Consider the following 72,089-nt stretch of genomic DNA (forward strand, 5'->3'; position numbering starts at 1 on the left):
CTGACACCAGGCAGGGACTTGTCAGTCTGGCGGCGTTGGTATCTAAATGAATAAATGTCAGCTAAATGAATAAATGTATCTCGTTCCCAAAGCGTCTCTGGACGCAGCTCGAAGTTCCTGGAAGGGAACGTCTCAGGTTACGTATGTAACCATGGTTCCCTGAAGGGAACAAGACGCTGCGTCTCATAGCCACACTTCCGGCATCCCTGCCCGCGCTTGCTTCATGACTTGAAGCTGAAGCCGGCTCCGCCGCACGTGCTTTTATACTTCCTGGTCGTGACGTCACCCCCGTCCGTGACGCCTCGCCCTCCTTCGGACTGATTGCACATAATATTCAGAGCATGGTCACGCTGAAGGCGTTCCCAAAGCGTCTCCGGACGCAGCGTCTCATTCCCTTCAGGGAACCATGGTTACATATGTAACCTGAGACGTTTTTTTATATTTCCAGACATTACGCCTGAGGACCTTAAATATTTTTTCTCTTTATTCTCTCTAGAGATTTTTTTGGAAGCACTTTTTATAATTTCAAGGTTAGTGGGCAGAAACGTTTTTGTTCTCAGAGACCTGGTAGTGATTAGATTGATAGCCAAAGGGCTCTTGACAAAAATGACAGCCAATTCATGCGACCGAGTGGTTATTTTGAACTCAAAATAATATTTAAAATCACTACGTATTTAAAATACGCAAGAAATAGACAAAACCATATCAAGCAAAACCAATTAGTTCGGAACCTAATGATAATTATACAGAAAGTATATCACAAGAATATTATTTGACTGGTTATTTGGAGCGGCACGCTCAGATCAGTGATACGGCTTGACATAATTCCAGCATCTGTGACAATGATAGCCTGATTATGTGTCATTTACATTACATCATTAGCATTAATAACGCAACATGGTCATATGTTACTGTACTGCATCACAGATTGGCACAGCTCTTACTGACACACTTTAGCACTCTAAAGTTATTCTGGTTGAGGAAAATGTGGAATTTTACCTTATATTTCCTTTCTTGTGTAGATAACAGAGTCAACTATATTGATGTGCGGGACTATATCTTCAAGTTCTGCAACGGCCCTGTAATTACAGTCTATTAAGCAATGAGGAAATCTGGAATGCATAGCAAATTAATAGGTTTTTAAAACCACTTCCATGTACGCCGTCCTCTGAGCCTAGTGCACCCACTGTGAAATATATAGAATATGTGTTGCACTTTCTTTACATTGGTTTATTCTATAGCTCGGTGAGTCATATGTGAATGCACAGCATTATGGAGCAGCTTCCTCCATATTAAGATCACATAAGATCTGTTAATGCACTGGGGGGATGAATACTAGCATTCCTTTAGATTTCATGCTAATTTAACCTTTCCATAGCCTTTGGGTGATTGAAGGTGTCAAGTCTCCATTGTTCTCATAACAAGCACACGTTTTAAAGCACCCTTCACCACCATCACAATGCCAGCTGTTAAAGCTTTGTTAGATTTGCCATGTCTTAATATGAAAGCCTGGACTGCTGCCCTTTCAATTCATTTAAGTCTTTTTTAATCCTCAGGTTCTAAGAAATTCACCCTCGTCACATAATGTGAAATTTATCTTCTGCCTAGACCATATGACTTTGCTTCAGGACTCTGGATACTGGATATCAAGTGGGAACCCAAAAGATCACCAGAATCTTTTATTGTACAGAGGTAAACAGACATGCACTTAAAATCAATCACTCAAATGGGTTAATATAGCCATAAACTGCAAAAATGTGCAACATTTATTATTTTTTAAATACTTTTTAAAACAGATCTTTTTATGGGTTTATGGTCTTGGCAACCAAATGGTGACACTAGTTTTAATGAAAAGTTTTTTTAATTAAATTGTTTATATTGTGGGGGCTGGCCTGCGGTCCCCATGAGGGGAAAAAAATCATTAATAGTAAAAAAGTAAATGATGTTTATCTGAAAGTGTAACAGTGCAAACAGGTTTTCTGTAAGGGGTAGGTTTAGGGTTAGGGATAGAAAATATAATTGGGTCAGTATAAAAGTAATAGATGTCTATGGAAAGTCCCCACAATTCACAGAAACAAAGTGTGTGTGTGTGCGTGTGTGTGTGTGTGTGTGTGTGTGTGTGTGTGTGTGTGTGTGTGTGTGTGTGTGTGTGTGTGTGTGTGTGTAAAAATGCTGTAGTTGGTTAACTGTAATTTTACAATACAATTTAACAATACAAAAAATACATGTATTCTGTTAAATATAATACCTTTTTCACTGTATAAGATATTATATTTAACAGAGTACATGCATTTTTTTCTGTAAATTGTAAATTACTGTGACAAGTAAAACCAAGTATACTAAGTGTACTATGTAAAAAGTGCAAGCCATGTTATGATTTACTGTGAAAACAGTAAAAGGATGTTCCCAGAAGTATGACATGATTATTTTTATTCAAATACTGATGTGTCATATAATCATTGTTGTACGTTATGTGCATTCGGGTGTTTTATGTTACATTTCATGTTGTTAAATTCATTTTAGCATCTTGTATGTCACCATTTTGTGATTTTCTGTCTATATTTTTGTTTTTAGACACAATTATCGTCTTGTGGCTTGCTATTTCACCTTCTTATTCTATTATAGTTGTTATCAGTATGTTTTTTTTTAAGGTACAAAGGAGATTTTAGTACCTCAAGTGGGTTAGAATATTAAATAAAATACACATAAATATACAGGCATCAGAATGAATCCTGTCAGGCCTTTGTCACCATATTTTACATTTTACAGTGAATCTTTGGCTACCACACCTGCCCATTTCTTTACCATAAATTGGTTAGATGTGCTTTATTTTGTGCATTTAGCATAGCTTTTTTATTTAAAGCCCATATTGATCGACCACTTTTCTAAATATTAAGATGATATTTATGACTGGGTCGATGCTACATGGCTGAAAACAGAGAGAGGGGGCTGTGGTGTTCCTTTTTGCCAAAAAGGTAAGAAAACTTCAGCACCCATAATGCAACAGGCTCAATCTGACTGTCCATGAGCAGAAATACAAAAATGCTGAAGCACTGTTACGGAGTAACTGAAGCGAAAAGCGTGTGGATCCATTTGCAAAGCTTTATTATTAAACATGGTCAACACAGGCAAGGGTTGGACAAATGGCAAACAGGTATATAGAGGGCAAGATAGAAGAGTACTCAAGTAAACAAGTGTGGGTCGATCGATGGCAAACTTAATCCAAAGAAAGAGGCAAGTGAATAATCCACAGACAGACGACAATCCAGGCGCCGTACAAACAGAGTCCAAATGACAAAATGAGAGAGAAATCTAGGACAGGCTGAAGATCAGGAAACAGACAATCAGGCACAACTAGAAGTGACTAGACTGGACTAGAGCAAGGAACTAAGAACTAGACAAAACTCTGACAATAAACTGGCTCCGTTAAGTGCTATCACTAGGAGAGCGACAAACGCAGACAATACTCTGCGATTTGAAAAGGATCTAAGTGGGTGTTATATACATTTGTGTGTCTAATTGACTACAGGTGAGCATTAAATGTCACCAAAGTTATCCTTTAATGTCTTTCTGTTATGGATTTGACATGTATGAAGCGATATATGTAAGCATATGACGATGTTGTGTGGAGCACTGGCAAGTGTGTTGCACTGATGACTGTTGTGTTTGCTGGTGAGGGATGCGAGTTCAGCACGCATGACACATTTTGGACAGGAGTGGGTGTTCAGCCCACATGGCAAAATGAGTGGAGAGCCTCTGAAACAGGCTTTTGTAATGCTGAGTACCAAGCTCTTTGAGAACAACATCATGTTCACATTGTTTTCAAAGGCTCCGATTGTTGTTTGTTAATGTCATAGGTGTAGTTGCAGGCTGCAATACTTCAAGCTATTGCTTGGTGTTGGGCTCAGTATTTGTCAAAGGTAGGTGCTATTGTAGAAGATTTTTATTAGTCAAAATATGAATTAATCAAGTATAATTAATGCGAATTTAACCACTTGTGTATTAAGTTATATTTCCAAGTAGAGGAAAGCGCGCAAAGTCCTTAGGATAAGGCAAAAATCCTGCAGGGTGCTGTTTTTTCTGTGTTGAGGAAGTGTATCAGAAAAAGAGTGAGCAGTACAGACGCAGGTCGTTCTAGAGGAGCGTAGTGTAGTCTTGTCTGTGTCTGTGTTTGTGTCTGCGTGAATGATTGAGGTTGTATGAAAAATAAATAAATTCCGTATTGGGTGGGTAAAAGTGCCATGCCTGAGAGGGATGATTGACTGCATGAACCCTATAAAGGGGCACAGAATGAAAGAATGAACCGTATACATAAAGGGACTAGGAGTGAATGTGATTAGGAAACATTTGTATCAATAAAGATCTTTTATATGTTTATACATTTTAGAGCTCTGTGTGATAAAAAAGGAGAACATTTCTGAAATCAAAGCAGCAGATCTAGACATTAAGTTAAAAAAGTATAAAAACAATAATAAAAAAAAAAAAAATCAACCTATAAGGGTGGACAAAAGAATTGAAGTAAAAATAAATATAAATATTATTTTTAGTAGTTTTGGATATTGAGTGATTATAAAATAGAGTTGAAACTATTAACTCATACAGAAAGTGTACATGCATCAGAGAGAATAAAAAACTAGGTTTAAAGATGCAGGTCACAAAATAAAGATGAGAATATTGGATAAAATAGTTAAATTAAGTGGGAAAATAGTAAGTTAATTAGCTATAAAGAAATATATATAGAATCTTAAATATTGGATTGTAAGATTATAGAAAAGTATGGCAGCCACTCCGGTGGAATTATTAAGATTAAAATATCCATTGTGTAAAGAATTGATAACTAAGGTCTCAAACAAATGGCAGAAGAGAACTAAGAATATGATGACAAAATAGCCAAAGGAAGGGACATTTGATGAAGCATTGTGTGAGGAAATGGAAACTCTGATAAAAAACTATAAAACTAAAAGTATCAGTAAAAAAAAACAGAGAAAGGAGAGAAGCAAAAAGGGAAAAAGAGAATGAAGTGTTAGCAATGTTTAAAAAGCAAGGGAATGATGCATTAAAAAGTATAAAACAGGCAAGGAGAATGCTTAAGGAGGCAGACAAAGAAACAAAGAAAAAGGAAAAATTGTTTTCTAAACCACCCCCATATTTGCCCCCAGAGTATCAGTTACAAAAGGAACAGTAGACGTGTTGGGAGAAATGCAGATGGAAGGACACGTAGAGTTGGAAGAAAAAAAAGGAACCAGTTGTGAAACCAAAGAGATGACTGAGAAAAGAAAGTGAAGGATATTTGCCGATAGATTGTAATAGACAGGCACGCATAGCATTAGAAATGATGAAAACAAACCAGGAAGCCAAAACGGAATATGAAGAAGTGTTAGAAGAGATGAGGAGAAAAGATAGGGAAATTGAAGCACAAGTAGTAGTTATTTTTTCATTTCATTTATTTATTCTCTTTTCATGGTAATGCAACACGAAATGCCACAACAATCCAACAACACAACAAAAATACATTCCATGACAAAAAGAACAGGCGTAGGATGAAGAAAAAAAAAATCTTATAAACTCCTACCCCATTCTTATATTACGAAAGTTACAAATTAGATGGCCTCACCGACATGAAAAATAAAATAAAAATAAAATAACAACACCAAAAAAAATAACAAAATAGCCCAGACCAGATGTAATCTACTTTCAATTTGAACAATGTTCCCTTTTTTTTTGTATTTATTTATTTATTTATTTTTTTTTTTTTTTATTATTAATTCTGCTTACACAATTAACATTAAACAAACAAAAACAACAATGATACAATAATAACAACTCTGGCAACGAAAACAACGACGAGACCATCATTGACCATCATCTTTGTACAAATGAAGTATCTTCTGTTTATATTTATATTTAAATCGAAGAATATTTGAACAACATTTTAGATCATTTTCTAATAAATTCCATCTTTTCACACCAGAAACTGAGACACACATTTGTTTGAGGGTATTTCCAGCAAAAGGTTGTTTAAAATCATTATTTCTTCTGCTTGTCTCACTATTCACAGTAAAAAGGGTTTGCAATCCATCCGGTAACAGGCAATGTTTTGCTTTATGAACAACTAATAAAGTTTGTAAAGAAACCAAGTCCTTCAATTTGAGTAGACCTGACCTCAGAAACAGTCCTGTAGTATGTTCTCTTGGAGCAACTCCATTAATTATTCTTATGGCCCTTTTTTGCAAAATAAATAAGGGCATTAAATTAGTGAAATATGAATTACCCCATACCTCCAAACAATACATCAAATATGGCAAAATAAAGGACCAATATAGGATTCTCATTGCCTTATAATTTAACATAAACTTTACTTTACTCAAAACGGCAATGTTTTTACAAATTTTATTTCTTACATAAGCTATGTGTGACTTCCATTTAAATTTTTCATCAATGAGTACTCCTAAAAACCTAAATTCTGACACTCTCTCAATAGTTATTCCATTTAAAGTCAAACGAACATTATCAGTTATGGAAGATGACATAGAGAAGAAAATTAAAGAATAAGAAAAAAATAAATAAAATAAAATACAAGAGGCAAATAAATTAGAGAGAGGGAGAAATAAGTTGTTTGACAGTAGTGAGGATGTGCATGAAAGTGAAAAATCATTTGATACAAAATGGGAACAGGGCAGAGAAAAAGGGACCCTAAGACCACTGGCTGCACAACTCCCAATTTTAATCAAGGGTGCACAGGGACAGTATGTCCCCTGGGCCTCACAGGACCTCGAGGGGCTGATCACTCGCCTCCCAGATATTCGTGAGGGGGCTGGAAAGGTGTTTGAAGAAGAAAATATGGGCAAACTTTTAGCTGTGGGGGACATTAAAGCACTTCTAGCAAAGATTTTGAGAGCAGCAAAGATGGGAGAAATTCTTCAAGCATCCAATTTAAACAGAGCTGTGGACTCTCACTACATGGATGGAACTATTTTTGATGCATTCCGTCCAGCAGTGTGGCAAGCAGCTGGGGGAAGCAGAAAATCCAACCACATAGAGTTCTGTGACCATGTGACCCATGCAGTGAAGCAGCATAGAAAAAATAAACAGAGGCTCAAGACCCAAGAGAAAGAGTTACAGAGAAAATTAACTCAGTTACAACTTGAAGAACTGACCACCCGTGGTCTATTACAGGGCCCAGTAAACCCTTGGGGAGGTCCAAATCGAGGCAATTAGGGGTGCCCAGAGAATCCTACAGGGGTAAGCCAGCTTCTAATTTAACAACTAAAGCTGATCAAGAGCCTATTCTGCAAATTAAGATAGAGGGAAAAGACACACCAGTTATGTTGGAAACAGGAGCTGTTTATACGTGTGTAAATACAAATTATACCTCACACTTTTCCCCTTGTCTGGAAAATTTGCAAAGACAATAGGATTCTCGGGACAAATACAGCTAATTCCAATGACAGCTCCAGTGTGTTTACAAACTAAAAATAAAAGCATAACAATGCCCATTCTCATGTCAAACCAGACTCCTGTTAATTTGTTAGGGAGAGATGCATTATGTAAATTGGGGCTACAAATTTGGTGTTCTCCAGAAGGAGTCTATATAGACACAATTGGAGTAGAAACTCAGATGATGGTTGTAGAGCCAAAAGCAAATGTTTATTGGATAGGACAAATAGAACTAGATGTGAGACAAACAGTCAATAAATGGGGAAAGTTTATTGAAGCTCAGTTAACAGAAGCACAGATACCAAAATCAGAATTACATTGCACAATGATGTTTGATCCCGAAAGAGATGAAAAAGTAGAACAAAAATGGCAGGAAGAAACAAAAGGACAACAAATTGAAATAGTCTCACAGTACATAATAATAGGTAAACAGGGAGCAGCTTTAAATATGCCAGATTGTGAATTTGTGAAAAAATGGTTCAATGTAACTGATTCTGTCCCACATATTGCAGTATATGTAGGAAATAATTGGGAAGCAAAATATTTAGGACCAATGATGAAATAAGCAGAACAAAGCACATGGGAACCAACGGAACAGCTGTTAATATTTCACTCAGCTGACAAAAATCACATCAAAATTTTGTGCAACTAGTTTGATGGGAATTCCTCAGGAAGTGGTTATTAGTCAAAAGAAACTGATGCAGATGTCTGCAACATCTGAATTGATAGACACTCCTGACACTGAATTATTTAAAGTAGAACGACAGGTACCAACTGAACTATGGTCTCAACATGACTCAGGTATAGGATTAATAAAATCAGCAAACCCAGTGAGAGTACAATTTAAGCCAGATGCACGTCTACCCAGAAAATCGCAATACCCTTTGCGTCTTGATGCTGAAGCAGGTATAAAAAACACTATTGAAGGGTTAGTGAAGGCAGAAGTATTAATAGAAACAACTAGTAATTGTAACACTCCAATTATGCCTGTGATTAAAGCAGACAACAACAGGTGGCGTCTTATGCATGACGTACGAACAATCAATGAAATAGTACAAGATATGCCAGCAGAGGTACCAAACCCACACACGCTACTGACGAATGTCCCTCCTGAAGCAAAATACTTTACAGTAATTGATCTCTGTTCAGCCTACTTCAGTGTTCCACAAGCAGAAGAGAGTAGATATCCCATAAGGGTTTAAACATTCAACACATTTATTCAATCGAATTCTAAATGGCAAATTTAGAAGGTCTTATGATAGACAGACAGACGTTGGTGCTTGACTCACCAATCAGATAAAAATGAAGCTGGATTTGGCATAGTGAGGGTTAATTTTATTAACCAACTAGGGGAAAATGCACAACTGAATTATCGACAACAATGCTGAACTCTTTGGGGGAAACAAGGGTTAGTTTGAATATAATAATAATAGTAAATAAATTTAACTCCAATGGTCCAAAATCATGAAATCACAAATGCTGTCATCGCTGAGAGTGACAAGATAGAAAATTGGCAATGGATCCTAAATTATGCGGAGATATCCAATCCTTTTCTCAAAGTAGCTCATGTCATGACCAATAATAAAAATATATGACTAAAATTTTACTTACACAAACAAGGGACATTTTAAAAAATTACAATTGATTCTATCAATTGCACAATGCCTAAAACAATTATACTAAACCAATTAATCTATTAGATTTTGTTAGAGGACAAACAAAAAGAAGTTTATACTGCGGTATTAAATTAATCTTTATGGTGACTGAAGTTGTCCAGTTGCATATAACATTTAGACACTGTGTAGGATGCTGCCAGGTCTATACTCAGTATAGTCTAACAAGAAAAGTCATGTTATCATATTCGAAACCTGTGGCAATCTAAAACCATTCATTTCACAATCAGCTGAACTCTTAAGAAAAAATATGTTTTTGACCAAAAGGAAAGTATGAAAGAGTGTGAAAAAGTATGAATGATGGTGTTGTGGAGTGAGGCAAATCAATTATTTTGCCAAAACAGCTGTATGCAAATTCTAATATGTGGGCCCACAGGGCAAAAATGCCCAGTAAAATAATGACCATGGATGAATATGGCTAAGTTTCCTGGTCAATACCTAGGTTATTGTTGTGGCAGAAAGAAAAACAGTGCCACACTTGCGCAGCGCATAACATGGAAGGCAAAGCAAGCAAGCTTGCTCTGTCCACCCCACAACCAACTTTCTTTCCACTTTCACTTTTCAGCATATCATGATGGAGCCGATTCTGTCTCAAAAGGGTAAAATATTGTCTTTCTGAATATTAAATCACTAACAAAAAGTGTGAAGGTTTCTATTTACAGGTTACAGCAGTTCTATCAAGACCAAGGAATGGTTTGCTCCACCATTAAGAACCAGTGAATGTGCAGTAATGATCTTGAGGGAGAATCTTGCATTGATCAGCAAAATGGTTGGAAAGTGATACCTGGGTCCACATCTCTCATCCAATGAAATAAAAAGGCTTGAAATGAATTTAACACAATGAAATAGAGTGATACAAAATCTTAAAATATAAAAGTGCCACATTGTCCCACTATCCATTTTGCACCTATGAATTGGTAGAAGAACTGCAAAATGAGTTTCAAATTCGCGATTTAATAAAGATTTAATGTGATTTTAAGTTGTTATGTAGCGTTCTAATTCTAGAGGTTTATTTTTATTTTTTTAATTCTAGAGGTTTATTTATGCAAATGCTGCGCTACTGTGACGTGTTTTAATGGGCGTTCGCGCTGAATACTGGGGCACATTCAGGCTCACACCGGTGCCCAACGTTTTGCTCCTGTTTCCGGGTTGAACGACATGTTTCCTGGAAACGGTGTGCAACGGTGAGATACGTTTTCTCTTGTTTGGTCGGTGTGTCAAAAATGTCAGCCCAATCAGCAGCAACATGTATATAAACCATGCGGTATTAAAGAGACAACTGGCACAATGTGTCCAAGTGAAGTCATTTACAAATGTGTCCACTGCATACGCAACAATTGAAGATACCTGAAGACATGTTTGTCATAAGAGTTTTATAGTAACATAGCATATCAACATGATGATGATGAATTTGTAAGTAAATGTAATTAACATCTAAATAAATTCACAAGAGCATATTGTTTGCACATGTTTATTTACATTAAAGGCAAAATAACTGAAATAATAAGAGCACAAGTATAGATCTGGAACTTCTTTAAGTCTGTCTAAATATCATGTAGTAATTGCAATGTCTTCTGGTCCATATCCTTTCCTCAGGAAGGTGTGCAGACACTGATTAATGTAACATAAAAATACTATACATATTTATATATTTTGCTATTGTATTGTGGAGTGACACTTTCATAAACTTTTCTATGCTCCTCTGATTATATAATGGTAAATATTACAATATCATAGCACAACAACGGTGATCAGCAATAATGATAAGCCTAATACTCACAATAAAAATAATAAGGTCATATAGATCATAACACAGTCTTGGAGGTAAGAAGTGGATTATGAGTGATCTTCTCAGCTGCCATAGCTGCAACAATTGCGTCGTCAGAACAGGGTGTTCAACGCATCACCGTTTCCGTTTAATAAACATTTTGCAGTTTTCAACAGTTTTTTTGGGTGCTATTTTGATAGGACGGAAAGCTTCAGGACCTCAGACCAGCTCTTTGCCTGTCACAGAGGCTGGCAGAAGGGGAATGCCGTCTCTAAGCAGAGGATGGCCCACTGGATAGTGGATGCCATCACCCTGGCTTATCAGGCACAGGGTGTGCCCTGCCCATTCAGGTTGAGAGCTCACTCTACTAGAAGTGTTACAACCTCCTAGGCGCTGGCTCGTGGAACCTCGCTGGCAGATATTTGTAGAGCTGTGGGCTGGGCGACCCCCAACACATTTGCTAGATTCAGTAGCCTTCGTGTGGAGCCGGTTTCCTCCTGTGTTCTCACCTCAAACGGGTAGAAGCACTGAGAGGCTCCGGCTTCGGTTCGTCTTGCTAGAACTGCTCCAGAGAGTCCTTAAGGCCCTGATATACTTCAAACGAAATCGAAGAACGAACTGATATGACGTATTTCAAACACAATCAGGCCAAAACGAAGTTCCTTTTGAGTTCATTTTGGCAGTTTGAAACAGCTCACCAAAGCAAACTTTCTAGGGGAGTTTGTTTTGGCTCCTAAACACCTTTGAACAACCGCACAATAAATGAAATGCTAAAAGAACATGTAATAATAAACCTTTGTTTTTATCAAATTATGACAACACATAAAATATAAAAACGTGTAATAATTTATCGAGTTTAATGAAAGACCTACAGTAGATACACCTTCATTGCATTGTTGTTGTGTTTAGGGCAGACGTGCGAGCGAGACACGTTTACATTAATCTACACCCTGCCTCCAGCAGCACGGGGGTGTTGGAATGTTTGAAAACAGTATACAGACGCTCAGCCTTTTCAAACTTATTTTTGCCCCCAAACGAAGAATGAAAATGAACTTAGTTTGAAGTATATCAGGGCCTTTACTGTAGACCCTGTCGAGCTCCTCCATCCCCTCGGCAGGAGCATCTGTTGCCAGGCCCTCACTCAGTGAATCCTTGAGAACTGGTAGAGTGCTGGGTTCCATATGTAGAGACCTAAATGGATCCCATATGTGTAAATTCCATGGTATAACCCCTGAGCCATGTTCCCTGGCAAGCCTTCTGCCATTTTTCAAGAGGGATACAATCACCTCTAATCATCCATATGCACCTAAATGGTTGTTCATATGTGTAAGTGCTTCTGAATGTCCTTCGGGAAAGATGGGGCTTCCGCAGCGTTCCTGTTCCAAGTGGAACGGGTACATTTTCCCAGTGTTATCCAGTCTTACTGAGTGGGTAGTGCCATAGCACAGTAACTGGTCTTCTTGTGGTAAGCCCCGGCCTTTACCAAAAAGAAGGGGCGCAGGAAGCTTCCACAGGACACTGGAAGGGGCAGTATCTGTGGCACTTTGGTAGGGATTCCAATTTGTCGGTCACCGATGTGACTTGGAGTGACCGACTGAAAGGGAACATCTCGGTTACGTATATAACCTTCGTTCCTTGAAGGAGGGAACGGAGACATCCCTGCTGAGCGGCTGGGTTGCTGGCTCGGCTCCTCAGCGAAACCTAATATATGCTGCACCTGCTGCCTACTTATACTCATGCTGTGATCAGCGGAAGCTGGATGCAATCATTGCATGCCAATGTGCACTGTCTCGTTTAGTTACACTCGAAGTGGATTGGTCTCTCTACGCGAGATCCCAATTCTTCGGTTACCGACATGACATCTCCTTTTCCTCCTTCAGGGAACGAGGGTTACATACGTAACCTAGACGTTCTTTGTAGTACCAGAAAAGGTGCTCTATGGCACCAAGAAAAACAGCGGTTCTTTAAAGATCCTTTCACAAAATGGTTATTCTTAGGCATCGCCGGAAAACCCCTTTTTTGGTTCTTCCTGGCACATTTTTTTTAAGAGTGTAGATGAGGTCATGGGGTTTATTAAGTATTTCATCGCCGACAACACCAGCAAAATTACAGAGGAGAAAAAAGATAAGGTCACCAATAAGCCATTGATTAAGCCTCAAATAACCTTTGCAATAAGGTCATCTTTACAGTGTAATAGGTTTAATTATTCAGGCACGGGCTTGAAGTTATGCTTTACTACCCATCATCCCACAGAAGGGCTTTTTGTGCCACCAATAACTCTGGGTGAACTTTTTCATTTTTTACCCTGAATAGCAAAGCAGTGCTGGAATTGAGATTGTTTAGCAACCATCTATAAACTAAACAATGCTTACTTCATTAAATATTCATCTGATTTGTACAATCTCTGAAAATGTCCTTCTGCGTTTGGTTTTATTAGTTTTAGTTGCATTAGTTTTGTTTTGTTTTTTGTTCTAATTTGTCAAGTCTTTAATGAGGTAGTTTGTATCTTCAAAATGGACAGTGCATTCACAAACAAATTCAGCATGTTTTGTCTCAAGCAAACAAAGAAACTGACACCTCAGAGGTTTTGCTCCATCACAGAGTAAATGTCCATCACAGCTTTAACCCGAGTTGAAAAAAGCTCTCTGATGGCAGCATATTCTCAAAATACTATGACAGAGCTGAGTAGAGGTGAGAAGAGTGTCCTCAGGTGTCTGACAGCAGAGCTGAAGAGAGAGTGGATTGGGGTGACATGTAGGACAGGATGATGGCACTTATCCAGGCAGGCATGACTCACGAGAGCAGAGCAGCAAAATCACGGGCCCAACATCACACCCTATTAATAAGGGACTAATTTAAAGTCTAGGAAAGGATGCTAATAATAATTATTATTTTTATTTTAATTACTTTAAAACATTTTACATAACCTAATATTTATTAGTGTATTTTATAGTAATAGTATTATATTACTATAAGTATACAGATTCTTTACTTATTATTATTAGTAGTAGTAGTAGTAATAGTAGTAGTTGTATAAGTAACATAAACACACATTCATTATTATATTATATAATTTTATATGCACCATGTTACATATTACTGTACTGTAATTACACAAATACAATTCAATACGAATAGTAATAATAATTATTATTATTATTAACAAAATAGCAATAACAATAATGGAACAGTTTATACATACTGTCACGAATCTGGACCATGCACTTCAGTTTACTCACCACCAGAGGTCACCCGCTCACCACATGGACTTTTACACTACACAGCACACTAGACTCAATTTCCCACAATCCATTGCACTGACGACTTGCACAGCTGTTCACTATTTCGCCCACACCTGATCACCATTTCACAATCACCATCACTCTATTTAAGCCTGGGACTTGCTCTTGCTCACCGCCGAGTATTGTTAGCGTTTATCACTAACGCAGCGATAGCAACTTTACAGAGCCATTGTTTTAGTCTTGCCTTGTTTTCCTGCCGTGTCTGACCCTGCCCGTGTTTACTGGATTTACCCCTTTGCCTTGCCGTTTGGACTGTGTTTGCTCCCCGTTTGGATTATTGCTGTCGACTCTGGATTATCTCTCTGCCTTGCCCCTTTGGATACTGTTCGCTGATCGTTGACCCACGGATTGCTCTGTCTTGCCCTTGCCATACCTGTTTGCCTCTGTCTGACCCTGCCTGTTTCTGACCATGTTCTATAATAAAGCCTTGCATATGGATCCGCACGTCTCACGTCTCGTCAGCCCCGTTACAGAATACTCGGCCACAAGAGGATCCAGCAGCTTTCCAGAGGATCAGGAGGAAGGTATGGACACAGCTTATAGTTTGCTGCGGTTCAAGCAGGGTACCCGATCGCTGGAAGAGTGCATTGAGGAGTTTTTAAGCGTAGCCAATGACTCAGATCTGCCGGACTGTTTTTTAATTCATCTTTTTGGGGATGGCCTTAATAAACCTCTCAGAGGTAAACTCTTTAGAGAGGGTCTGCGTTCGTCACTTGCTGAGTTCATGGACTATGCCTTGATGTTGGTGGGTTCTTCATTCACTGTGGGTGTCGCGGAGGGAGACACCGCACCCAATTGGTCCATGAGAACTGCGCAAAAATCAAGTCAAGCTCCAGATGATCGTCACGAGTCAAGCCAAGCCACAGTTGATCGTCACGAGTCAAGCCAAGCCACAGTTGATCGTCACGAGTCAAGCCAAGCCACAGTTGATCGTCACGAGTCAAGCCAAGCCACAGTTGATCGTCACGAGTCAAGCCAAGCCACAGTTGATCGTCATGTCGTCGCTGTCAAGCCAGAGTCTGCTCACGTCATGCCTGCCAAGCCAGAGTCTGCTCACGTCATGCCTGCCAAGCCAGAGTCTGTTCACGCCTCAGCTCCTCAGCCAGAGTCTGTTCACGCCTCAGCTCCTCATCCAGAGTCTGTTCACGCCTCAGCTCCTCATCCAGAGTCTGTTCACGCCTCAGCTCCTCATCCAGAGTCTCTTCACGCCTCAGCTCCTCATCCAGAGTCTCTTCACGCCTCAGCTCCTCATCCAGAGTCTCTTCACGCCTCAGCTCCTCATCCAGAGTCTCTTCACGCCTCAGCTCCTCAGCCAGAGTCTCTTCACGCCTCAGCTCCTCAGCCAGAGTCTCTTCACGCCTCAGCTCCTCAGCCAGAGTCTCTTCACGCCTCAGCTCCTCAGCCAGAGTCTCTTCACGCCTCCGTCGAACTGCCCGAGGCTGTTACCACAGATTCAAGGTCAGTCCTTCGAGTTCTGATATCCAGTGTGATGGACCCACCACTGATGTCGGTGCGAGTAGCTGGCATTCCCAGGGCCTCAACCTTGGCTGTTACAGAGACCGTTCCCCTGACCTCAGTGCTTCCCGTTATGGCGGTTGCCATTTTGAGTGTGTGGGCTGCACACTGTGCTCCTGAGGCCTCTTCAGTCCACGACTCTGCCCCAGAATCTCCAGAGGAGGCGGCATCCACTGCAGAACCACCAGAGGTGGCAGCTTCCGCTGCAGAACCTCCCGAGGTGGTGGCGCCCATTCCTGAACTCACTGTCTACCCTGTTACGGCCACGGAGGCCGTTCCCGAACTCCCTGTTTACCATGTCACGGCCAGGAGTGCCGATCCCGAGAATCCAGTTCTCAAACTACGGCCAGGAGTGCCGATCCCGAATCCCGAGAATCCAGTTCTCAAACTACGGCCAGGAGTGCCGATCCCGAATCCCGAGAATCCAGTTCTCAAACTACGGCCAGGAGTGCCGATCCCGAATCCCGAGAATCCAGTTCTCAAGTCACGGCCAGGAGTGCCGTTCCCGAGCCTCAAGTGTCCGTGCTGCAAGAGCGCCCTCAAGTGTCCGCGCTGCAAGAGCGCCCTCAAGTGTCCGCGCTGCAAGAGCGCCCTCAAGTGCCCGCTCCTCCGGAGCGCCCTCAAGTGCCCCAAGGAGGCCGCCTGTGAACTTACGCCCTGTCCTGTCACGGCCAAGGAGGCCACCTGTGAACTCACGCCCTGTCCTGTCACGGCCAAGGAGGCCGTCTGTGAACTCCCGTCCTGCCCTGCAACGAAGACTCTCCCAGTGTTGTCTGTCCTTGTTCTCCCCAGATCCCAGTCTCTGTCATGGGTTCCTGCCCTGTCTGCCTCCCTGTGGTGGTCTTCTGCTCCGGTCTGGTGGTCCCGTCTGCTCCGCCCTGGTGGGCTCTGGTCCCGTCTGCTCCGCCCTGGTGGGCTCTGGTCCCGTCTGCTCCGCCCTGGTGGGCTCCGGTCCCGTCTACTTCGCCCTGGTGGGCTCCCGTGCCGTCTGCTCCGCCCTGGTGGGCCTCTGCTCTGTCGGTCCTGACCTGGCCTCTGGCTCCGCCCTGGTTTCCTGCTCTGCCGGTTCTGCCTCTGTTCCCGGTCTTCCCGCTTCCTCAAGGACCTGGCCCTCCGTTCCCTCCCCCTGTTCCGCCTCCGCTCCACCGCCCTCCTGGACTATATAGGAGCGTCTGGAAGCCGCTCCTTGGGGGGGGGGGCTATGTCACGAATCTGGACCATGCACTTCAGTTTACTCACCACCAGAGGTCACCCGCTCACCACATGGACTTTTACAATACACAGCACACTAGACTCAATTTCCCACAATCCATTGCACTGACGACTTGCACAGCTGTTCACTATTTCGCCCACACCTGATCACCATTACACAATCACCATCACTCTATTTAAGCCTGGGACTTGCTCTTGCTCACCGCCGAGTATTGTTAGCGTTTATCACTAACGCAGCGATAGCAACTTTACAGAGCCATTGTTTTAGTCTTGCCTTGTTTTCCTGCCGTGTCTGACCCTGCCCGTGTTTACTGGATTTACCCCTTTGCCTTGCCGTTTGGACTGTGTTTGCTCCCCGTTTGGATTATTGCTGTCGACTCTGGATTATCTCTCTGCCTTGCCCCTTTGGATACTGTTCGCTGATCGTTGACCCACGCTTGCTCCACGGATTGCTCTGTCTTGCCCTTGCCATACCTGTTTGCCTCTGTCTGACCCTGCCTGTTTCTGACCATGTTCCATAATAAAGCCTTGCATATGGATCCGCACGTCTCACGTCTCGTCAGCCCCGTTACACATACAGTACTTCAGTACTTACAGTTAGTAGAATACTGTCATTTATAATCAGTATTACTATAGTACTAAATGGTGTGTATATATATATAAAATGCATAGATTTATATATACTACAACTAATAGTTACAATAATATGAATAATAATGACTGCAATAATACCAGTATTAATTAATATTATATTTATGATTAAATACTTAAATGAAATTAAATATAAATTGTTCTTTATAATTTTGGTAACACTTTATTTTAAGGTGTCATAATACAAAGTAATTACCTAATTAAGTACTTAGTAGTAGCCGTTGTACTTACATTAAATAATATGTACTTACCATGTAACTAAGTTATAGAACAGCCTGTACTTACAGTTTGTAATAATGTACATGTAATAGGCAGCTACTGTTACACATATGTAACAGACCGAGTCTGTTACACAGCTACTTGTACACTTAAGTACAATCTTGATACACTTTAATTTTAAGTAGTTTATGCCTGTGTAATACTCTGTAATTAGAAATGTATTACATGTATTTAAGCTGTGCTCTGGTGGGTTAAATCAAACTAAGGTGCAGCTGGATAAGGTGTACAGTATAGATACACATGAAGTACACTTAAGTACAATCTTGATACACTTTATTTTAAGTAGCTTATGCCTGTGTAATATTCTGTAATTTTAATGTAATTAGAAAGGTATTACATGTATTCAAGCTGTGCTCTGGTGGGTTAAATCAAACTAAGGTGCAGCTGAATAAGGTGTATAGTTTAAGTGTACATGATGTACACTTAAGTACAATCTTGACTACAGTTTATTTTAAGTAGCTTATGTCTGTGTACTTACATTTATAATTATGTTGTATAAATTCTGCAACACATATGTAACAATCTTTTGGTTGCATAAGTAGCTGTGTAACAGACTCAGTCTGCTACAGTATGTGTAACAGTAGCTGCCTATTACATCTACATAATTACAAACTGTAAGTACAGGCTGTTCCATAACTTACATGGTCAGTACATTTTGTTTCATATAAGTACAACAGCTACTACTAAGTACTTAATTAGGTGATTACTCTGTATTATGGACACCTTAAAATAAAGTGTTGCCATAATCTTCTTTCACAGTGTCTACAACATGTGCTACTACTGCTAATATTGTATTTATTATCATATATTAGCATTGTTCTTGTCTGTATTTGATATTATTATTATTATTATTATTATTGACATTCTCAAAAACACTTCTTAAAACCCTGTAGTGTTATAGTATTTGAAAAAGCGAGGCTAGATGAGGACAGCCCCTCAGAGGAACTGCATTATTCAAAAGAAAAGTAAACTTATGACTGATGATCACTGGGACTAAAAACACGCCCAGGCCTTGAGCACTAGGTGCAGATGAAGTTAACTAGCTGTTATTTGATAGAGGCCGCTGGGATTTGTTCCTGCATGTAAGGTGGTCGAGTGCGTTATGCTCTCAGGGTTGTAGCTGTTGAGTCTCATGTCCTTGACTATTATTAATTGTGTAAATGTGTTTACAGAATGTTCTTGTCTTTGTGAATGAAATATGACCATAGTGTTCAAGGCCAACTTTTATGAAACTTGGGAATGAGTGTCATTTGTGAGAATAAGGAGCAATTTGCTCCTTATTCTCACAAATGACACTCATTGCCAAGTTTCATAAAAATGTGCTCCTTATTCTCACAAATGACACTCATTTGTGAGAATAAGGAGCAATTTGCTCCTTATTCTCACAAATGACACTCATTGCCAAGTTTCATAAAAGTTCCGTGGAGCAAGTAGGACATGAGACTCAACAGCTACAACCCTGAGAGCATAACGCACTCGACCACCTTACATGCAGGAACAAATCCCAGCGGCCTCTATCAATTAACAGCTAGTTAACTTCATCTGCACCTAGTGCTCAAGGCCTGGGCGTGTTTTTAGTCCCAGTGATCATCAGTCATAAGTTTACTTTTCTTTTGAATTTCACATCCCATAAAACATGCATGCATTTCATCATGCTGGATGTATTTGGGGTTGTTTTAATGAGACAGTGACACCAGCACTACATTTCAAAGCACTGATACTGTCACCGTTTGTCAGCGCCCTCAAACATTCCCCATCTGTCTCAATGCTGGCAGACCTTACCATTTATTTTTCCACCACTTTTTTTCCCTCTCATTCTCTACTCCACTGAATGCACTATTTCATCTGAGATAGGATGTCTATTTGTTTTGCTCCCATTTTCTCCTCCGAGAAAATTTACTTTCTCAAGTCGTATATCTCCCTGATCCTGCTTGCAAACAATATTTCTCAGGTTTTATTGCCCCAGTCTTTTCAGCAGAATCAAACCTGACAAGCTTGTTACACTTGCAGCTTCAACAGCATCTACCATAGAGATAAATTATAATCTCTAAAAGAAGTTTCTCACTGTATGTGTGTTTTTTTTGTTTGTTTTTTTTTTCTTCTTCTTCTTCTTCGTTTTGACAACCAGTTGAAGTATTGCAGGTGCTAGGTTTGTTTATCTGAAGATGAATTATTAAAACATGCATTTTCAGGAGGAAGAATAAAAAATCACTAATCTAGGGACAACAGGCGTAAGCGAGCGCTGGAGTAATTCCTCATGGCTGTTCTTCTGTCACACTTCACCGACAGCAGCCTAATGGTTAATCATCTAGGGCTCTGAAACAAAAAGTTATTTTAGTTTTAAGCGGGGGCGACCCAGATACCGCCTTAAAATCACAACTCTGCTTTATCACCGCTGGGTCTTTGAGCGAGGTGCTTAACCCCATTTAACACCTCAGCAATTGTCGCTGCAATTAGTGTCCCTGAAAACAACACTGATGGTAAGAAAATAAGATAAATTCAAAGTTAACACACTTTACCTCAAACTAAAGGAATTCTATTAGATTTGTTTCACTTCAGTAAGCATAACAAGCCCTTTTCACTCAGGCTGTTTTATAGCTGCTGTTTCACATGATTAGTTGCTGGCTCTCGTGTGAATTTGTGCAGATCCGTAGCTTAAATTCACAGGGTCAAGTCAAAATTCAGCCCATCATAGGACAACTGGTCATTGCCCACAGACAGTGGTTATGGATTCATATACTACTTCTTCTGCTCACCAAGGCTACATTTATTTGATTAAAAATACAGTAAAAACTGTAATATTGTGAAATATTGTTACAATTTAAAAGAAGTATTTTCTATTCGAATATGTTTTAAAATGTGATTTATTTTTCTGATTGTAAATCTGAATTTTAAGCATCATTACTCCAGTCGTCAGTGTTACATCCTTCAGGAATCATTGTAATATGCTGATTTGCTGCTCAAGAAATTTTCTTACTGCTATCAGTGTCAATACCAATATTTTTGTGGAAACCGTTAAACATCTTTTTCAGGATTCTTGGAATAGAAAGTTCAAAAGAACAGAATTTATTTGAAATAGGTGAAGTCTTTAATAAAATAAAATGTATTTACTGTAACTTTAGTAATTCAATGCTGAACAAAAGTATTGATTATTTTAAAAACAAAAATCTTCCTGACCACTAAGTGTAGTGTAGTGTTAGGCCCACAAATCTTCGTCTATATATGACATATATAAGGACTTTTGTTAGTTTTGTCCTTAGTTTAAATGGGGAAGTCATTTTAAATTCAGAATAGTCTTTCAGTTCAGCATTTTATCATATTCACATTAACACAAACTTAAAAAAAGAAAGAAATCTTCAAAAAAGTACTGGGGTGACTTTGGTCTCGTATAAAACCAAGAATTTTCTTTGGTTTTATAGCCTGCTTCAGTTATGAATGTGTTATGGAGACTGGCAAATTATGTTTTTCATCTCTTCAAGGTTGATCAGGAAATCTGTTTGTCAGGCATGAGGAAAGCTTTAGCTGTGTTTTGGTCAACACATTCCCTGATGACATTTAGACTGCATATCAGATTTTAAAATTTTACACATATTATGATAAGAATGCATGACTTCAAACGCTCTCGCTCTGAAAACTAGATAATATCTCTAGGTCAAACTGATTTACAATTGTTTGAAGCAGCATGTTTTCTTGTTTTTGCATTGTATGACATTTTCAGTGGGACAGCTTCAGTTACTGCGTAAATAACCAGTTGTACAGTTTAAAAATCAAATGCCTGAAAACGAACATATCATCATATCTCACTTATAGCCTATTGTGAAGTCACGTTCACATTCAGTTCATGTTTTATGTTCGGATCTTTAATAAATCATCCTTAACCCAACTTCTTCAGCCCAGCGGTTGGGTCATATTTCTGCTCTCACTTGACGAATGTTCAAGGTCAGACCCTCTGGTCTGTTTGGCATGATGGACGCACACACCCTTCTGCATGTCAATTAACAATGCGACATTTCGCTCCACCATGGGATGTCATTATGGATGCTTGCAGGATGTGGCATGAATTCTGAGGCCTGGACTTTAACCGTTTCACTGTAAGAACTCACGGATGGCATGAACGCTTCAGCTATAAACGGCGACGTTCCCATGTCATCATAGGAGGGGCACTAAATTAGATGCAGATATTCAGCATTCAGCATCCAACCATTGAGAAGGATTTCATTACACACCAAATAAAGCTCCCCAAACCTCCCCCATATCTGACACCGTCAGACAGCATATGCTTTCCCATCAATAAACATTTCAAAATTAAGATGAGTTTTTGCACGTGTGTGTGTGTGTGCACTTGTGTAGCTACTTACTGCTCAGTTAGATACATTTTGCCATAAGAAACAAGGGTCATTGTCAGTATTATCAGGAGGACATTGCCTAGAAATTCACTTCATGGATCATTTCATCTTAGATTATTGTATAAAGTAGAATAAATGTGTGAATGCCAGCATGGTGGCACGCATTATAAGGAGAATATGATAATCTGTGACTCTCTTTATTCAGTGAAGACATTAATTTGACAGATTCATTTAAATAATATGCCACTGATGCTTTGTTTTGAGCAAGACATGACCAACAAGTGAAATTTAGAGTTTGTAATTCTCTCGGTATTTGCTGAAAATTTGTCCTCCACACTCTCCTCTTGATTCCCCCCAGTTTCTTCAAAAGCATGTAAGTACAACATGTAAGGTTTCTTCAAAAGGCATTTTTCCTTGAGAAATCATTTCGCTCTGGTTTAAAGGATCAAAACAGAATGTCTAATTTTGTAACTTCCAAAAAAAGTAGCTCATGAGACAAAACACAAATACTATACTGCCCTCTGCTGCTGCTGGCATGATAAATGCACAAGAGCTACATTAATAGCGCAGTCATTCTTATGGTAAAGACTTTTGCGTGTTATAATATCTGTAAGCACTGATTATTCAGATTATTGTTAAACATTTTTGTTTGCCTCAATAGTAAGTAAATTTATAACTGATATCAATGTTGAATAGTAGGCTAATTATATTTGTATTATCCAAGCATGTTCGTCAATTCAATGATGTAATTTCAAACAGTTGTTTTCATATTGTGAAATATAACTATTTAAAATAACATTTTTCTATTTGAATGTATTTTAAAATGTACTCTATTCCTGTGAATTTTCATCATCATCAGGCTACTCCAGTCTTCAGTCTTGAAAACAGTTGTGCTGCATAATATTTTTGTTTGAAACCATGATGCTTTTTGTCGTAAATGGAATGTTCAAAAGAACAGCATTTATTTGAAACATAAATCTTTTTTCTTTTTTTATCAGTTCATACATTCTGAATAAAAATATTCAATTATTTCTTTCTTTCTTCTTTCTTTCTTTCTTCAAAAAAAAGAAAAAAGAAAAGAAACAAAAGATTCAACCATTTTGACCATCAGAAGACCATCTCAAATGGTTTTCTATTTTTTCCAGTGGTACAAGGTAAATCTAAATGGTCGACTGTGTGCTGCATACAGTCTACATAACTGTCTCTGACTGAACACAAACTGCCACCCGGAAAAGAAAGCCTTAGAGCAGGTGTTGAAAATGACGGGGTCAGTCTTCCCACCACCATACTTCAACACCAAATGGTGCCTAAGTAAGCCAGTATCATTTTGAAGAACAGCACTCACTCATTCTTCAGTCAATTTCCACTTTATTATCTGTTAATCATGTTTTATGTACAACTTTGAAAACTAATTTTTATAGAGGAATCATGATTGGGGATTGGCTAGAATCACACATGAACATTGGCGAACTGACCGCCAGGCCACAGCTGCAACACAAACTCAGACTGTTTTGTGGCTGCATTCATAGATTGTAATCTAAATGAATAATCAGTGGACGGTGCCCCAAAGTCTCTCAGGCAGCTGGGGCTCCATCCTGTCCATCATCTCACTGCATGTGAAGCAGAACGTAAAGACACACGTCACTACAATGAGTCACATCTCATGCAAGCACTTTCAGAGATACGGCTGGCATCCAGCCTGCCTCCCCCCTTTCCCAAACCACACACTATTCTAGGCCATGATTAAGCCTCACACCTCCATCAGCGGGGAAGTGTGGGCAATGTGGGACATGATCATCCTGAACCAACTATATATGTGGGAGTAGAAATGAGAAATATGAGGAGCCGGGCTGGACAAAAGCGAAGCGAACACGGAGAGAGTGCGCGAGAGAGAGCGACACTGCGCGAGAGAGACAGAGTGTGTCCGAAAGAGAGCGAGTGTGTCCGAGAGAGAGCGACACTGCGTGAGAGAGACAGAGTGTGTCCGAGAGAGAGCGACACCGCGCGAGAGAGACCGAGTGTGTCTAAGAGAGAGCGAGTGTGTCTGAGAGAGAACGACACTGCGCGAGAGAGACCGAGTGTGTCCGAGAGAGAACGACACTGCGCGAGAGAGACCGAGTGGGTCCGAGAGAGAACGAGTGTGTCCGAAAAAGAGCGACACTGCGCGAGAGCGTCTGAGTGTGTCTGAGAGAGAGCAACACCGCGCGAGAGAGACCGAGTGTGTCCGAGAGAGAGCGACACCGCGCAAGAGAGACCGAGTGTGTTCGAGAGAGAGCAAGTGTGTCCGAGAGAGAGCGACACCACGCGAGAGAGACCGAGTGTGTCCGAGAGAGAGCAACACCGCGCGAGAGAGACCGAGTGTGTCCAAGAGAGAGTGAGTGTGTCTGAGAGAGAGCGGCACTGCACGAGAGAGACCGAGTGTGTCCGAGAGAGAACGAGTGTGTCCGAGAAAGAGCGACACTGCGCCCGAGAAAGAGCGACACTGCGCGAGAGCGTCTGAGTGTGTCCGAAAGAGAGCAACACCGCGCGAGAGAGACTGAGTGTGTTCGAGAGAGAGCGACACCGCGCGAGAGAGACCGAGTGCGTCCGAGAGAGAGCGACACTGCGCGAGAGAGACCAAGTGTGTCCGAGAGAGAACGACACTGCGCGAGAGAGACCGAGTGTGTCCGAGAGAGAACGAGTGTGTCCGAAAAAGAGCGACACTGCGCGAGAGCGTCTGAGTGTGTCCGAGAGAGAGCAACACCGCGCGAGAGAGACCGAGTGTGTCCGAGAGAGAGCGGCACCGCGCAAGAGAGACCGAGTGTGTTCGAGAGAGAGCAAGTGTGTCCGAAAGAGAGCGAGTGTGTCCGAGAGAGAGCGACACCACGCGAGAGAGACCGAGTGTGTCCGAGAGAGAGCAACACCGTGCGAGAGAGACCGAGTGTGTCCGAGAGAAAACGAGTGTGTCCGAGAAAGAGCGAGACTGCGCCCGAGAAAGAGCGACACTGCGCGAGAGCGTCTGAGTGTGTCCGAAAGAGAGCGAGTGTGTTCGAGAGAGAGCGACACCGCGCGAGAGAGACCGAGTGCGTCCGAGAGAGAGCGATACCACGCGAGAGAGACCGAGTGTGTCCGAGAGAGAGCGACACTGCGCAAGAGAGACCGAGTGTGTTCGAGAGAGAGTGACACCGCGCGAGAGAGACCGAGTGCGTCCGAGAGAGAGTGACACCACGCGAGAGAGACCGAGTGTGTCCGAGAGAGAGCGACACCGCGCAAGAGAGACCGAGTGTGCCCGAGAGAGAGTGACACCGAGCGTGCCTGAGAGAGAGCGACACTGCGCAAGAGAGACCGAGTGTGTTCGAGAGAGAGTGACACCGCGCGAGAGAGACCGAGTGCGTCCGAGAGGGAGTGACACCACGCGAGAGAGACCGAGTGCGTCTGAGAGGGAGTGACACCACGCGAGAGAGACCGAGTGTGTCCGAGAGAGAGCGACACCGCGCAAGAGAGACCGAGTGTGCCCGAGAGAGAGCGACACCGCGCAAGAGAGACCGAGTGTGCCCGAGAGAGAGCGACACCGCGCAAGAGAGACCGAGTGTGTTCGAGAGAGAGCGACACCGCGTGAGAGAGACCGAGTGTGTTCGAGAGAGAGCGACACCGCGTGAGAGAGACCGAGTGTGCCCGAGAGAGAGCGACACCGCACAAGAGAGACCGAGTGTGTTCGAGAGAGAGCGACACCGCGTGAGAGAGACTGAGTGTGTTCGAGAGAGAGCGACACCGCGTGAGAGAGACCGAGTGCGTCCGAGAGAGAGCGACACCGCACAAGAGAGACTGAGTGTGTTCGAGAGAGACCGAGTGCGTCCGAGAGAGAGTGACACCACGCGAGAGAGACCGAGTGTGTCCGAGAGAGAGTGACACCGCGCGAGAGAGACCGAGTGTGTCTAAGAGAAATCGACGCCACGCAAGAGAGACCGAGTGTGTTCGAGAGAGAGTGACACCGCGCGAGAGAGACCGAGTGCGTCCGAGAGAGAGTGACACCACGCGAGAGAGACCGAGTGTGTCCGAGAGAGAGCGACACCGCGCAAGAGAGACCGAGTGTGCCCGAGAGAGAGCGACACCGAGCGTGCCCGAGAGAGAGCGACACTGCGCAAGAGAGACCGAGTGTGTTCGAGAGAGAGTGACACCGCGTGAGAGAGACCGAGTGCGTCCGAGAGGGAGTGACACCACGCGAGAGAGACCGAGTGTGCCCGAGAGAGAGCGACACCGCGCAAGAGAGACCGAGTGTGCCCGAGAGAGAGCGACACCTCGCGAGAGAGACCGAGTGTGTTCGAGAGAGAGCGACACCGCGTGAGAGAGACTGAGTGTGTTCGAGAGAGAGCGACACCGCGTGAGAGAGACCGAGTGCGTCCGAGAGAGAGCGACACCGCACAAGAGAGACCGAGTGTGTTCGAGAGAGACCGAGTGCGTCCGAGAGAGAGTAATCTTTGTTTCTAGTACGAATTGCATTTTTGTGATCCCATAATCTATCTTGTAGTCTACGTTTAGTCTGACCAACATAGAAACAGTTACAGGGGCAATGAAGCCTATAATTCCCTTCCAGGAACTTCGAGCTGCGTCGAAACGCATATGGGAACGCCTTCAGCGTGACCAGGCTCTGAATATGATGTGTAATCAGTCAAACAAGGGCGAGGCGTCACGGGCAGGGTGACGTCACGATCAGGAAGCATATAAGCACGTGCGGCGGAGCCGGCTTCAGCTTTTTGTCATTCAGCGAAGCGCTCTGTGTGTGTCAGTCTTATTTACTGTTGTTTGTCCTAGTTTTAAGTGGAAAGCATTCAGTATCATGCCAAAGCCAAGGGCAAGCTCAGGGGTGAAGCTTTCAGACCACGTTTTGAGTCGTGGTCTGCCTGGGTGCGGAGCACGCAGAATCAGTCTCCACACCCGGAGGGCTCTCTTCGAGAAGGGAGCCTTCGCGAGCTCGCCACGCGGTGCCGGTCCCGCTGCTGCCGAGGCAGAGCGGCGGCTGCACTCGTGGGGCTCGCAGGCTGATCTGGCGCCCCGTCTCTTGGTGTGGAAGCTGTCTCTTCCCCCGAGACGATGGCTCAATGCTTCGTCTCTCTTCCTCTGAGGAGGTTGATGTGACGAGCGTTCACGAGGTTTCGCCGCCTCTGTCACCCCAATATGAATATAACTATGAGCTTTGTAAGCTGCAGTGTTTGCACAAGCATAAAATGAATAAAGCCGGTCCCGCTTCTGCCTTTAAATCAGAGAGAAAAAAAGGCAGAGCGGCGGCTGTGCTTGCGGAGCTTGCAGAGAGGAAAAAAAAAAGAGAAAAAGGCTGATCTGGCTGGCGAGAGTCAGACGGGCATGTCCCTATCTCCTCCCGCGCCTGATCTGGTGCCCCGTCTCTCGGTTCGGAAGCGGTCTCTTCCCCCCGAGACGAGGGCTCAACGCTTCATCTCTCTTCCTCCGAGGAGGTTGATGTGACGAGCGTTGACGAGGTTTCGCCACCTCTCTCGCCCCAGAGAGCTACTTCTACACAGGAGCCTTCCGTTTTCCCCCGATCTCCTTTCCGAGGTGTCGAGATCACGGGTGAAATCACGGGTGAAATCTTTTCGTCCCGGCCATTCGTTCCCGCGGGAACGAATGGCCGAGACGAAAAGATTTCACCCGTGATCTCGACACCTCGGTGAGGAGATCGGGGAAAACGGAAGGCTCCTGTGTAGAAGTAGCAGCCTCCTCCGCATACCAGCTCCTCGCGCAAAAGGTCCTGACGGGCGAGCCCCAGGACCGCGGAGGGCGACCCCTACTGGGGTGGAGTGGCTTGCACCGCGGCACTCGGTGACCACTTCACCTCGGTACCCTCCAGGGACTTGTCTGCTGACCCTGCCGCTGTTCCAGGGCACAGCCGGTCCCGGCGAGTATATTTCTCAGGTTTGTCCGCCCGGCAGCGCGGAGCCGAGAAACTCGCCTCAGCCGCCAGATTACGCGTCTCATTCCGGTGCGCCGCATCGAGACAGCGGTCTGGCCGCTTCTCTGAACCCAGAGGTCAGTCTCGAGAGACTGATTCCCTTAGAAGATCATTGGGCAGCAAGCTGCCGAATGTGTCTCTTTGGGTCCTGCCTTGCAGGGTCTGGTTCGTTCAGAGGTCCTGACGGGTGAGCCCCAGGACTACGGAGGACAACCCCTACTGGGGTGGAGCGGCTTACACCGCGGCACACGGTGACCGTCTCCCCTCGGTGCCCTCCGGGGATTTGTCTGTCAACCCTGCAGTTCCAGGTCACAGCAGGTCCCAGCGAGTATTACTCTCAGGTTCTTCCGCCTGTGATTTCAGCGGACCTGAGAAACTCGCCTCGGCCGCCAGATTACTCCTGCCGGTGCGCTGCAGCGAGGCAGCGGTCTGGCCGCTTCTCTAACACCAGAGGTCAGGCTCGAGAGACTGATTCCCTTAGTAGATCGTTTGGCAGCCTGGCAGCAACTGCCGAATGTGTCTCTTTGGGTCCTGCGGACGGTAGAGGCTGGCTATTCCATCCAGTTCGATGGGCCACCTCCGCTGTTCAACGGGGTCTGTGTGACTACGGTCCGCCCCGAGCAGGCTCTGGTCTTGGAACAGGAAGTCGATACTTTGCTGAGGAAGGAAGCCATCGAGTTGGTTCCTCCTCACGAAGTCCACGCCGGCTGCTACAGCCTGTACTTCATTGTTCCAAAGAAGGATGGGGGGCTGAGGCCCATACTGGATTTGAGTCTTCTGAACCGCTCAGCCAGAAAGCTGAAGTTCAAGATGCTCACTGTCAAAAGATGTCTATTTCCATGTACCCATCCTTCCCTCTCACAGGGAGTTCCTGAGGTTCGCTTTCGGGGGCAAAGCGTATCAGTATCGGGTTCTTCCCCTCGGCCTAGCACTCTCACCCCGCACTTTCACCAAGTGTGTGGATGCGGCACTGGTCCCGTTGCGACTGCAGGGCATCCGCATACTCAATTATATCGACAATTGTTCGATCCTCGCTCAATTAGAGCGGGCGGCGATTCGGCATTCTCGATTTGGGGGGTTAAGACTAAACGCCAAGGAAAGTGTGCTTTCTCCAGCTCAGAGAACCACTTATCCAGGTGTAGTGTGGGATTCGACCACGATGCAGGCTCGTTTGACCCCTGCTCGGATCGAGTCGATCCTCACGGCAGTCGAGAGAGTGTGAGAAGGCCAGCCATTCACTGTCAAGCAGTTTCAGAGACTGCTTGGGCTCATGGCAGCTGCGTCCAGCGTGATTCCTTCTGGCCTGCTGTACATGAGGCCCCTACAGTGGTGGCTCAAGACCAAGGGGGTCTCCCTGAGGGGAGACTCGCTCCGCGCTGTCAAAGTGTCACGCCGCTGTCCGTGCCTTAGACATGTGGAGGAATCCTTGGTTCTTGTCCCGGGGCCCGGTGCTGGGAGCTCCTTGTCGCCGCGTCTCGCTAGCGACGGACGCTTCCCTCACCGGTTGGGGTGCGGTCATGAGTGGCCACCCTGCCCGCGGTCTGTGGAGTGGTCGCCACCTGACGTGGCATATCAACCAGCTAGAGATCCTAGCTGTGTTCCGTGCGCTCAAGCACTTCCTCCCAGACCTAAGAGATCACCACGTGCTGGTGCGCACCGACAGCACGGCAGTGGTCTCTTACATCACCACCAAGGAGGTCTGCGGTCGCGCCCCTTGTATAAGCTGGCACACCAGATCCTTGTGTGGTCCCAGGGCAAGCTCCTATCACTGAGAGCTGTGCACATTCCTGGGCATCTTTATGTGGGAGCAGGCGTCCTGTCGAGACAGGGGCCGAGGCCCGGGGTATGGATGCTTCACCCCGAGGGGTGAAGCAGATGTGGAAGGTTTTGGCCAGGCACAGGTGGACTTCTTCGCCACTCGAGAGTCAGCGCAATGTCCCCTCTGGTTCCTCCAGCTCCTCCGGGACTGGACGCTATGGTACAGACGTGGCCGAGGCTCCGTCTGTACACCTTCCCCCCGACCGTTCTGCTCCCGGGAGTTCTGGCGAGAGTGCGCCGGGACGAGGTCAGTCTACCGTTGGTAGCGCCGTTCTGGCCGGGCCGAGTATGGTTCTCGGACCTGATATCTCTCCTCGACGGCACTCCGTGGGAAGTGCCCGTCAGGAGGGACCTCCTCTCACAGGCCGGGGGCACCGAGGTGCACCCTCACCCGGAGTTATAGAAGCTGTGGGTGTGGCCCCTGAGGGGGCACAACTCATAGCTTCCGGTCTGTCAACCGAGGTTGTCGAGACCATCCTCCAATCCAGAGCTCCCTCAACAGGGAAACTGTACGCCTTGAAGTGGAGGCTCTTCACTTCTTGGTGCGGGGACCGCCATGCTCGACCCAGTCAACTGCCCCGTTGGTGCAGTACTGAAGTTCCTGCAGGCCCGTTTCTCCGCAGGGGTAACCCATTCCACTGTTAAGGTCTACGTGGCAGCTATTTCGTCATACCACGCCCTTATTGGTGGCCAGTCAGTGGGTAGACACCCTCTAGTTACACGTTTCCTCCGCGGTGTGCTGAGGCTGAGGCCTCCGGTACGATCTCGCGTCCCTACGTGGGATCTGGCTGTGGTTCTGGAGGCTCTGTGCAATGCACCTTTCGAGCCCATTCAGGAGATAACTGAGAGACTCCTCACTATCAAGACCATCTTCCTATTGGCTATCACCTCTCTGAGGAGGGTGAGTGACCTTCAGGCCCTGACAACGGCCTCTATTCACTTTGCGCCCGGTTCGGTGAAAATATTCCTCTACCCCCGCGTGGGGTATGTTCCGAAGGTCCCGTCGGTCGTTCCACAGTCGGTTGTACTGCAGGCCTTCTGTCCTCCTCCCTTCGGGGAGCCAGACCAGGAGAAGCACAACCGTATCCCTGTGGAGAAAGTCGGACCAGCTGCCCGTGTGCTATGGTCCGCCTAGGAGGGGTCTTCCTGCTACGAAGCCCTCTCTTAGTAGGTGGATTGTGGGTGCCATGGCTTTGGCATACGAGGCCTCTGAGCTCCCCCCGCCGGTGGGAGTCAGAGCGCACTCAACCCGAGGTGTGGCGGCCTCCAAGGCCTCCATGCAGGACATCTGCAACGCAGCTGGGTGGTCCACGCCCCTGACTTTCGTTAAGTTCTATGACCTCGACATCCGAGCCACTCCCGGTTCCTCTGTCCTTTCGTCCTGACACCAGGCAGGGACTTGTCAGTCTGGCGGCGTTGGTATCTCGTTCCCATATGCGTTTCGACGCAGCTCGAAGTTCCTGGAAGGGAACGTCTCAGGTTACGTATGTAACCATGGTTCCCTGAAGGGAACGAGACGCTGCATCGCGTTGCCACACTTCCGGCATCCCTGCCAGCGCTTGCTTCATGACTTGAAGCTGAAGCCGGCTCCGCCGCACGTGCTTATATGCTTCCTGGTCGTGACGTCACCCCGCCCGTGACGCCTCGCCCTTGTTTGACTGATTACACATCATATTCAGAGCCTGGTCACACTGAAGGCGTTCCCATATGCGTTTCGACGCAGCGTCTCGTTCCCTTCAGGGAACCATGGTTACATACGTAACCTGAGACGATTACATGCATACTTTTACAATTAATAAAAGATCTGATTAAATATGTTTTCTTTGTGCAAACATCCATAAATGATTTGGTCTGAATTACATTCTCACAATGATTACAATGTCCACACTTAAACATGCCTCGTATTCCTCTGTCCAACCATGTTGTCTGTTTCTCAGCAGGCAAGTAACCTCTCACAACTCTGTCTTTAATTGTAGGAGCCTTTCGATAGCTCACAATTGGAGGCTCCTGAAAAATCTCTCGTAGACTTCGATCACTTTGAATAATCCCCCAATTACCATTTATTATACGCTTGATGTCATATGAGACAGTACTAAAATATATAATAAAATACAGTCGTGTGGAGCTGTTCTTGTTAACTTTCTTTTTGAGTAGATGATCCTGTTGTAGTGATGTCACTTTATCCAAAGCCCGATCGACCACTCTATTTTTGGTAACCTCTCTGTTGAAAACGATGTTTCGTATCCATAGCTAAACGATTAAAGTCAGAGTCTTGATCACATATCCGTCTAAATCTTTGGAATTGACCCAGTGGAATGCTTTCTATCAGATGTTTCGGATGAAAGCTCTCTGCATGCAAGATCGTGTTGCAGTCTGTGTTCTTTCTGAATAGAGAAGTATGCAGACGTCCATCTTGATCTTTGAAAATAGTAATGTCTAAAATTTTTATTTTGTCCTGATTATATTCAAGACTCAACTTAATGCATGCATTTATAGAGTTCAAAAATGTATGAAAACTCAGTAATTCAGTTTCACGTCCTTCAACGATCATACAAATGTCATCAATATACCTGGTCATACTTGTATACTTGGATGAGGTAGAGAGACTCACATCATGGTGCCAGGACAACTGTCTCTCTCTTAATGTGGGGAAAACTAAAGAGCTGATCATGGACTTTAGGAAGAGACAGCAGCAGCCCTACACTCCTCTTATGATCAGTGGGACCCCTGTGGAGAGGGTGAGTAGCTTCAATTACCTCGGTTTAAACATCTCTGAGAACCTGACTTGGACTACACACATCCAAACACAGGTTAAGAAAGCCAGGCAAAGACTGTACCATCTGCGACAGCTGAGGAAATTCAGGGTCTCACCAGCAATCCTGAAAACTTTCTATTCAGGGACCATAGAAAGTGTATTGACTCAGTGCATCTCAGTGTGGTATGGAAACAGTTCCAATCAGGACTGCAAAGCACTACAGAGAGTTGTGCGCTTAGCTGAGCGCATCTCAGGGTCTGCTCTCCCCTCTCTGCAGGACATCTACCTCAAACGCTGCAAAAGTAGAGCTGTTAAAATCATCAAGGACTCTAATCACCCTGGTAACCGTCTATTCACTTTGCTTCCATCTGGTAAGCGCTTCCGTATCCTGATAGCAAAAACTGAGAGACTTAGAAGGAGCTTCTTCCCCCAGGCCATCAGGCTCCTAAACTCTAACTCTGTGTCATAACATCACTTGACTCCATGTAAATATCACTATATCAATAAGTTATTCATATATTTTTTTTAAATACATATTGCTGCTATGTAAATACCCTGTACAACTTTTTGCACATTCTTTTGCACATTCCTTCTTATAGTATTTAAGTCAACAAACATACTGACCTGCACATTTATATTTATATATATTATTTTATTTTAGTCTTTTATTTTTTCTACTGTTCTTTTTCTTAATATTTATGTACATTCGGTGTTTTGTATTCTATATAATTGCACTGTCCTTGGAGCGGACCTGACTTACATTTCACTGCTGGTTATACTCTGTATAATTGTGTATGTAACAAATAAAAAATCTTGAATCTTGGTCCACCGTTTTATTTTAGTGAAAAAAGGATTAGTCTTAGCATTAAATACAAACGCCTCTTCCCAGAGTCCCAAAAAAAGATTGGCATAATTTGGTGCAAAACATGCTCCCAGCAGTGCTTTTAACCTATTGGAAGAAGTTGTCTTCAAACACAAACGCATTATGTTTCAAAATCCATTCTGGTAAACTTGTTTTATGAAACCCCCCAGCTCTTCTTTCAATGACCCTCTGATAAGGTAAAAACAAAATGAGCTCAGCCAACTGCAGCAAGTGTTATTATAGCTCTATGACCTGAATAGAAACACAGTGGGGTCCAAAAGCTACATTGAAAATCTAGAATTCAAAATAATTTAAAATAATATGGATCTTTCAGAGCAGTGATTGTCTATTTTACTCCAACAGCAAATTCATCAACATGATGATGCAAGATGGCCACAAAATCCTTGCTAGAGGAATCATGACACAGGTTTTTATAATTTTGAAGTCTTTGCCATTCATAAAGTCTTTTCTGCTCATCAAGGTTGTATTTATTTGACCAAAAATGCAGTAACGGTCATATAGTGAAATATTATGACCATTTAAGATAACTTTTGTTTAAATACATTTTAAAATACTAATTTATTTCTTATGACAGTAAAACTGAATTTTCAGCACCATTACTCCAGTCATCAATGTCACACGAAAACAGTTGTACGGCTTCATATTTTTGTGGAAACTGTGATACATTACTATTCAAAAGTAAAAAGGGTAAGTCAGACTTTTTAAAAACAAAAATAACAAAAACAAAATTTTGTATAATTTTATAATAAATCTGTACATTTTCTATTCATCAAAAAAAAACTGAAAATATGCACGATTCATTTTAAGCCAGCAAAACATCAATATTAATATGAACCATTAGTGATTGAGCACAATAATAATAATTACTTGAGCAAATCGGTAATTAGAATGATTTCTGAAGGATCATGTGACACGAGTAATAATTCTGAAAATTTCAGTTTTGCAACACAGGAATAAATGACATTTTACAATAAAAAAGTTATAATAATTAAAAAATGCAGCCTTGTGAGCATAAGAGCCATCTTTCAAAAATATTACGAAATTGTTCATATGAGTCTCGACATAATTTCTGCTTGGATGTTTTGTGTCTGTTTAGACGCTGGGACCATAAAGAGAAAACAGGTGGAGAAATACCACAAATCTCAGCTAAGAGAGAAGAGATCGAGTGCAATTCATGCACCAACCTCCATCAAGCCCTAGAGAACTGCAAACCCATCATCGGCCTGGCCAGTGTTCAGAAAAGAGGGAAATCATATCAGGTCAGTGAACAATCTTTAATAATTATTTCACAACTTTGAGATGATCTAGTCAGATGTTTGTAGAAATGAAATTCAGAATCAGTTTTCAATTACTGGGTTTGCAAATGGCCAACACTGAGAAATATCTCAAGAGAAATTACAAAGTCAATATGACAGTAGTTATTTAAGAAAATGCAATTTAATGATGTCAACTAAGAGGTTCTGAGGAATTAAATGTCCACATATTTTGGACAATAATTATGTTTAACATTTTATAAAATGGTATCCTTTTACCCAGAGTGATGTTTATAGGGATAATTCATTCAAAAAGTAAAAATCATCACCATTTATTCACCTTGACTTATTCACATATGACATTCTTCCGTAAAACACAAAATTATTTTTCAAAATCAGATCGTTCCCATACAACGAACAGTATGGTCAAGCAAGAGGAATTACATCAAAGCTCTATAAAGTAGATTTCATGTTTAGGCTTACTCTGAATTATTAGTCTTGCAGGTGCCTGTTCCTCTCACAGATAATCGTTGCACACACATGTACGAGAAACTCTCGCAGGAGCTGCTGGCTGCCTTCGCTAATGAGGGAAATGTAGTAAAACGATGATGGCTGAAGCCAATAGGGCATATGCACACTACCATTGGTGGTAGAGAGAGGACGTTTGGACTCCCTAGTTCACCCAGAGACGTGATTTGTTTTGGACTGACAGCATCAGGAGTTTGGGATGGACAGGAATCACAAAAAAGGACATGAGAAAGACAACTATACTGTCACAGTCTAATCTGCAAGAGCCTGAGGAATCAGTGAGACCAAAAAACTGCTGCACAGGAGCTTTATTTTATATTTTTATATACAAAATTTTGGAATATCAGCTAACATCATGTTAGCATTTCAGTCCACAGGACCTTCTTGAAATTGAAATGATTCAATATATATATATATATATATATATATATATATATATATATATATATATGCAAACTTGTGACACTTTGTAGTCAACACAACAAATTGTTAGTAAACTTAATAAAAACCTGAGAACTAAAATTAATTAAATATATTGATATTAAAATCATCTAGTAACCTCTAGTGTTATGATTACAGCCCTTTGTGTTAAACTTTGACAAATATAAAAACTAAATCAAATGAATCATGAATCTAATGCTGCTACTGTTGAACTACATTCAATTTTAAACTCAGTAACTAAAATGTCTAAAGATCTGTAACCAATGATAACTAAAGATAACATGATTATAGCTAAATAAATAACCTTAAAAAGCCCTTCAGACATAACTTATGGATTTGTAGTAGGAGTGTTGCTTAACTGCGCTATCGCACATTAATAGTTTGTCTTAGGTAATGCTGGGACATTAACATATTTTTTTGTAACTTTACAACATGGACTACTCTTTGCGGATTTGTTGGTGTTTTCTAAATCATGACATAAGAGTCAATATGAAACAAAATTCACAACCTATCTTCGGTAATTTGGCATTAAAAAACAGGATGTTGAACAAGAAAAAACATCCATTGGAAACTAATTGGAATGTAAAAAATTTTTTTGCAACTTTGCCATTGGGGAAACACTACCAGCAGCCATTGGTTAAACCCCAAGCGGCCTTGGTGACTGCCATTCCAGAGTTTGATACAGTTACTTTGATCTAAAAAATTGTTTTTTGTTTTTGTTTTGTTTTTAAATAATGTGAATGGATAAAGCTATAAAACTAGGAATGTGTATAAAGAAAGCAAAATCACCAACTTACAAAGTCAATTCCAGTCGACTTCAAAAAGTCAAAACCCAAACCCAGTTCTTCATCTAAATTTGACCAGTCTTCTACTTAATGTCAAACCTATAAAAATAAAACCTCCACACTTGGTTCCTAGGGATTGCAATTTCATTGCGCCTTCTTGTTTCCCTCTTATGATTGGTGGAGGCCTCAGTCTGCCACTTCACTGTAGTAGTAGTTCTGAGCAGTTTCACTGAGAGTCCAGCCTCCTGCACGAAACTCAAGGATCTCAAGCAGGAGCAGGCGGCCCATGGAGCTCAGTTCCTCCTGCAGGAGAAATCCATCCCTCAGGAGATTGAACAGCTCATCCATGAGCTGCAGGTTCATCTTCTCCAGCTGATCTCCAATACGATGCAACTGTAACACCAGACAGTCCACCTGAGACAGCGAGAGACGGAAAATGTCAAAAAGTTGTGGTTAAAGATTTTGACCCTCCAAACCATTTTCTGATGAAACCGAAAATTAACTTTTGCCATTTTTTGATGCATTACTAATCAGTTAGTCTATCCATTTCAGTCAAACAATAATAATATTCAGGATTCACCTCCTCCTCGTTCTTCAGGGCATCTGATTGGGCCAGTCTGAACAAACAGTCATAGACGGGGTGCACCAGGGCCATCATAGGCATGTTGTTCACCTGCAGCCAACAGAATAAAGTTAAAACAGAGTGAGCACTTTTTTTTTTAATTATAGTTAGCATGAGTACCTTCCCAGTTGTGATTCTAAAATGAATAGTTAAAATTCACTCACCCTCAGGCCATCCGAGATGTAGATGAGACTGTTTCTTCATCAGAACAATTTTGAAGAAATTTACCTCACTTGCTCAGCAACGGATCCTCTGCAGTGAATGGGTGCCATCAGAATGAGAGACCAAACAGCTGATAAATGCAACAATAATCCACAAGTAATCCACACCTCTTCAGTCCATCAATTAACACTTGTGAAAAGTTGCGTGTTTGTAAGAAAAAGGCAAAAAAAAAAAAAAAAAAAGCATCATAAGGGCATTTTAACTTTACATCATCTCTTCTGGACAAAATAGGAGTTCATAATCCATTATAACGCTTTAAAAAGTCCATCTCCTGTTGTCCTCTCACATCAAAATTCACTATCAAATTTGTTTAGAGACATTTTGGACTGCTTTTGCTTGTAAACTTGATATGTGCCTATTTCTCTCCTGATTCAGACCAGACCACTTTATCTCTGGAGAAAGGAATATTAGGGTGCTTGTTCGTCTACGTCTATGTGTCAGGTCGGGCCTTAGACTCCACCTCACTCATCATCTCAGTCGACCCCCACCCCACCACCATGCCCTGCCGGTGGAGGATGCCGCCGGTGCGTTGGTGGTTTCTCGCGCCGGGGCAGGATGCTCGGGTGAGCGCTGGCCCACTCTCGGCGGTCGCTTGGCGGGGCCTGGCCCTACTGGCCTTGCTGGGCCCCGGTTGGGGGGCCCTTGGATCTCCGGGCCCAGGGCTCGGTCTGCCCTGGTGTGGTCGGCTGCCGGCGGAGCCTGCGGGCTTGCCGCCACGGCACCCTGGGGTGTCTATACTGTGGCTGTCGGATGTCCCACCTTCGGGCTCTCCTCTGCCCTTTTCTGGGTGGGGGCCGCAGTTGTCCCTGCGGTGGTTCCCCTGGGGGTCCCGTGCCCTGGGGGGCCTCCGGATGTTTGGGGCCTGGGTCTCTTCCATGCCTGCTTCATGCCTTGCGGGATGGGGCTGTTGTTCCCCACACACACACTATTAAACATTTACATGGAGGAACCTTATGAACACAAGCGCGCTCACACACACAGGTGTACACTCAAGCATTCACATTGGTGTAAAAACGGGTGCTCACAGACACACATTGTTCTGATCTGCTGTTGCTTCAAAACTTATTTTGTAATATTAGTTATGCGTGTTGCTCAATAACATTTAACATTTAGAATTTATTGTGATTCATACAGATGTTGGTTGTTGCTGCAGTTTCTCTGATGTTGTGTCTTCTGTTGTGTCTTCTGTTGTTTTCTCTTTTTGTCAGCAGGTATCGAAGCAAATTGTCTCTCTCTATCCCCCATTCTCTTTTTTTTTTTTCTCTCTCTCCCCCTTCTCTGTTGACTTTATCCACAATTTTTTTTTTTGTTTGTTTTGTTTTCTAATTCCTTTTTTTTTTTTTATTATTATTATTATTTTTATTATTATTATTTTTATTTTTATTATTATCATTATAATTATTATTATTATTATAATTTTTTTTTTTTTCTCTTTCTCTCTCTTGTTTTCTCTGTCCCCTGGTCTTGTCGGTCATAGTATGGTTAAATAAAAGGGTATATAAAATTTAATTAATTAATTAATTAAAAAAAATATATATATATATAAATATATAAAAAAAAAAAAAAAAAAAAAAAAGGCTGTGAATGATGATAGCATAGCTACACATACGTACTGTCATGTGTTATCTGTGTTACTGACAGGCCGAAAAAAAAAAAAAGGAATATTAGGGATTATGGACAGAAACAGCGGTTTGAAATGAAAAGCGTCTTAATGATGGATTTGATTCTTACACACACGCACCGTTTCATTTCACAACACATTAACTGATGGACTGGAGTGGTTTGGATTACTTGTGGATGTTTTTATCAGCTGTTTGGATTCATTGCACTGTAGATTGATTCACTGCAGAGGATCCATTGGTGAGCAAGAGAAGTAATGCTAAATTGCTCCAAATCTGTTCTCATACAGAAACAAACTCTTCTACATCTTGGACAGCCTAAGGGTGAGTAAATTTTCAGAAAATTTTCATTTTTGGGTGATCTACACTTTAAACATTAAAACAGAAGGCAACTATTCACCTTGAGGTAGTCAAAGATGTTGCAGATGAAGGACACAAGGCAAACCCAGTCCTGAGTGGATCTCTGACGCGTCTCTTCTCTGGCTTTGAATTCCTGCTGCAGTCGGTTCAAAAGGTTACGCCGAAACACGTTCCCGTTGGTCTGTTTGGCCTCGGCCTGAATCAAGCGAGTCAATTGATTATAGCTCAGTCCTAATAAACTACAAGACAAATGTGAGCATTTTCATACATTGAAGAGAATGCAACATGCAAACTTTTAAGTGTTCTATATAAAAACTTGCATGTGGCACATTTGTTTACCTGGACAATTGTGTAACAGATGCGTCCAGCCTCCCTACTGAAGATCTGGTCCTTCAAAGATTGGTCCACTATTACATTGGACACTTTCTCCAGGTCAACTGAGCCTGGGTCTGATGAGGAAAAAATAGATAAATATATAAATAAAAACACATTTGTGAGGCTAATTGTAAAATGTGTCATGAAAAATTGCTGCAGCTTAAAGATAATGACCTTTCAAGGCAGTTTTGAGGAGTTTCTGTGTCTCTAAATCAAACGACTGGATCTTGTATTCTTCTTTAGATGAGGTCTCCATTCTGTTTAGGATGGCAAGACAGGGAATCAATCAATCAATTAATCAATAACCAACCTTCAGGCACATGAGATCAGTTTTTCTGTGAAAACAATTGCAAATATATTGTACAATGTACATTGTCTGGATCAGCAATAAGGACGGACAAATTGCAAAAAAATAAAAGAAACTGAGCTAAAATGAACAATCCTGTTACAGACAAACACTGGCAATAGTCAGATCTCGTCTGCAAAATTTCAGAACGTTGACCGTAATATTATGATCTTAGTGTAATAATAACACTCAAAATTTAATATGAAAAAACCCAAGATCACATTTTAAAGCCAGTGAACAACATACTCTTTAAAGAAAGATTTTTATGCGTAATTTATTACAAAATGTAGGATCTGGGCAAAATGTGACAGACTATGAAAGAAATGTCTAAAATGTGATGGGCTACAAAGTAAATTCCTCATTTTATCTATTATTTAACATTTGATCATGTGAATATGTAATTCTAGTTATGGGTTTAAAGTAACATGTAGTTGCCAGATACACATATGCTGTCACAGGGTATTGCTGAATAACTCATATGTAGTAACGTTATTTCTCTAAAAAAAAAGTGAACCAAAACAAATTCACAATCGGAAAAGTAAAAATATCCCAGAAAAACAATTCCAGAGCCTTAATATTGACTCTGTGTATAATATTTGTCTAATTTGCTTTAAATACTAGAACGTCAATGGCAATGCAACCAATAACACACTATTAGCATATTGTCAATGTGCCCTAGTGAAACAGATGAGGCGTGAATTATGTGTGTCATCAGTCTGACTTTCAAAGGGAATCAGAGCAGAGCCTGTGTTAAACGGGATAAACGGATTACACCAACCAGCCAAACAACTTCATGATAAACCACTCAAAACTACTGATTATTACGGACCAGAAACACCGTTTTCTAAAAGCGATGGCAGCTGTAACTTTACAGTCGACTGTATGCCCACTTTCCCACGTGCCGTCCAAGCCAACAGTGAAAATACAGTTAGCGAAGAAATAATCTATTATTTTGGTTCAAAGCTTATAAAACCGCTCAATAAGACAAATAAAACTTAATTCAAAGACAACGGCAAACTCACAAATTCACACTTTCACACACAATTTATGACAACTATGATTGAAACTCTTTAAAATACAGGTAAACAACAATACAGAAGCACACCTAACTTATCCCAGTCCCAGCAAGCGGATTTCAGAGTCAACAACACTTGTATGAAACACATATAATATGTTTTTATACTACTAGAAAAGCGAAAGATGTATTGCATGTTCAACTTACTTTAAAACCGTAGAAGTAAATGTTTATCACATATCTAATCTTCGCTCTTTTTTCGGCTGTCTCCCGTAAGCGAATCTGCCACAGGGTTGCCAGGTTTACACAACAAAACCCGCCCGAATGCATAACATAAAAACATAAACGCGTTTCGAGGGGGTCCCACCGGTAAAAATCGCGTTCCGGGTGGTAAAAATCACGCTTTTTGGTGAGACTCCCCTGGTAAAATTAGCATTACAAGGTTAAATATTACGTTATTGGTCGCTCAACCCGCGGCAACAGTGTTAAAAGTAGCCCAATTCCGCGGGAAAACCGTGAACTTGGCAACACTGATCTGCCAACACAGCCGTCTTGCCTTATGAATATGAATTACGTAATGTGACGCTATCTCGGTTGAAGTAACTAATTGGCTGAAGGCGGCTGGCTCTAGTTTAAATATTCATTCCGTTTCCTGGACGACTTTGTGTAAAAGCGTGTTTCTCCCAAGAAAAATGTTCAAAACAGTCAGGCCTGCCACTTGGGGGCGCGCAGCAATAACCAGCTCATAAGAAGAACACATATGCATACAAATTACATTTAATAAAACAATATATTTGAAACCTGATCTCGATTTAGCTGTTTAGAGTAGCACGTTATTATAGACCACCATGTTGGCATAAGTGCATAAACGTCAAAACACACTTTATAATGTCATTAAATTAAAAAACTGCAACTCAAGACAATCAATCAATAAATAAAAGCATACAGAGTCGGGTCCCATTCTTGAGGCAGATTGCAATTTCTTACAACATATTTATTGTAATTTACAGATCATAATTGAATACCACATGAGATGTGCTTGAACTTGGTACAAAAACATTAAAAATAAATTCAAAAATATTATAAGAAATATACATTTAAAAATACTCCTGAATAATAAAATAAACCTATATAATATCCTGTATAACAAAGGTCTTCTTACAATTAAGATGATATCTTACACAAATGTATCAGAAGAATAAGGCAGAATATCATTAATCTTGTCAGAAGTGAATGTGCATAAACAAACATCTCACAGAGAATGAATGTTTTACAGAAAATGTCGGTGGAAACAGCAACAGAAGAGCAATATTCAACTATGGATCCAATTTGCAGCTCAATCTAGCCAGAAACATACACCTAACCCTTGAAATAGAATGGGCACAATGCAGTTAAGGTGAAACTCAACATTCCTCACCCGTTTTGGTAACTACAGCAAAATAGATCATTTTAATTTAATAAATATTGTTGATAGTGCTTCAAGCACTTTTAAAGTAAATCAGCAACAACATAAGAACAAAGCAGAGAAACCCAAGTATATAAAATTACATAAATAATAAATTAAATTTAAAAAAATGTAAAAAGTGATAAGTTGACTTATCCTATTAACCTATTAAAAAATAGGAAACCCATTGCCTTAAAATTATTAAGTAAAAAAAAAAAAAAAAACAAGTTGTGTGAATTGTTAAATCAACACCACAAACAACATACACAATATCAATGGCACAACATTGCAGATATAAAAAATAATCCAGCCCAAACCATGATGATGTGCACCATCTCTGCTGTTAATAGTTATGCAGACTAAAAAATGGCATGTTCGATAGTCTTACCCTCAGAAATGTTTCATACCATTAAAAAAAGTTCAGTCAAATCTTTTAGAAAGTGCAGTTCAGTTTACTGTTAGTTGATCTCCTCTTCTTGATGCTCCTCACTCGGATATATTCATAACATGTAAAACATGCTCCATATATATAAAGTATACTTTATTAGTTTCCATTTCAACAGATTCTCCAGTCATCTGGTTCATTTCTATACTGGTATGCTTTGTACCTATCTATCGACATCTGCAATTAGAAGAAAAATGTATTTTAAATGTGACATTTTTCTATTGTTGTCCAATTTAAATGTCAGTGTATTTAAAATGATTGTATTAATTAACCAAATTCATAATCATAATAACACCTGAGAAGTCTCCTGAGACTGTGTTGACAGGTTTCCCTGAGATTTGAGAGAGGAAAAGATTTGAAGATTACAGTCGATCAGCCTCAGTTAATGCACAGATGAAAAAATAAAAGACAGCATGATGGATGATTCCCATATAGTGATAGAATCCATTTCAGGTCATACTTACAGGATGCAAACATGGATAAAATCAGTAGTGCAACAGTGAAGAGCCTTTCAGACGGAAAGACATCGACTCTAAAGTCTCCCACCAGAGTTTATACCACAAACGCTGGAAGAAGATTCATTGTAAACAAACAGTACGTTTATACATGACCTTAGGAATCTCATTAAAATGTTGTGTTCACTCACCTGCTTTCATAATCAGTTCTATCATCAGTGCAACCGAGTTTACCAAAACAAGACCAACTGATCCACAGGAACACAATTTTCCTAACAACAACTGGCCCTACAGAGCTCAGAGTTAAACATTTTTGTTAGTTCATTAAGGAATTGTGAATGAGTGAACGAGTTAATGATTTTAGACACAGTGATAGTTTTCTGATTGGCTGCAGTATCTCCGGCAGAATCACAACACTTCCAGACATTAAGCTTTGTGGATGAGAATGAAATAGGAGGATTGAAAAACAACACATGGACAAGAAAGAAGCTGATCTGTACTTTACTCTGATAATAGACTGGGACTTCAGAAAATGCAAGCACCCACAAGGCTTGGACAAATCCTGCTACACAGACCAGTTCTGCATCATCTGTAAATAAAAAAGTCTTTATTAAAAAGCAGCAAAGTCTTATTTATTGTATAATTATTAAATAATTATATAATTGTTGCCTCTCTCGTTTTATCTTATATAAATATATATATATATATATATATATATATATACATACTGTATATATATACTGTATATATGCAATTAAGTTGCAATTAATCACAAGTTAAATATATGTACATATGCATACAGCTGAAGTCAAAAGTTTACATACACCTTGCAGAATCTGCAAAATGTTGATTATTTTACCAAGTAAGAGGGATCATACAAAATGCATGTTGTTTATTTAGTACTGCCCTGAATAAGATATTTCACATAAAAGATGTTTACTTGGAGCCCACAAGAGAAAATAATAGTTGAATTTATAAAAAATGACCCCGTTCAAAAGTTTACATAATGCTTAATTCTTAATACTGTGTTGTTTCCTGAATGATCCACAGCTGTTTTTTTGTTTGTTTGTTTGTTTAGTGATAGTTGTTCATGAGTCCCTTGTTTGTCCTGAACAGTTAAACTGCCTGCTATTCTTTGCTTGGTTTTCCAGCAATTTTTGGTTTTGTGTATTTGAATCCTTTCCAACAATGACTGTATAATTTTGAGATCCATCTTTCCACACTGAGGACGACTGAGGGACTCATATGCAACTATTGCAGAAGGTTCAAATGCTCACTGATGCTCCAGAAGGAAAAGGCATGCATTAAGAGCCGGGGTGTGAAAAATTTTGAACAGAATGAAGAATGCCGAAATATCACATTTTTTTATTTAGTACTGCCCTTTAGAAGCTACAGAAGATACTTACATGTTTTCCAGAAGACAAATTAAGTTAAATTTACCTTGATCTTCAAATTCAAAAAGTTTTCACGCCCCGGGTCTTATGCATCTTAATCTGCACAAAAATTCTGATTTATAATCGAGCCGTCGTCTGATGAAGTGAAATACACATAAGATAAAGACATTAGTGCTGTGATTTCGGCTATACTTACATGTAAAATTAGAGAAGCAGCAACATAATATCCGTTTTAACTGAAAGCGCCGCTCGCTGAACAGAGCAGTCGCAGAAAGAGGCGCGTGCGCAGCTGGAGAGAGAGATACCTCGCACTCATGCGGCAGTACCAGTGAGTCTCAGAAACTATAAGGTTCGGGCAAACCCTAAAGATTTGTCGCTAGTCGCTTTTTGAAAAACAACACAAAGAGTCGCTAAGTTTGCAACACCGTGCATCTCCATTTCTCTAACTAAGTTACTAGGCCACAGAAAATGCGCACTGTGTTTATCGCAATAGGGTCTGGCTGCAGACTTGCACTTGCACGCTCAGACTTGCACTCTCAGACACTTGCACTTCCGCGGGTGACGTCACTTGAAGTCTTTTTTATTTTTTTATTTTGTTCTATTTATTGATATTTTTTGTTTGAATCTCTCAACATTTTACAACAGTAGCCAGGTGGTGAAGACAAGAAAAAAGAAACTAAATTGCAATGTCACTTGCAATCGCCGCTATCTGCGATGTCACTTGCGTTGCCAATGGAGACGAGACGCTGTGGTGCTTAAACGGTTCAAACTAATTCAGTACAATAACGAACAGGGTCCTGCAAGTCATCTGTAGGAGAAAAAGAAAAGACCCGCAAATCCGTGGCTACAGAACAGCAGAATGGGAACGCAATGCGCAAAGTTTCTTCATTAAGCGTTTTCCTCCCATAGAAAACCATAAACACTTAATATGGCTTAATATATACCACAGCGTCTCGTCTCCATTGGCGACGCAAGTGACGTCGCAGATAGCGGCGATTGCAAGTGACATTGCAATTTAGTTTCTTTTTTCTTGTCTTCACCACCTGGCTACTGTTGTAAAATGTTGAGAGATTCAAACAAAAAATGATCAATAAATAGAAAAAAATAAAAAAATAAAAAAGACTGCAAGTGACGTCACCCGCGGACGTGCAAGTGTCTGAGCGTGCAAGTGCAAGTCTGCAGCCAGACCCTTCTCGTTTATCGTGCAGAGACTGTGAGTGTAAACAATGAGTGTTGCGTGATCGCGAGGAAGTTGGAGAAAATATTTGTGCAACTTGCAAGATGTAATTTTTAAGATTTTAGCAAGATTAAAATCTCCTTAAAACTGTGTTCATTTATAAATTACTTTACAGTTAGGTAGACCAGTCATTCTTGAGAAGTAGGACATAAAGGGTGCAAAATTGAAAAAATAAAACCTTGTACTCAGACAAATTACACTACATTTATGTATCGTATATGTAGGCTACTGAGCTATGCTTTGATACAACCTCCCAACCTCTATTTTTTTAACAAAATGTGGTTTTTACCTTGGACTGTGTAATATAATTTCAACTTTATCTCATTCAAGATGACTTTAACAGCATTCAAGATAACATTTCAAAACACGTTCTCATGTTAGCAGACAGATTTCACATGTGACCAACAATTCCTCAACAAATATAAAATATCATAATGAAATATTATCAAAATATTCCTCTGACAGAGTTGACACATCTGACGGTGGTGACGAAAACTTGAATTTGGAGTCTTTTTAACTATCAAATACATTGAATCAATCAATTACTGTATTAAAACAAATACAACAAATGTTATTGTGTATAAATATTTTATTCAAGAGTCACATTTAAGTATTTTGATATATTATTGGAACACAAAATCTGACATTTGACGGTGTTGACAAATTTGGCATTTTTTTCACCAAAGAAATGGAGTTCATGTAGTAGCCATTTTTTTTCTGTTGATGCTATGCTAATGAAAATTTCAGATGGTACTTAGAGGCTTTTGCATCTGAACTCTTCATATCATGGTTGTGACCTGGATATATTAACATTAGGATTTTTAAAAAAAATATTTTTGTCCATGTTATGACATATGAGTGATTGAACCCTTCTCTGTGGACACACTGTTTTAGACGTAGTGAGAAGACAATAAGTGTCATAGATTTCACATAATAATGATACAATTCAATTGAAGGGGATAATTGTGTTAAATACATTCTATTATTAATCCCCATAACATTTACAATTGAAAATATTTTTATTTTTTAAACCTATAGCACTTACAATTGCTGGACATGTTTTGGCCCATGTCTTAAGAATGACTGAGCCTGCTATAAATTACTTTTAAGTTATTAGCACAAAGGAAATATGTTATAATTATTGATATTGTGTGTAGCCCTATATCTGTGATGTTATTATACTGATAAAGTCATTACAAACATTAACTCATAGATTAACTTGATTTATTTTTGTCAGCTGTCAAAAGTGGTCTTATAGAGTCATCTAGTGGTGAGCAGAAGAGTTGACAGTGGAACTCAAAGTTTTTTTCTTCTTTTTAAGGAAAGAAGCCCAGAGGGAGTACTGGAAATACCTTGTCCTCAAGAAAATCAGACCGATAGAGACCTCACCTGCATCTTTATTATAGAAAGTCTATTGTGTGTTGTAAGCCACAATAAATGGCCGATAGTGATATAGTACGCAAAAAATAAATACATTTCCCTTTGAATTTCACATATTTATTAAATAAGTGAAATTCAGTATGTAACTGAGAATAACTATTTTATTAGAGGTAAACAAAGAGCTCTCTCATATGGTTTCTTTATAAAAGTTTGATGATTTTGTGTTTTTGTTTTGTAGGGCTTATTTTAAGGTGTTGTGCTTAGTTACAGTACTGAGCATCATACTCTTATCAGCAGAAGTAAAATAATAGACAAGGTGTGAGCTTTACTGTCATAATAATGTCACTTAAAAATAAAATGTCACTTTTCTGAGGTGGGATTGATTTCAACCAACATTAGCAGCAGTTTGGAATGGTGTCATGACAAAAGCAGTGCAGTCTCCAATGGGAACATGATATAATGCCATAAAACACCTGATAAGCTCAAAATGGATCTAATGAGGTTTTTATGCTTGTGTAAACATGGCCAAAAACTTGCTTGTTGTCACAATGGAGTAGCATTGATAGTCTACAGAGAAGAATTGTGTGTGTGTGTGTGTGTGTGTGTGTGTGTGTGTGTGTGTGTGTGTGTGTGTGACCTTGTTATTATATCCTGCTGGCGACTGAATACACACCAACTCATGGGGACTCCTGTCACATTTTTTTTTTTTTTGTTGAGAATGTAAAAATGCAGGAAGTTTTCTGTGAGGGGTAGGGCAATAGACTATATGTTTTTTTACAGTATAAAAGCCATTTCACCTATGGAGAATCCCTACAAGGATAGCAAACCGCAGACAGTTCCATGAATGATGCAGAAATAAGGTTTTTGTGCTAATATTTTGAGAACATTATTAAAGACCAGAGAACAATGAACAAGCATTCTAGTAATGTTACTAGAAGAATAGCATACTGGAGGTTTATTAATACTAGAAGATATTAATAAACATTAACATCTTGATGTAACATTTATCATTGATATTTTCTGTAAAGCTGCTTTGAAACAGTGTGTATTGTGACAAGTACAATACAAATAAACTTGACTGAGAGGCTGCGTTAGTGATCATACATTCAGAAAAGTTCAGTTAAAGTGAATGACGTAGATCTGTTATCTCCAAATGACACATGGTCTCACAGTAGGCTATAGCATTATATATGCACCTTATACATTCATCAAAACACCAACATACCAGAGCCATCAGGATGATGTAGGTATGGATTCTCTGTATGTTTGACTTTTTTTTTAAAAGTCTCATGCTGGGTAGGAAGGAAGCGGCCTCCATTCCCTGTTCCGCCTCTTCCTGTATCTTTGTGTTTCCCTTCTTCAGCCCAGATAATCCTGCACTTTATTTTATCATTTTTATGATTCCCTTTCTCCATTGATCTGTGGAAACACCACAGAAGTGTCTGGCTGTATTCTATAATAATCAAGACATACTAATCTATATTCATTTATAGACCTATCAGAGAAGATAAAAGGAACATTTTGATAATGCAGCTCTGATAAAAAGGGAGAATTCACAAAAAAAAAAAAAAAAAAAAAAAACTCATTACATTTGATCAAACTAGCATGGCTTTATTTGTTTTTAAGAAAATAAGTTATGAGAGAATTTTCATTTTAGGGTGAACTATTCCTTAAAGACTCCTAAGTCAAGGGCCTACTGATTAGAAACCACAGTAATACCAAAACATTTTCATGATATGAAACTTCCTTTTCCTTCTTAACTGCCTGCCTTAACTTTCTGCTTTTAGACTGACGTGAACTACCACTGTCCCCAATGGAAAGCTATTTCTGCAACATAAGAAAACAAAGCATGATTTGGAAATGAATAATTATGACATAAAATGCCATGAGATAAAAGGTTTAAATGATGATGTAAGTCATACAAGTCATAATTATGACATAAATAGTCAAACATTAGGCTACATTAGAATTATGACTTTATCTCATTATTTACATCTCATGAATATGATTTAATTTTGACTTCATTTGATAATTTTTTTATTTTTATGTCATAATTTCAATGTTTTTTATTCTCTGAATTTGGACTTATTTCTTAATTATGACATTTATGTCATAATATTTTTATCTCATAATTCTGACTTTTTATCTAATAAATATGTTTTTATATATATATATATATATATATATATATATATCATATTTATGATTTACCAACGTATGTTTCTTATGTGGTGGAAATGTACATCCATACTTGCCAATGTAAATTAAATAAAATAAAAAATAGGAAAGCTGTGTAATTCTCATACAAACCAGAACACAGATATTTGCTAAATGTCTAAATATATCCTCAAACACATCCACTTTAGTCAATCAACAATTCTGACAGTCATCATTACACTGTAAAATGTTCTCTACTTCACAGATGTATCTTGCTTCTGGGGTTTGAGCTCAGCGTGTTACCACTTGTGTAATTTGTGCACTTTCATGTAAGCCACTGTAATAAGAAAGCTGCAAGGACCACTGATGTAACAGAGTCTGCAGAGACATCATGGGTTAGTGAGGAACATGCTCTTATAAAGCTTGCCAGTCACATAACCCCCACATGAGCTTGTTTGTTGCCAAAGAACCAGTTTTGAGCTGAAAAAAAAAAAAACAGTTATGAGAAGAACATTTGCATTTTAAAAATATTTTATACATAAGGCAACATTACTAGTTGTGTTTCAATAAAACAAGCAAACAATATAGCACAACAATTACACATAAATAATAATAATAATAATAATAATTATCAATAATATGCAACTGGACTTGGATTTACAATTACAATTATGGAGATCCAGGTTCTACCTTTAAATACTGAAAGCCATCCAGAAATTGGTACAAATGTGTAAAAAACAACAACAACAACAAAAAACACTGCAAACCTAATCCTAACTGGCATCAGAGCTTTGAACTAATAAAACACAAAGCATTTCTCTTTTACTGCATAGTAAACCTCAATTTGCTATTAGAACTCTGCGGGTCTATATTGTGAAAGTGGAATGGAGGCATACACACCCTTGTCATTTCTTACACCTGTAAAATATGGCTTTAAAATACTCAAACAATAGAATTTTTCGGCGGTTTTGCACACTGGGTTGTTCACCCTGCCAGTAAAGATTTACAATTTAGACTTTTGACCCTTTCAAAAATGGACAAATATCTGAAAAACTTACAATACCGAAACCTGCAAGAACACTAAAGACTCCAGTAATGCATAGGAAAAATACTTTGAGACACTCAATGAAAAAAAAAAAAAAAAATCCAGTTAGTACACAATTTGATATTTATATCTTTTAATTTTTATGAGTTACAAGAAGAATTTGCATTTTTTTTTAAATGCAAGTTAGTCTAAGGCAGATGTACAGTAGTGTGTTTTCAAAGGCATAGTAAAAAGACCATAACATTTTACACTGCTACTTTTCGTTGCGCGACAGTTTTATGATCTGTCACCTGCTTCAGCTGGGAATGACACATTAATATACTTCAGTGTATCAATAAATTCACCGTTAGGGGTTCGTGCAACGTGCAGATCCATGCATGACTATAAAGACTGTAAGGAAAAACAGAAACTCGTATGTGCTTGTGACGTATGAAGTCCTCTGCTCTGGTCCTGTTACGCGCAGAAGACCAACCAAACACATTAAACCGAGCGCGCTTGGACAGAGCTGCACCTCTCCACCTGAACCGACCTGAATGATTAAGACGTTTTACGGCGGAAAACACTACAAGTACATTTATACAGTTATTATGTGTTCAAATAGTGGCGTAAATGGTTGGCCAGATGTGGATGCTATAGTCATTTAAACTTGTGGTTTTCTCAAAGGAAAACAATGCTGATTGCGTGCGCATTGCAACACAACGCCTTATAGTGAACTCTTCTAAACTGGAATCGGGGATGAAGGTGATGTGTTGGCTCTTGATGTTGGATCTTAGACAAAGAGACATTGAGTCATCTAATACTTATTGATCATAGAAACAGAGAAGATTCGGATTAATTGGTGGAAGAGCTCCTGAAACCCAGAGGACCGTGCGTTGCGTTTGAGGTAGGGTTATAGCTACGCACTATAACTGAGTGAAACATAGCTTCATTCTGTGGCCGATTAAGCCTAATACTTTGGATGGCATTTAGTGGAAATGGTCGTGTTATCGCGTTATCAACTTTAATTCCAACCTTTCCAATTGCATTTTCGCTTGAAAACTCTCCCTATTTCAACGAAAGCATGTAAGCGTTTTTGATTGGTATGATCATCTTACTGCAAATACGTGACAGTAAAATTTACACTTTGTTAAATATATAGGCTACTAGTTTAAATATATAAACATTTAGTTAGTTTTCCCATAAAGACGCAGTGACATCCTAAAGCTGAATTTCCATATGCACTGAAAATAAATAAATAAAACAAATTATAATAAATTAAGGTGAGTGGTTGCAAATAATTTATTTTAGTATTTAATTATATATATATATATATATATATATATATATATATATATATATATATATATATATATATATATATATAATGTTGAAAGTCAGTCAACTAAATTTGTTTGTTTAAATGTAGCTAAAATAAATTGACTGCAACCACTTACCTTTAAAAAATTTTGTAAATTCAATGAGTATTATTTTTAAAACCTGTAGATATTTTTATAATTAACCATTATACTTATACTATGATGTTCTAAGGAATCTCCATGGGTAGCCTAATTTTAGGGGCGAAGTGTCTCGAGCTATAAGCACCTGTGGAGCGATTGATTGATTAACTACAATAAAGTGACAATGCTTGAATGCTATGGTTACTCCCTCAGTGAACTGTCAAGTGAAAATTCGCACCCTCAGTAATTCGTAACTTTTATTTTTATTCAAATAAAAATATAGGCCATATATACATATAGGCCTATACATATATTAGGAATTGGCGAATAAGACCATCCTGCACAAAGAGGTCTGCATGTGCACCATAGATTCACAATTCATAAGCTGAACAAGGGCTCGTGATGAAATAAACCGCCTGTATATATAACAGCTGCCACAAAGATGCAACGGAAATATAAGACGGAAAATAAGTGGATGTGTCGGCACATCAACACGGCCTTTTGTTAAAGTCACACACTCGAGAGCTTGTGGCATATAAGGCCAGTTAAATATTCACCTGCGCGGTGCAAACGCGGACAGTTCATATGAATGAGTGTTTATTGGACTGTCTGTACTCATAACAGTGACATCGTTACCCTGTGTTTCGATTTATGGTTCAACGCATTTCTGAGGCTCTGTTCACTTTGTACGCCTCATATCCAGCGCGAGTGCCACTTAAAGTCAAGGTCATGCAACACATAAACAACAGCTGAATTCTTCACGCAATGTCAATGCAATATTAATATGCAAGTTTTTGAAATAAATTTTTTTTTACAACCTGATGCCATAGAAGAAGCTTTAAATTCCTTCAAAAATGCGCTCAACAATATGCAGATCTGAAGAACCTCTCAATCTTTTACCGCAAAGAACCACTGAGGAACCTTTATTGTTAGGACTGAAAAAGCTGGTTGAATATCCATCCTTATGTTTATTAACTATACTGAATTAGGAAGGTAGCCTATTTCCAAGTCAAGTGTATTTATGTCATATGTAATACTCTCAGAATAGTTCAGTTCATGTTTTAATCGTGTTTTAAATGTTTTCTGTGCACTAAGAAAAGCTGTAAAAAAATAGAGCTCAATTCATTGTGTTTGAAGGAATTTTCCATACTGATTTTCCCATATTTTGAATTAAGCATTGCACTGTGTTAAAGGAATGTCCAATAAACTTATCACATAATGTAATTTTTCTATGGATTTTTATCCTACAGTGTGTGCACAAGAGTCAATCATGCAAGTTTAATTTCACATTTTAAATATCATAAATATCATGCTGCTGAGATAAACCTCTATTTTGCGTTCTCATTTTGTTCTTTTTAGCCCTTTGGTGACTCAAAAATCAGCGGTTCCTTGCCAAATCGGTCTCTAAATATGGCAACCCAGGGGCCCATGTGCAATACCTCAATCTCAGACTATGCAAACCAGTCCAATAAGTTTGCCAATATTTCCCTTCAACTGAATGGAAGCTTGATGGCTGAGGAAGACAGCACAAAGATCCTGGCCGTAATCTACCTCATGGTGTTTGTCGTGGGTTTGACGGGCAACTCTCTGGCCATTTTCGTGGTCCTGCGCTACACCAAAATGAAGACGGTCACCAACATGTATATTTTAAACCTGGCAGTGGCTGATGAGCTGTACATCCTGGGACTTCCATTTCTCACCACCCACAACGTGCTCACCTACTGGCCATTTGGCAACTTCCTCTGCCGTATTCTGATGTGGGCAGACTCCATCAGTCAATTTACTAGCACATTCTGTCTGACAGTAATGAGCATTGATCGTTATATGGCTGTGGTACATCCTATCCGCAGCAGGAGGTGGCGGCGGCCCAGTGTTGCCAAGGTGATAAATAGCATGGTATGGGCACTGTCCTGTCTGCTGACACTGCCAGTCATCATTTACTGCGACGTTCAGCCGGAGCTCAACACCTGCAACATGAGCTGGCCTGAACCGCGTGACGTGTGGTCGACCGCTTTTATTCTCTACACCGCCATACTAGGTTTCTTCTGCCCACTTCTGGTCATCTGCCTGTGTTACCTGCTTATTGTAATCAAGGTAAAGTCCGCCGGAGCGCGAGCAGGACTCTCCAAACGCCGCAAGTCTGAGAAGAAAGTGACGAGAATGGTGGTGATCATCGTGGTGGTGTTCGTCCTGTGCTGGCTGCCGTTTTTCATACTCAACATCCTCAACCTGATCAGCACCCTCCCAGAGAACAGCCTTGTCACCGGCGTCTACTTTCTCTCTGTCATCCTGACCTACGTCAACAGCTGCGCCAATCCGCTGCTCTACGGCTTTCTGTCCGACAACTTTAAGCGGAGCTTCCAGCAAGTGCTGTGCATCCACAGGGTCAAAGGGGTCAGCAATGGTCACCCTGCTCGTGAGCTCCTCAGCAGAAACCAACAGAATGAGGCCGTCTTCCCTCAAAGAAGTTTTGATTTCAACGACCATGTCCAGAGCTATCAAGTAAGGCCCTTTAATTATGAAACACATCTTTAGCAACATCTTTTAAACAATGCATAGACATTCACCTAGTACAAGGGTAGGCAAGTTCAGTCCTGGAGAGCTGCAGTCCTGCAGAGTTCAGCTCCAACCCTGAAAAAAATCTCACCTGCCTGTAGCCTTCATAATCCTGAAGATATTGCTTAGCTTGTTCAGGTGTGTTTGATTAGGGTTGGAGCTGAACTCTGCAGGACTGCGGCTCTCCAGGACCGAACTTGCCTACCCCTGACCTAGTATGAAGACCAGGGATGTATTCTATGGAATTATTTTTGTGTCAATAAAAATGAACATAACTTTATAAAAATTAACATAACTCTATAAAAACAAACGTAACTTTTCCAGAAACGATCAAAAATATGCCATTACAAAAGAAGAAAAACACAATGAAAATGAAAAAAATTAACTCTGTCGCACAAATGTAACATGCTCTTCAAATAGGCTTAATTCTTTGTTAATGATTTTCATAGATTCGTTTTCGCAAATCGTGGATTCTGAATGCGTTGCTACAGATTTCACTTACGCTTCGCAAATTTTCGTTTGCTGTTTTGGCACAAACCTCTTGTGGAGGTGGGCTTAACAGCGATCCACTCTGATTGGCTAGTGAGCTTTTGATGGACTCTGACCTGGAAGTACAGACGTCAGTGGCTTTGTTAATGATTTTCATAGATTCGTGCCGCGGTGATTTGTGTGCAATACGTTGTGCTTGGTTTATATTATTATTAAAATGAGCTCTCAGGAGAGACACGGAGTTAATCGCTGTTAAGCCCGCCTCCACGAGAGGTTTGTGCCAAAACAGCAAACGAAAATTTGCGAAGCGTAAGCGAAATCTGTAGCAACGCATTCAGAATCCACGATTTGTGAAAACGAATCTATGAAAATCATTAACAAAGAATTAAGCCTATTTGAAGAGCATGTTACATTTGTGCGACAGAGTTAATTTTTTTCATTTTCATTGTGTTTTTCTTCTTTTGTAATGGCATATTTTTGATCGTTTCTGCAAAAGTTACGTTTGTTTTTATAAAGTTATGTTCATTTTTATAAAGTTACGTTCATTTTTATTGACACAAAAATAATTCCATAGTATTCCAGAAAGCACGGTTAACTTACCATCAGCTAAACACTGAATTTTCTTGAACTTTTGCTTACTCAAGGTATGTGGTTCCAAAACACGTCCGGGAGTTAGTTCCTTCAACCCAGAGTATGTTCCTGGTTAAGACTCAAGACATTATCAAGTTATGATTACTTACATACCATGAAAGTAACCTCCGATTTTGGAACCGAAAGCTGAAGTTATCTGCTCTCTTATCCTCAAAAATACCGGGGTATGTCACATGACCTGCTTTTTGGAATACACACCCAGGGACAATGTCAATGTTGTTATCATTAACTAAACCTAAAGCTGAAATAAATATATGTTTATATTTAAATGTATATTTCAGCTTCAGGTTTAGTTATTGCAAGAGTACAAACTTGTATTTTGATTGGTATATATTATAAAGTCAGAATTTTGAGTTTTCTTCTCAGAATTGCGAATTTAAATCTCACAAATCTGAGTTATAAAGTCAGAGTGGTGAGATATAAACTCGCCATTATAAGAAAATAGTGAATAGTTGCTACAAGGCTAAAGGCTTTATTCTTTCTATTGTTTTTGCTAAATTAAATCTTACACCTACCTTTTTCTTTTCAGTCCATTGGTTTGGAGGCTGAGGCCTGTGATAAATCGGAAAACCACCGACCTGGACCACAGCCGAGCAGCCAGTCCATATAAAATCTGAAAGTTGGATGCACCCCCCCCCCCCCCCCCCCCTTTTTTTTACACATATATTCTTTTTGTTCTGTTTGAGTCGGTCGTCCAATCAAAGTCATTATGACATGGTCAAAATATACGGCTTTATATAAAGTTATTGTTGTCTCTGCCTAGATCAAACACTCTCTGGTGCACAAACACAACACATTCCCATATAAATATCACTTTGTGGTGAGAAGATATCAGTGATGATATATATGGCTGTAAATATGTATTATAATGGCAAATGGCTCATCATTTTATTCAGCATGGCTGAATGAAACTGGGAAACTGTTCACCCACGACCTTTGGACCAATTTGGACAGTTGAGAGAGGAAGTGGCTTCTGCTGTTACATTTTGATGGATCATTGCTAATTTGGTGGTGGTTCTTAACATTTTCACTCTCGAACAACCTCTCCTGGGGATTTTCTGCATTATAAAGCAGGGTGATACACAAGGTTTGGTAGAAATGCCACACAGCCTATTTATTAAAGGCAGAATGTCTTATTTATGATGGATGAAGAGGCTTGGAGTTGAAGCAATGTCCGAAACATCCTGAGAGCAGCAAGAAGCTGCACAGGAAGAAATCATGATGCTTTTCTCTTTAGTTGGGGTTGATAAGGTGTACCTGTTATGCTACCTTACTCTTGATGTTGTTGTATCATTCCTAATAAACATGGATTTACAGGATAACAATAAGTTTCAAATCGATACATGGGAATCTTGTAATAATTCTGTAGGAAAAGACTTGTATGTTATTAGATTATTATGTGCTGTATATAGTAAACAATACTGTAAAGTTAATTACTTTAAATAGAGGTCTAGACAAAATGTTTTATATTAACCTGTCAATCACACTGTTCAGTTCTACAAGTACATAAACTGCTGCTTACAAGTACATTACACAGTGTATGAAACAGCTTCTTACAAGGATTCAAACAATATCTCCATCCGTTAACATCTTATGACTTGTTTGAGTGTTTTTTAATTAATTTATTTTTTTACCATAGACAGATTTTATTTTATTTGCAAGTCACCTTTACATCATCAGATTCTTTATTTGTGTTCAGGGCCAGAAGGTCAGCAGATTTTCCATACTTTATTGGCTTTAGATTTACAGAGACTGTACTCATTAATAGACACTTCTGGGTCAGTTTAGCCAATTTTCAACTATAGCCCACAGGCAGGCATGAAGAAAAGCAAAGAGGCACGCATAAGTGACAATAGTCAAAACAAGAGAAGTATGCAGTCAGCTTAGACAGAATTACGTTTCTGCATCAGATCAGATTTGGAGAAATGTAGCATTACATCACTTGCTCACCAATGGATCCTCTGCAGTGAATGGGTGCCATCAGAATGAGAGTCCAAACAGCTGATAAAAACATCACAATAATCTACAAGTAACCAACACCACTCCAGTCCATCAGTTAATGTATCATGAAGAGAAAAGCTGTTTGTTAGAAACCATTAAACCATTGCTTCTGGCAAAATAATTCAATAAGTCAATAATCCATAATAATGCTTCGTCCAGTGAAAAAGTTTATCCCCTCTTGTCCTCTCACATCAAATTCAACCAACATATCTGTTAAAAAAAACTCTTTTGGACTGTTTTCGTTTGTAAACAGTGCTTGATCTTTGCATATTTTTCTCCTATTTCAGACAAAATGTATTTTTCACTGGAGAAAGCAATAATATGAATAGAGGACTTTAAGCCCAGAAGCAACGGTTTGAAGTTAAAAATGTCTTAATGATGGATTTGTTTCTTTCAATCATGCAGCTTTTCTCTTCACAAGACATTAGCTGATGGACTGGAGTGGTGTGGATTAATTGTGGATTATTGTGATGTTTTATCAGCTGTTTAGACCCTCATTCCGACGGCACCCATTCACCGCAGAGGATCCATTGATGAGCAAGTGATGTAATTGTACATTTCTCCAAATCTGTTACAATAAACAAACTCATCTACATCTGGGATGCCCTGAGGGTTAATAAATTGTCAGCAAAATTTCATTCAGAGGATGTACTTTCTCTGACAAAAATAAAATAAAATGTCCACTGCAAGATCAGTTCTGGTTTTAAATTGCATCATCATCCAGTCAGCAAAAAGATTGACTTTGTGTTGCTAAAAGTACACAGACCAGATCCCTTCCACTGCTTTTCTGAAATATTATGTTGAAGTAAGAAGGTTCAACAAATGCAAAACATTTCTATTAAAAGTTTACTGTTGCACTTTGGACTCTATAAATACCATGCCCTTTCTGGCATGCAGGCAAATTCCTGCAAATCTATAGATCGTGCCATCTTTACAAGTACACCTTTTATTTTTTCCATCTATTAAAATGTTTCATTATGTCAAACAATAATCCTTATAATCAGTTTATTGTTGACGTCTCATGAACAGGTTCTGGCCATTAGTTTTTCAGGTCATATGCATTCCATGTTTGTTTTGAGTTCAGTCACTCATTTGCTACTAGCTTTAGCGGACTTGTCAATGATAGAACCAGCCACAGTCTTGACAAACCAGTTTCACAGTGTCGTTCCACTCTCTATCTCTTTGTCAACATGCCCACTCTCAATTTTGCTGTGTCTACCCATATGTTGATGTTGTATACTGACAACCCATCTCTCGGGGTTCAGGAGGTTGCAAGTGTCACTTGTCTTTTTTCTATACGTTCAAACCTGCCGTATGCAAACTCCCAATGTCAAAGCAGAGGACAATACCCAGCATGCACTGAAAAAAATCGATTTAGTTTTAAATTGAAAAAATTATTTCAGTTCCACAAATCAGTAAAGATGCATCAACATCATTATTCCTCTGTCTTTAGTAAAATAATTCTGTCAGAAAATGATTTGTTCCCATAATGAAATAAAATATTTTAAGAGACCAGATTGGTGATTCTATGCATGCACGTGATTCATATGTTCCTTTTTACATAACCCCCACAAGCCTCTAACTAATAACATACAGTAGCATACTAAATAGCAATTTCCTAACAATCAAATGATAAAATGTCACACTGTTCAATGTCACCCATTTCTCAAAAACACATAAAATAACATTTAAATTCAATGTTGAATTTACATTCAACATTCACTCTCCCCATTAATTCCCATGCAAAGCATAATTACTGATCCCCTGTCCAGTTTCAGTTCAAAATCAAAATGATACATTTGGTCCCAACAGAAACTGATTACTGTGGATTGAATGCAAAGAAATTAAAGAGTTTTTAGGAAATTTAAGAGTTTTGCTTAGCTTATTTTCTGAAAAAAGTAAGTCTTTTTTTAAAGTGAACTCAACTGGTACTAAATGTTATGTTTGTTTGTACTCGTTAACCCTTGAGAAACACTAAAGGTCAAATGAAATACATCAAAACAATGTACAAAATACTCCAAAATATAAATCTATCAAGAGAAGCTAATTTTCTCTTTGCTTGATGTCTGTGTGAAGTGTTGCTGTTGGTTAGTCTTGTGGTGACATAATCTGTGAATTAAGTGTTGCTGAGTGAAGCAAAGCAGAGAGATTGTGTTGTTCGCAACCTAAATGACTACCAAATAATTTGCTAATCTAACAACAATGCAGAACATCAGATCTATGCAGAAATCTGAAGCTATCAGACCAATAAGGCTGGTGAATTTGAACACTTTTAAAGTAGACGAGGAAACACCCTGCAAGAGAAAACTGTGTTTTGTCTTCCGAGCTCTATTGCACACAAAGGCAGATATGGGAGTGAAAATAGTTTTCCAGTCTCCTTTAAACCCAGTTGTTTTTAAATTGGCTAATTTAGTGAGGTGTTAAGCCCCACTGATAATACAATTTCAAGTACCATTCAACACATAAGACATTTTACCTTCCCTTCATTTCATTTGAAAAGAAATGGGATTGTAGGTTATTTTGGGAAGCTGTTAGCAAATTGCATTTTCCTGGATGGAATGGATGGAATCAGAAAACCAACTGGCCTTTCTCAAAATCTCATTTGGCATTCTTTGTCATGCTGACGGATTCACGGTGAACTTTACCTAAAGGTCAGAAGACCATATATATGTGTCTCAGGTTTCTGTTTTAGTATGATATGTATGTAGTAGAATATCTGATATATGCATTTTTGACTCCACTATATCAAAGCAAAAGTTCAAAGTATAGTTTGAAGACCGTTAATGCATATCGTTCTGAGAAAACTGCTATTTTCCAAGCTGAGTTTGAACCCATTATTGACAAAATGTCAAATACCAGGAGGTCATACATCAATAAGCATGTCCATCAAGAGACATGGCACTTCCTGGAAACAATTTTTCCCCTCATAGGAAATAATCCCATTACATTTTGTTCTGCACTATTTGGTCAGTGCATTACGGTCTACATACAAGGGATTCAATTATGGAAAATGGCAGCTGTAAAGCATTGGAGGAGTTTAAAATAAAGGCAAAAAAAAAAAAAAAGGAGAAAAAAAATGAACTGAACGGTCTGGCATGAAAAACAGGGGGGAAAAAAGTGTTTTTTTTTTGATAATTTCTGTTTCCATCTCAACAAGAACTGAAAGATAATATGCCAGTTTTTTCCCCAAATAAAATGTATTCAAGCAAGCAAATGTGTTAACATCCAACTGCAAGTCAAAATACATATATGTCTGTTTACCACACTTACTATTTACATTGTAAAGGAGCCTATATAAATGTAAGCAGAAAAATTGTTGTATGTAAACATATCTATCTTTTCATGCACTCGAACATGCAATATCTGTTTGATTTTGTTTTGCAAGAAAAGTGATGCATTATTTGTGATATAAGAAGTTTTAGATGCAGAAACTAAATACAAAAAAATATGTTTTTATCAATATAAAATTATTAAAATAATTTTGTGGCGTTGTTGTGTGCCCGTATACTATTTAATTTAACATCGTAAGCTAAATGTATAATTAATTATGCTGAGTTTAAGGATTTCAAGTGAGCATTGAAAGCTGTATGTATACTTAACTCTGGATTTAATTCAATCTGTGGTATTATTGTGTGCCTTAATTTAATTTAATTTAATTTAAAGTGAGCATTGTAAAATGCATGCATGCTTAAAATAAAGACAGTGACATCTAGTGGCCATCAAAAGATTAAGGTGGATACCTAAACTGTCAATGCAAAAATATTGTAACAATTTTTTTAAATTAAAACTTAGGAAGTGTTTTTTTGTTTGTTTGTTTGTTTTGTTTTTTGCCATCTTCGTAAACACGAAGAACAATAACTGTCATTTTCTCAGTTACTTATTTGCCAGCCACAAGAAACAGAGACAGCAAAGACTGTAGATGGGATAGCTGTCTGATTGGGTGTGCATGTTCTTTTTACACTTGGCCACATTAATTTGTCTACACCAAATTCTGTCTACTATATATAAGAGAATTTACTTCCGTGAATGTGGGTTTCTGTGAAGGCTTTTAATCTTTTTGCACAAAGTGGCAGGGGAAGTGGGGAACTGAATATCTAGGCTGATTATTCTTGTGTGGTCATATCATACACTTCATAATATTCATGCACATTATACAATACTGGAATAAACAGAGGTGTCAAACAATGTAAATTTTGTAAACAATGCAAATTCGATTTCATTTTACAGCATGTAAAATGCAATAAAACAATTTAATGCCATGCCTGGAATGTATTAATTATGGGTGACAGTGACATCTAGTGGTTAGAAGTGGAAACATTTACATTTAAACTTGCATCTAATACACTGGTCTCAAACTCAATTCCTGGAGGGCCACAGCTCTGCACAGTTTAGCTCCAACCAGCTCTAAATCAGCCAAATTGTTCATAACAGATTTGATGTTAGCTGGCCTGGCTAGGTTAGCTAGCACACTGAGGTCGACAGTCCACCTTGATTTCTTTGAATGACACTGGATAACGAAAATTATCGTGGATATAGTGGTGAAATAAGATGCTTAGAGGTGGGTCAGCAGCACAGAGTCATAATGAGAAAATTTTCGCTGTTGTATTTTGAAATATCAATGTCACTGGATGGATGATGAGAAGTATAATCCGTGTAAGAAGCCTGTTAATCCACATTATTATAAAAAGCTCCAGGGTAAACTCCAGGAGGAAGTGAGCCCAGGGTGCGCAAGATTGATCACTCACAATTAAAAGCCACCAAGTTGTTAAAATTGTATTTATTTTTTTGGTTAAAAGAGTCCTTTGATGCTTTGATCCTTTCAGCTGATTATTTAAATTAAAACAACTATGGTATAGAGATAACTCAATAATCAAACAATTATTAGATGATAATTAAAAGTATGAACCAGCATTCGCTGCCGGAAGTTCATTATGCCAGTGTCAGTCAGTGTACCTGTAGTGCTGAGATTCATATCAACAGCACTCTTACTCATGTGATATGGATCAAATATTGGAAAAATGGCAACTGGAAAAGATGAAAGCAGGAAGATCCAGGTGTAACATTTATTAAATTTTGTACGACAAGATCCTCAGAGAGGAAGAAGTTTCAAAGAAAGGAAAGACAGTGTCAGTGAAGGTGGTTTTTAATATGTGTAGATCTGTGTTAGTTAAAGGATCAAAGAATAACACTATTCCTCTGTCATAGTCCAGATACACTGTCACACATTTAAGCTGCTGTTTAACAGGAAAACCAGACCTTTGATACAGTCCATACTGCACACTCCACATATCAGTGTCAAAGAACTCATGTACCTTCCTTTGGTTCGATGCTGTGTATTCCTGAATTAAAACCCTCTGAACCCAGAACAAAGGAATAGCTGTCAAATCTCTCCGAATTATCAGGAAGAGGTTGTTTGTTCCAGTGGTCTCTCACACTGGTCAGATCATCAGACAGGACAAGCCCTGGATGAGCAGTGTTTGGATCCAGAATCACGGGAGCTGATGAGACTAAATCAGCAGATGCTTTTATTTCAGTTTAGTTTATTTTCTTATATAGCACATTTCTACTGCCCCAAGAGCAGCCCAAAGTACTGTACAATGCGTTCAAGAAAACCAAACAAAAGACAATAACAAACACAACATCTTAAAAAAGGAAATATATATTACGTCACTCCTATCAGACTCAAACGTCGTAATATAAAAGTGCCTCTTCAAAGCCTTTTTAAAAGCGAACACAGAGGGGGCCGAGCGAATGGCTAGAGGTAGATTATTCCATAGCCGAGGACCGGCAATCAAAAAAGCCTGATAACCTTTTTATTTTGATGTTCGTGTAATGATCAAGAGTGAACTGTACACAGATTATTATGAATTATGACAATTATCCTATTGATCAAAGGCTAGCATAAATGTTATAAATATTCCAGAAGTTGTCATTTCCAATGTATGTGTAAGAGCACAGATCTTCTCCAGACTCACTGTATTGGAGAATGTCCAACAACTTCTTCCAGACTCTGAATGCCAGGTTGCTCAAGTAACGTGACCCATTAATCAAAACTCCAGAAGGCGTCTGTGGATCCGGATGTGAGATCTGGACTCTGGAAGAACATTCAGGAGTCAGAACTGCAGTAGCTTTAGATCAGAAGCAGAGAGACCAGAGACACCAGCAGATCACTCACCTTTTCATTGAGACTGGAAACTTGTACAGAACAAAAACACAATTTATCATCAACAACTCAATCAATCATTAATCAATAAATCAATCAATCCATGATATGAAATCAGACCTTTAGAAAGCAGACATCACTGGCTTTCATCATGTCCTCCGTGTCTTTGATTGTGTGTGAAAAAGCTGAGATGTGTCTGTTGATCTCCTCCAGCTTCTCCACCATCATCTGCTGCTTCTGCTCCTCTTCCTTCTCAGTGCAGTGATTGTAGCTTCTTCTTCATCTCTGAGGAACTGATAAGCTTCTCATACTGCTGTTTAATCTGCTGTTCTGTGTGCTGCGCTTGAGTCTGAAATCAAATCATATTTACTTCATCTCAATCAGCACATATCCCATCATTTACACAAACGTTTTGTTTTTCACCTTAAATAAGATTTTCACTGAACATATTTGGGTTGCTATGGACTTCCATTTGTTTTATTTCATAGGTTTGATGACTACTCTTATTTTACAATGTAGATAAAAGTCATTTCTTGCATTTCTTCTGTACTGGGGTGTAAGGCTGCAGATCCTCAGAGACTTTAATCTTCTGAGAGATGAACAATCCAAACAGATATTTGTCTTGTGTAGGGTTGCAAAAAGGTGGAAAATTTTATATATTTAACATATTTGAGGAAAACATGCAAAGTACATTAACATTTATGAGATAACTGCAGCCCGGTCTCATGAAAATGTGTATAATAAGTACGCCAAAATCGTTGTATTGATACGCAAAAAAGAAAAGACTGGTGTGCATATAATACGCAGTTTTTGTGCGCATATGATACGCAATTTGTTGGCATGCATGCAGTTTTTGCGCAGGGTAGACTGAGTACAGTAGAGACACTTTCTGCTTTTTTCATTACTACACAAAAACTAGAAGCTGAAATTAAGTGATTTTTCACATGGTATTTCTTTTGCTTGTGTGCTAAAATATCATAAATTGATAATAGCCATAAGTAGTTTATATTTTCCACAATTAGCTCATAAACATGAGGTGCATTTTGTCTCAACTGTACTCATATGGTGTACAGTTGAAACAGTAGCATAGGACAGTTGAGACACCCATTCATGCACTAAAGCTGGCTAACATTATAGCAAATGTAATAAATTACAAAGTCTTTTAAATATTCAGTTTAAAAATACATTTATTTATTTGCTTTATTTAATTCAGATTCATTTAAACAAAACAGGAACAAATATTTAACACTACAAAAATATATGTCAAATAGTACAAATGTAAACATAACAGTAAAAATAACAATATACATAACTTTATATTCTATAACCATACCCCTAAACCAATCACTCAAATCTTTCTGCATTTTTACATTTTCATTCATTCTGTATAAGCTTGTTTCATCATGGAGACCTAAAAAAATATTCCCATAAGGTGAATTTACTGGTATTACTATACTTGTGGGGACATTTATTATTAATAATCCCTATAATGTAGGTAATACCAGCACACAAACACACACAGCCTCTGTATGCATTTTATTTTCTATGATTGAACTGTTACTGTATACAGTACATAGCAACCTAAGGGTGTCTCAACTGTACCCACTTTACCACCTTGAATATTTCTTCAAATGAAATGTAATCCTTTTAACATTCATGTTAGAAAATATGTCCATTAATATCACATTTGAAATATCACAAATATATTTTTTTAACAGAATTTGCACACACTGTTATCCCTGAAATTGCTTTAACCCAAATTAATTAAGTACACTGAACATAAAAATTACAATTGTTTATGTAGTACTGAATTTTTTGAGTTAGGTGTACGATTTACATGAGTTTCCTCGCTCTATTGAATGTTTTACGTCGAATCAACTCAACTAAGCTTATTGGAGTCTGTTGCCAATGGCAACGAAATGAGGAACCCGACACAAAGAAGCTGATTGGTCAGAGCTGCTGTTTGAACTGACTCCTCGGGGGCGCGCATTTCTGTCAGTGTTTGCTGGTGAGTTGAAACTCTTTCTTTATTTACCTTTTGCTCTGAAACCATTATTAATAAATGAAAAGTATAACAGTTAGCTAATTCAAAAAATATATAATTTAAGACTGCATGAATGTCGATTGCAAACCTTTCGCCTCGGTCTTTTACGGATCGGCTTTTTTTTTTTTACTTTGCTTTTGTAAGCAATGTTTTACACAAACAAGCTTATATCGAACAACTTTGTGCATGTGCCGGAAATTACCCAAGAAATGCAATCTCTCGTCCACATAGTGTTAGTTAGTTAGTTAGTTAGTTAGTTAGCTACATTTCACTGAATACCAATTATTTTCTATCATGTAATGCCGGATAACTTTACTGCAATGTTTAGAAGCAGTTTATGGATAACTCAACAGCTCACATCTTAATCAGCTTGTTAATAAAGTCTAATGTGCATTGCTGTCACTCCACAGATTCCAAGAAGTGCAGTGCTGAGCTAAAAAAGAAAAAAATATGATCTGGAAATGTAAGTGCTTGTGGCAAAAGGGGATACTTGTTAAAACATACTAGACTAAACATTTGATTTATGTTAAGGCTATGGATTACAGGTAATGATGTCTATGTACAGTCAATGTGCTCCTTGTTTTGCTTCATAAGATATGAGAATATCGTCAAGAGCCAGGGGTATTAATTCTGTGTTTTATGTATCTGCTTTATTTTACTCTCAAAGTGATGGATTCACTTCCATTTTATGAATCACCAAGGACCATGGATTCAGTCACCTATATTTGAAATGGCTCGAGGGTGAGTAAATTAACAGCAAATTTTCATTTTGGGTGAACTTTTCCTGTAATACAGAAAAAAGCATTAATTGATGAAAATGTGATTTTCATTTTTCATTGATATAATGTTGTCTCTTCCACCTCTGACCTCACTGACATGAAGTGTGGCAATAAGAGGGATTCCTGTAATACCTGATCACCCTTCTTTGAAGAACTTCATGAAGTTCTTCAAAGCATGCTTTGTAAGTATTGTTGATTTCTCTTTCTGTTATAAATGATGTAAACTAAAGGGGTCATAACATAGTTTTTAGCTAAAAATTTGTTTTATTCATTATTTTTTTAGGATTGACTTATGCCTTGCATCTTTATTAATGAGCAATGAGCTCATTGATTAATGAACAATACATTAAACACATACATTTTCTCTTTGTTTAATTAGACAAAATCTCAACATACCTAAAATTACCTGAAATTTGTTAAATGGGTTTTGTGAAATGAATTAACAAACTGAATTCTAAAACAATATCCTTGCTGTTTGTATTTTTGTCCTTGTTTATTGTGCAGCTGTAACTTGAAGAATAAATCGGCAGAGAAATCAGTCATAGTAAACCAGTTAAATAGTTATATTAAAAATGCAATTTGGTCTACTAAAAGTTAACTAGTGCAATTTAATGTTTTGAGTTACCTTAACTGGTAAATTTTAGTTATTGTTAACAGTTTCCAATGTAATGAACTTGAAATGCCTTGTTTGTTCAACAAGACAAAATCAACTTTTTTAGGGCAATGAGTTTTTTTTAAGTTCAATCAACTTGTACGGGCTTACGGTGTATGTGTAAAGGTGACTTTTATCCTATTATCATAAAACTGTACAACTAAACAGCATGTGAAGCAATAGGACACCAATCCGGGTACTGTTGATACACTGTGTCTCAAGTCTCAACCTACCCCACTGACATGCTCGCACGTTTCTCTAGATTATTGTAGCGGAGAAATTTCACTACAATGTAGGGGTGAATTTAACTTCTGCTCCAATATATCTTGGACGACTAGGAATTGATAAGATCTAGGTCCTCACTTAGTACAATTAATTCCTGTACTTTCTTTACTGAAGTATGTTTTATCTGCCTTGTTAATTATGCTTTTTTTTTTTATTGTTAGCAGCGACTGATAAGGTTCGAGGCTCTGGAACCTAATAACATACACGGTAGCTACCCCAGAGTATAATGGCGTTGCTTAACCCCTCCTCCCCTCGATCAGCTACAAGAGAGTAGGAATGCCCCTACTCCAAGATAACAGAAGTTTTACACTTATTTCTCAGAAGGCTTAGTAAAGAATAAACAACATAAAGGAAACAATAATCATGAAATAAACTGTTTACTTTTTTACGATTTCTTATGATTCCACCAAGCAATGTACAAACAAAAAAAATAAAACGAAGTTTTGTTCAGATTCAAACTTTTGTTCAGTTTCTTTTCTTCTAACAGTAATACTCAAACAAAAATAAAAAAACAACAACAACAGCTCTGACAGAAAGCTCAAATGGTACTCAGTTCACTCAAAAGTGCATTACAGACGTTTCAGTCCACATCAGATGTTTTTCATGACGAATCACATGCTTGAATGAGATTCACAATCATGGTTGCCAGGGTAGCGGTTTTCCCGCACAATTGGGCTATTTTAGAAAAGGAGTTGCGGGAAAAAATACGGAGTTGCGGGTTGCGGTTTTTTGGGCTACATTTATAATGTACCGCGGCCGCAAAAAAATAAATAAAATAAAATAATTGTGGACAAAGATAAAAGGGATCCTTTTATTAGTGGGTGTTGATCCCCTGGAATGAATACTTGGCAACAAACGCTGCTGCTCGCGAGACGCGAGTAGGCGCGCGCGCCACATGTGCTTTTGACATCACAAATCAAGCATCATCATCACGTCACTCCATGAGAGCGTTGTAGTCAGAAGCGTCGGTTCGGTTGTCTGTGGATGAACAAGCAGCATTCTAAAATGTCAGGTAAATGGGGAAAGTATGGAAAGAAGTATCGCAAAGAATGGGAGACAGAGAAAGGATTAAAGGAGTGGATTCGAAGTGTTCCAAATTATGATAGAAAAGCGTTCTGCAAATATTGCAAATGTGAAGTAAGAGCTCACCACGGTGATCTGGTAGCTCATGCTGTGACTGAAAAACATTTTAAAAAAATGCGGCTCCTTTCTCAAATGCCAGAACATTATTTGACACAGGCAGTTCCTTTCAAAGAAATAATGCACCTGTGAAAGAGGCAGAGTTGAAGCTGGCTGCCCATGTTGCTTGTCACTCAAGCACTTACACTGTTGACCACTTAGGAAGTGTTGTGGAAGAAATTTCGAAAAAAGGCATTAGTTTACATCGAACGAAATGCACAGCACTAATTCATTCAGTGATAGGACCAGTAGTACATGAAGACCTTTTGGAGGATGTAGGAAATGGACCATACTCTCTCATTGTTGATGACCAAAAAACAACTGTGTATAGTCATCAGATATTACAGCAAAATGCTCTCACGAATCATTAGCACTTTTGCAGGAATGATCAATATAGTAGGTGGTGATTCACTTACCATAGCAAATGCTTTATTCAAATTTCTGGATGAAAACAAATTGTCCATACTGAATTGCATCGGTCTTGCAACTGATGGCTGTAACACAATGTGTGGGCAACATAATTCAGTGCTACAGAAATTCTGTGACCGCAATCCTCATATTGTCTACATAAAGTGTGTGTGCCATTCTCTTCAACTCTGTGCATCAAAAGCCGTCAGTGTCCTCCCCAGAAATGTTGAGTACATGGTTTCTCAGACCTACAGTTGGTTTTCAAATGCCACCCAGCGTCTCCAAAAATATTCTGAACTGTACAAAACCATAAATGTAGGTGAAAGCCCGCTGAAGATTCTGCAACTGTCTGACAGTGGCTCGCTATTAGTGAGTGCATCAACCGGATCCTTTCACAGTATGTGGAGCTTAAGTTGCATTTTCATTTGACAAAAGACAGTGAGAGGAGCTATGCTGCGGAACTGCTGTACCAAATGTATAGTGACAATATTAACCTGATATACCTGAAATTCCTCCAACCAATTGTGTCAGAGTTAAACAGACTTAAAAAAATCTTTCAACTTGACAAACCTGATCCTGCAAATTCTTCTTACGGAACTTCTAACATTTTACCGGTCCCTGCTTGAGCGCATAGGTCACATTCCAGAGCTGGCAAGACATCATGGAGTTTAACCTTTCTGATGAGAATCTTTTGCCACTTGATGCCGTAGACTTTGGGGTGCAGTTCCGTCTTGCTTTGTTTGAAGCCAATGGAATAAGTGACCTAGCTGAGCAGGACATGAAACGCAGGTGCAGGGACTACATGCTAGAGTTATCTAAGGAAATTAGGAAGAGACTTCCAGATAACATTAAACAGTTAGAGGCTCTCAAATTCCTGTCACCGAGTCATACTCTGTCGTCAAGTAAGCCAAGGATTGATGATCTTCCCTTTTTCCACCTCTTCAAGGGAGATGTAGGAAAAGCAGAGCAACAGTGGAGAGTAATTCACACTCTGGAATGGAACAATGCAGAAGATGGCAAAACAGAGGACTTCTGGGTAGAAGTTTCTGCATACACAGATACTGCAGGTGATAGAAACTTTGAAGATCTTGGAGTCTTCTTGCTCTACCATTCAGCAATGCAGCAGTTGAGCGTTCATTTTCCCAAATGTCACTGATAAAGAACAAGCTACGAAACAGGCTAGAGCAGAATTCTTTGCTAAATATAATGAGGATTCGAGCTTACATGCAAAGAAGAAACATATGCTGCCATGAATTTAAACCATCACCACGGATGCTTTCTCTCTTTACTGCTGAAATCTATTCAGCACCACCTGAGAAGGGTGGGGAAGAGAGCACCAATGTCTAAAATAAAACAGCCCTGAGATTGTATATAGTTCTGTTCAAATCTGTAATCAAAATGAGGCTGCGCAGTTAGACCATCTAAGAAGAAAATGTTGTGAAAAGTTCTGAAAAAAGAGAAGACAAACAACAACAAAAACAAAGGGAAAAGTGTTCAAGTTCACCCAGTAAGCATATTTGTAATAATATTGATAAAAGCCAGTGTATGTTAATTTAGTTTAACAGTGTGTTAATTTTAATATTGATGCTTGTGTGTAAACAGAACAGCCGCAGATCTGGAGAGAAAAGCATCAGAGAGAAGTGCTGAGAAGAGAAAAAGTAAGTACAAGTTAGTACTTCTGACTAGGGTCAGAAAATATCAGAGAGGACATGTTCTTATTTGACCTTTATTGTATGAGATTGTGTATTAAAAAAAACACAGTGTGTGTTATTAAGAATTTGGGTAAGACAAAAGGCCAATACTTTAAACTTAAACTTATATAAATTTATTTTAAGGCCCTTTGTGGGAATCCAGCCGTTGTCTAATCTGATTGGACACTGAAAAATTGGGCTAGTTTTCATTCCATTTGGGCGGATTTTGAGTTGTCATTGGGCTGGAAATATTTCTGGGACCTGGCAACCCTGTTCACAATCCCAGAATAGAAGTTTTACCTTACAAGTAGAACTGGACTGGTGCTGGAATGTTCCAATATGGCAGGGTAATTAAACCGAACAAATAGCCACCTGTTCAATAACACAAAGTCTCTTCCTTTTCCTTAAACACGGGAAAAATAATGTTCAGGATTGAATAATAAGAAAAAAATATTTTTCTACCAATGTTTCCGGTAGACGAGACTGTCCGTTTGGAACGAAAAACACGGAATTTCGGATTCATTCACTCAAGCAAACTCAGTTTTCAGTTCTCAAGTCCAGCAAAAAGGAATTGAAAAGTCTCCAAGAGGAAATACTGCAAAATGTTCAAAAATAAAATATGAAAAATAGAGGGAAAAATATTATCAAAAGAAAAGCGTCAATGCCATTCGCGTCCACACAGCAGCAGTAACGTGTCAAAAACGGCATGTAAAGAATTTCCTCAAAACAATAGCAGAAGTCACTCGTTCAGAAATCAGCTTCGTTTTAAGAACAACAAAAATACTATCTGTATATTTCTTCCGGAAGTCAACTGTAGTTGAACAAAAATGAAGAAAACTCACAGTACCTCAGCTCTCTTTAGACGGAAACAAACACTCGCGCAAATGCCATTTCAGCAAACGTGATGAACAACGACCTTCTCGTGTCGCCCAGGCACACAATTCAGTTCCACAGCAATCACACTCCCGTGATAAGACCCACAGCAGCACAACAAGTTCGGTACAGCTCTTCGTCAGCTCCCCTCGATACTCGCCAAATGCTGTCCACGT

At 39.7% G+C, this 72,089-nt stretch overlaps 2 protein-coding genes and 1 pseudogene across 6 annotated transcripts; 2 read left to right on the forward strand and 1 right to left on the reverse strand.

Moving 5' to 3' along the window:
- The first annotated feature begins 12,941 nt into the window (after positions 1-12,941).
- On the forward strand, positions 12,942-35,489 carry LOC306858670 (small ribosomal subunit protein uS7m-like; annotated as a pseudogene). Its single transcript has 4 exons — positions 12,942-13,054; positions 33,926-33,989; positions 34,680-34,842; positions 35,341-35,489. The product of its transcript is annotated as a small ribosomal subunit protein uS7m-like (transcript).
- Positions 34,840-45,416, reverse strand: LOC306860047 (MIF4G domain-containing protein B-like). 3 transcript variants are annotated; one of them, XM_079401580.1, is made up of 7 exons: positions 45,084-45,416; positions 43,999-44,082; positions 39,963-40,123; positions 39,753-39,862; positions 39,454-39,609; positions 37,171-37,263; positions 35,647-37,004 (listed from the first exon to the last, which is right to left on the reverse strand). In XM_079401580.1, the coding sequence occupies exons 3-7, from the start codon at positions 40,042-40,044 to the stop codon at positions 36,777-36,779; spliced, it is 669 nt and encodes a 222-aa protein (XP_079257706.1). In that variant the 5' UTR covers positions 40,045-40,123; positions 43,999-44,082; positions 45,084-45,416; the 3' UTR covers positions 35,647-36,776. The 3 variants fall into 3 exon arrangements, with proteins under 3 accessions (XP_079257705.1, XP_079257706.1, XP_079257707.1); XM_079401579.1 differs by lacking the exons at positions 43,999-44,082; positions 45,084-45,416 and adding an exon at positions 41,357-41,686 and having other exon boundaries at positions 34,840-37,004; XM_079401581.1 differs by lacking the exons at positions 43,999-44,082; positions 45,084-45,416 and adding an exon at positions 41,357-41,703 and having other exon boundaries at positions 39,963-40,045.
- Positions 45,417-51,163: 5,747 nt separating this feature from the next.
- On the forward strand, positions 51,164-57,369 carry LOC306850689 (somatostatin receptor type 5-like). 2 transcript variants are annotated; one of them, XM_079386482.1, is made up of 4 exons: positions 51,166-51,274; positions 51,370-51,589; positions 53,502-54,644; positions 56,368-57,369. In XM_079386482.1, the coding sequence occupies exons 3-4, from the start codon at positions 53,553-53,555 to the stop codon at positions 56,446-56,448; spliced, it is 1,173 nt and encodes a 390-aa protein (XP_079242608.1). In that variant the 5' UTR covers positions 51,166-51,274; positions 51,370-51,589; positions 53,502-53,552; the 3' UTR covers positions 56,449-57,369. The 2 variants fall into 2 exon arrangements, with proteins under 2 accessions (XP_079242607.1, XP_079242608.1); XM_079386481.1 differs by having other exon boundaries at positions 51,164-51,589.
- Positions 57,370-72,089: the final 14,720 nt, after the last annotated feature.

Source organism: Barbus barbus (genome assembly GCF_936440315.1).
Source record: "Barbus barbus genome assembly, chromosome: 3".
NCBI lineage: Eukaryota > Metazoa > Chordata > Actinopteri > Cypriniformes > Cyprinidae > Barbus > Barbus barbus.

Bases quoted from the DNA above. Each gene is read 5' to 3' on its own strand.
- LOC306860047 (XM_079401579.1), bottom strand. From the start codon at position 40,044: ATGGAGACCTCATCTAAAGAAGAATACAAGATCCAGTCGTTTGATTTA. The intron at 39,610-39,752 runs GTAAACAAATGT...CGCTTGATTCAG, and splicing joins TCTGTTACACAATTGTCCAG to GCCGAGGCCAAACAGACCAA. The intron at 37,005-37,170 runs GTGAATCCTGAA...TCGCTGTCTCAG, and splicing joins CCCTGAAGAACGAGGAGGAG to GTGGACTGTCTGGTGTTACA.
- LOC306850689 (XM_079386481.1), top strand. From the start codon at position 53,553: ATGGCAACCCAGGGGCCCATGTGCAATACCTCAATCTCAGACTATGCA. The intron at 54,645-56,367 runs GTAAGGCCCTTT...TTTTCTTTTCAG, and splicing joins ACCATGTCCAGAGCTATCAA to TCCATTGGTTTGGAGGCTGA.